Raw genomic sequence first — 69,190 nt, forward strand, 5'->3', positions numbered from 1 at the left:
TTGGTCAGAAACAAGGTGTTCTTCTGTTTTAGTTGGTCACTCCAGCCCCCAGGGTGTACGTGCAGGAAAAGTTGTGAGAGATAGTTTTCATTTTTCTATCTGACGGTGCACAAACAAAGTTTATACAGGTGCTGATTGTTTTTTTACCCAGGAATAGATTGTTGCTCACACCAGGATTGCTTTCACATGGGAACTCACAAAGTGCTAGCTTCAGAAGGCCAGCCATCAATTTTAACAGAGCAGGCTTGATTTTATAAGGCTTTTCTTTATAATTTTTCAACCTTTCTGCAACAGTGACCTTTTCAGCTTTGAACTAAAATTAAACCCAGACTGTTTGGGTCTTCCACAGCCCTCTGCCAACTCCAAGTGCTGCTGGATTCCCAGGGCCCTTGTCTGGAGGTTCCCTTACAGACCCCAAACATTGAATGTACACAAAAGCTGGGCCCACAGGATTTTTTTTAGGAGTGTTGCTATTGATTGTTAAGGGAAGCTGCCCAGTGGTGCCAACTTTTAAAAAGATTTGCACAAAATGATCTGTTTTCTGATGGTTTTTGTTCTAATGTTTGATAATAGCTTGTGCATTTCTGCTTTATTAACTATGCTGTGGGTTCAGTTGAGTGGCAATTTAACCTGCTTAAGACATCAATTGCTTATCACCTCTTGTGCTTCATTTTTAATTGGCTTTTTGGCAGTCCTCATTAAAGAGGGCCTTGGATTCAGAGCTGTTGAATGTTTGGAAGCAGAGACACATTGGATGTGCCTTTGCCCTGCTGTAAGGTTGGCTGCCTGGGTGGGACTAATCCTGTAAATCCCTGGGAAGGATTCAGGAAATCCTGAAGCATTTCCAGCCGGCCAGGGCTGAGAGATGAGCTACCAAATCACTGAAGTGGTGCTGCAAGTCCAAAGCTCCATTTGCCTTCAGGTAAATCCTGGTTCATTCCCACATCCAGCCCCAGCTCTCTCAGCCCAGACCAAAAACCAGCTTTCATTATTTGTTGTGGGAAAAGCAGCCTCAGCCAGGCTCCTCCAAGTGCTCAGAAGAAAATGGACCTCAGTGAAGATAACAGGATGCAATTATTTCCTCCCATTTTCCAGGTTAAAGGAGTTCAAAGCCTCCTACCAAGGCAGAAATTCAAATGCAGGAGATTCCTGGAGGTGAATTCCATTAACACTTCGCTGCCTGCCCTGGCTGATCACCTCTCTCTGCATGCACAACAATGTGGATTATTTTCCCTCCATGGGATTACCCTGCCTCATTTTGCATGGATAAAATCCTGGAAACTAAATGGATGGTTCCTGTTCAGGGTCAGAGTGTGTTTGTGAGAGGTTTCTCTGTGTGTTTCAGGGGGCATTTTTTCCCCATTTCAAAATATTTCACCTTTATTTTGGCATGGACTGTTGTGTGCTGCAATGTCCATTAAGCCACTGCAGGAGCAGATGTATAATTGAGTATAAAATTGTATAATATCACATAGAATTGTGCATAAAATCATGTATCCTTATGTAACTTGGGACTCCCTCTGAGTTCTGCCAGGACCAAAAGGGCTGCATGGATCTTGGGATGATGGCTGGGAACTACCAAGTGAAATCAAGAAGAATTTTCCCAAATTTTTTTCCTAATTCCTGCTGTTCTGTCACTCTCACCTTTCTTAGCTTGCAGCTGCCAGGGCAGAATTTTGCAAACTTGTCCCTTGCCAGCTTTGGGGAGGTTTTAAACCAAATCCAGCCTGATTTGCATAAGAGGACAGTTATGGTTTCATAATTAACAACAACCTTGTTACCTTTGCCAGTACCCCTGCAGCCAAAACAGCTGGAGCTTGGCATTTACATGTTGCCATGGATATAGCCCTTGGAGAGAAGCCTTTTTTCCATGTGAGGCTTGTTTCTCTTATTTAGGGAAATGCTCATTCTCCTCCTGTCAATTTGATGTAGGCAGGAAGGTGATTAAAAATTCCTGTTATTCTCCAAGCACAAACTGGAAACTTCCTGATGTGCAGCTGCTCTGCCTTCCCTGCAGAAGCAGGCTCTGGAATCAGGATTTTACTGGGGAATTGTTGAGTGGAGAGAGGCTCAAAGGTGAAGAGAGAATCAGACATGGCTGAGCAGGGAAATGAATGAGTTGGAGGTGGGGGCTTATCCTCAGCAAAGAGAGGGGGACAGAGGTGGCTGAAATCCATGGATTTAACCCCTCTGGGTGTTCCTGTGCTCAGATCCACGGATTGAACCCTTCCAGGTGTTCCTGTGCGCAGATCCATGGATTGAACCCATACAGGTGTTCCTGTGCTCAGATCCACGGATTGAACCCTTCCAGGTGTTCCTGTGCGCAGATCCATGGATTGAACCCATACAGGTGTTCCTGTGCTCAGATCCACGGATTGAACCCTTCCAGGTGTTCCTGTGCGCAGATCCATGGATTGAACCCATACAGGTGTTCCTGTGCTCAGATCCACGGATTGAACCCTTCCAGGTGTTCCTGTGCGCAGATCCATGGATTGAACCCATACAGGTGTTCCTGTGCTCAGATCCACGGATTGAACCCTTCCAGGTGTTCCTGTGCGCAGATCCATGGATTGAACCCATACAGGTGTTCCTGTGCTCAGATCCACGGATTGAACCCTTCCAGGTGTTCCTGTGCGCAGATCCATGGATTGAACCCATACAGGTGTTCCTGTGCTCAGATCCACGGATTGAACCCTTCCAGGTGTTCCTGTGCGCAGATCCATGGATTGAACCCATACAGGTGTTCCTGTGCTCAGATCCACGGATTGAACCCTTCCAGGTGTTCCTGTGCGCAGATCCATGGATTGAACCCATACAGGTGTTCCTGTGCTCAGATCCACGGATTGAACCCTTCCAGGTGTTCCTGTGCGCAGATCCATGGATTGAACCCATACAGGTGTTCCTGTGCTCAGATCCACGGATTGAACCCTTCCAGGTGTTCCTGTGCGCAGATCCATGGATTGAACCCATACAGGTGTTCCTGTGCTCAGATCCACGGATTGAACCCTTCCAGGTGTTCCTGTGCGCAGATCCATGGATTGAACCCATACAGGTGTTCCTGTGCTCAGATCCACGGATTGAACCCTTCCAGGTGTTCCTGTGCGCAGATCCATGGATTGAACCCATACAGGTGTTCCTGTGCTCAGATCCACGGATTGAACCCTTCCAGGTGTTCCTGTGCGCAGATCCATGGATTGAACCCATACAGGTGTTCCTGTGCTCAGATCCACGGATTGAACCCTTCCAGGTGTTCCTGTGCGCAGATCCATGGATTGAACCCATACAGGTGTTCCTGTGCTCAGATCCACGGATTGAACCCTTCCAGGTGTTCCTGTGCGCAGATCCATGGATTGAACCCATACAGGTGTTCCTGTGCTCAGATCCACGGATTGAACCCTTCCAGGTGTTCCTGTGCGCAGATCCATGGATTGAACCCATACAGGTGTTCCTGTGCTCAGATCCACGGATTGAACCCTTCCAGGTGTTCCTGTGCTCAGATGCATGGATTGAACCCCTCTGGGTGTTCCTGTGCTCCCTGCTGGCTCTTCCCAAAGGCTGCCCAGCCCAGGGGTCTCTCCTGAGGAGCCCCAGACCTCTCCCAGGTGGTGGCAGAGCTGATGGAGATGGAGATTCCCCAGGGGATTTGGGAATGTTCACCCTCAATTCTCTGCATTGTTCAGACACAATAAACCTGATTTTCCATAGGAGAGTCCTGGTGGCTTCTTTGGGAGGCAGCAGGACCTGCTGGAACTCTGTGCAAGGACCAGGTGAGCTCTGTCTGTGCTGGAAATTAACTAATCTTTAATGAGTTTAATTAATGGTAAGCCATGCCCACTTTCAGCCAGCACCAGTTCAGTTTTTTCACAGACTCTTGTTGTTACATTTGTCATTAAATCACCAGAATTTTAAATCTGCTAAAACTAACACTGATGAGCTTCCATAAGCAGAGCCCAAGGGAGCTGAACATTGTACATCTGGGATCTTACATTTATGACCCTCCAAGGATCTTGGAATGACCAGAAGATACAAGAGATTAAGGCCTGAAAAGGTGGAAATTCCTTGTCTGAGCTAAAAATGACAAGAGGACTAAAGAATGTGGCCCATCTTAGCTTGAAGAGAGAAAAAAATCAATAACCAACAGGGGATTAATTATTAATTAATACTGATTAATGAAGAGAATTATGTGACTTAGAACCAATGAACATTCATTTCTTTGCTAGAAATGTATACATAAATAAAAAAGTTTTGTGTCAGGGTCTGTGAGGAGGCTGGGACTTTGTCAGCCACACACAAACCCAAGCCAAGAATAAAGTAATGCCTGACTTGCAGTCAATGAAAAAAGACATTGGGAAGTTAAGAGAAACTCTTCTTTTCCTCAGTATTTTCAGAGGATTTTGGTAACATCCATGGAAAGCTCTGGCCCAGGTGGTGCTGAACATTGCATGTGGAACCAAAAATCAAACCCAGGAAGAGCTGAACCAAACCTTTGCTGCCTCAACGTCTTTGGACCTCAAACAGGGCTGGAGATTTTCTCTGGTTAGGCAGCTCTAAGTTTTTCTTTCCTTTTTTGAGATGCAGCTTCTCCAGAATTGAAAGGATTGCAGCCTGAAATGCTGCAAATCTCCCAGGAAAACCTGCTTTTAAAATCTCCAGCTCTGAATGGGCTGAGTCTCTGACCCTTGGGCTCTGATTATTTTCTGCAGAATTTTCCTGCAGCAGGATTGCTGAGCTGAGTGTCAAACACTGCTGCCACAGCTTGGCTTTGCAGCTGAACTCTGACAGCTCAAACCGTGCTCAATTCCAGCTCTCTGCAGCACTGGGGCTCTCCAGAGCACGGCTGTTAGGCTGAAGAAGAGCAAATTAATTTGTATTTCTGGGTGTGCATTCCCTGTCAGACAGGAGAGCTGGGCAAGGTGCTGGAAAAGAACCCAGGAATGATTTCCTGAGGAGCTGTTTGATGGAGCAGAGGGGCTGGAGATCAGCTCAGTGTGAGCTGCAGCTGCCAGCACAGCAGAGATGCCTTGAAGGAGGAGCTGGGAGTAGTTACAGGCACCTTCTCTCAATCAGGGCAGTGGAAAGTACACAAAAACCCAATTTCACTGAAGCTTTAACAAGCTGGAGGCTTTCTGTGGGCTGGCAGGGAACTGCAATGAGCAACCTCAGAGCAAAAGGTGAAGAGCAATCATGAAGGTTTTGGAAACTGGTTGAGGAGAATGCTGTGGAGATGCTGGAAATAAAGAAAAGAAACTTCTTGAGAGGAAAATGTCAGCAGGGAAGGCTCAGAGAGAGGTTGGAGCAGACAGAACTGGGTTATATTTATCAAGGTGATAACCATAACAATATGTTGGAAGTCTGGCAGGGCTGCTCCTAAGAACACTTGGAACACTGAAAATCAAGACAAGAAAATTACCAGCTAATTTCATGCAGGAACACATTCTTCACAGAAAAGAAGATGGGATAATGGAGAAGTTTGCTAAATGTCTTTTTTTTTTTTTTTTAAACAAGGAATGAGGTGGTGCCACAAATGGAGATTTGGGAGCCCAGGGCTGCAGGACAGACACAGAGAATACACAAAGCAGCAAAGAGCAATTCTGAATAAAACACTCAGTGTGCAACCAGGAAACTGGGCTTGAGGAGGCTGCAGAGCCCTCCCTCCAGGCTGTTTATCCTGAGTTCTCCCAAAACAAAGCCTGGGCAAACCCCGGGAATGTGGATGTTGTTTCTCATTCCAGCCCCACCACCCAGGCTGGAATAAAAGCAGGACTCAATAGGCTACAAAACCTGGGATAGCACAGGGACCACATCTTCTCCTGGTGCCCTTCTCTCCTTTTCTCTCAAAGTTACACCCGGGATGAATTTGGATCTGGAGATCTCAAATGTCCTGACAAGACCCACATGAACACAAAGCAGTGAGCTCAGGAAGGAAAAACATCTGCGAAGCACCTGAACCACAAGGTCTGGCGTGTCCAGTAACACTGAGCACGTGGAATTTAGGCAAAGGCAAATATTTAAGGCCAACAGTTCACCAAACTGTGCCCACAAATATTTTTAAGAAATTTAGAAAAGTTCCATTCATTTGGTGTTTTTACTGTATTTTAGTTTTTGCTCCATGACCATTAAAATAAAATGTGATTGATTTTGAGTAGAAAAGGAAGGAAAATGGCCACATTTCGCTATATTCCTATGCACAGGGAACAACAGGAAATGTTGGAAAAGCAAAGTGTCCTTCCTGTCCTTTTCAACCAAGAGGTTCAGAGCATTGGTATTTAAGGATACTTGATCAGAGCCAAACCTCAACCTCTGAGTCTCTTTTACCTTGACCATTATTACTATAACTGATGTCTTCATTTTCATCTAAAGCCAAGAAAAGTGTTTTATTCTCCCCAGCTGGCCCAGAGATAAGGATTGAATACCCAAAAATGAAGTTATTGAGCAGTTCTCATGTGTTTCTTTATTCCCCTGCTCAAAGCCCTTCTCCTTTTCCCACTGATCTCTGACATAATGCAAAATAATCAGAAAAGAAGGGGAGGGTTTAAAGTGTGGCTTTGAAGTGTATGCCATGTTCAGGGCTGTGGCCTTTCTGTCTCCAGCCACCTGAGGGGTTAGCTCAGATCCCTGAATTCCATCAGGGAACACTCCAGGAACTGAAATCTGCACTTTCACTGGGATTTGCCTCTGATTTCAGCTGGCAGGGAGGCTCTGCCATTCTCCCAGCAGAGATCCTGGAAGCTTGGCTGCTTCCAGGATCTTGCCAAGACCCACCACAAGCCCAAGGGGTCCAGGTTCAAGCAGTGACTTCAGTGCCAAAAGAATCTCCTCTCAAAGAACCCAGCTCTGCCCTAGTGCCTGAACAACAAAATCCTCCCTGAGAGCCCTCTGACACCAGAGGGTGCCAGGCACTGGGAAACAAGGATTTCAGAGCTCCCAGTGCTCCTGAGATGGGAAAATCGGCTTTTCTTTTCAGCTCCCTCCTTGGAAGGGGAGGTGTTGTACCTTGGCAGAGTTCAGGAGAGCTGGACACAAAGCCCCAGCACTGGCACCGAGGTTTTCCAGGGGAACAGCCAGGTCCAGCCCCATTCTCCATCTGGAGCCAGCTCCAAGGTGTTGGGAAGTCATCCACCCCCAGGTGTTCTCAGAGTGCACAGCTTGTAAAGACCTCTCTGTATTCTTAACCAAGAGCCTTGTAAGGCTTTCCCAGAACCATGGAATTACTGAGGCTGGAAAAGCCCCCCCAGACCATGGAGTCTGTTCCCCCAGCACTGCCAAGCCCAGAACAAACCCCTGTCCCCAAGCAAAGGGAAAACTGAAAGGGCAGTTCCTCACCTGAAATAAAACTTTTCAACTTGATTAATCATCAGCTGAAAGTTTGGCTTAAAATATTTCATTTCTTTGACAGAGAAGATAAAAATAATTCTTCTCTGTTCACATATTTTTACCTGTCCCAGCAATGGCAAATTTACTCCTTTTTCTCCTACCAGCCCTCTAGAAAGACCAAGGTGACAAACCACCAGGCTGGAGCTTGTTTTGCCTTGCCTGATATCAACATGTGGGTGACAGGAATTTCAGCTGCAAACCCAGAAGTGAAATTCCCTCATTTTCAGATCCTGTTCCCACTGAAAAATCCCCTGACAGTGGCAAGGTTGGACATTTGAAATGAAGGGTGGTGTTTGGTCTGCAAATCTTTAATTATCAAAGTGTGGGCTGAGCATGGAGAAATATCCATGAGGTGAGTCTGTCTGGGCTGGGATGGGGATTTACTGGCACATAATGGAGCTGCAGTTCTGGGATGAGATTTTATTTCCCTGTGTATTTTACAGAGCTCCCCTTGGTGCTGTAACCAATCCCTGAGTTCTGCTGGAATGTCAGGCAGGAATCACCTGCAGCAGTGAGAGGCTGGGGGACAGGGACAGGGACAAGAAGCCATGGCAGAGACAGGCTGGACTGCAGGACTCAGGAGCAGCCTTCATGTGCTCGGGGGAGGCAGATGTGATTCAGGAATTAGTCTGAGTCTCAGCTGGCTGACATTTCCCAGCTGCAGAAGTGTCCCTGGAGTGACTGGCACTGTCCCCATAGGAGGATGTTGCCAGGAAGGGCTGGTGATGCTGGCTCAGGCACTGGGGAGCCCTGGCACTGAGTTAAGGCAGGGTTGAGTCTGCAGAGCTGTGTGGGCAGTCCCTGCCCTGCCCTGGCACAGAGAGCCCTGAGCACGCTCTGGGAGCACTGGTGGCATTCCTGGCACCATCAGAAGGTGTGGCAAACCTAGGCTCTGCCAGCTGCTCCTTAACTCGGGAGCTGAAACTCAACGTAGGGAGGCACAGAATTATTCAGGCTGGAAAAGCTCTCTGAGAACACCGAGTCCAACATCCCCCAGCACTGCCAGGTCCCCCAGTGCCACATCCACACAGCTTTTAAATCCTCCAGGGACGGGCACTCCAGCACTGCCCTGGGCAGCTGTGCCATGGCTGGACAGCCCTTTCCAGGAAGGAATTTTCCCCAGTGTCCCATCTAAACCTCCCCTGGTGCAACCTGAGGGCATTTCCCCTTGTGCTGCCAGTTGTTACAGGGACAAAGGACTGACCACATCTCACGACCTCCCAACAAGCTCCAGCAGCCTCTGGAGATATGGCTGTCCCAGGATCAGGGAGCTGATGCTCTGTGCATGTCTTTCCATGGCCATGGCACAGGAGAGTTGGTTCTAGAAAGAAAAATCCTCATAAATCCAAAAAAATAGCTTCAAAGCAAGGGATGTGGCAGAATATCCTCCCTGCTCCCTGGGGTGCTTTGCTCTTGCTCTGGGTGTGATGGATGGGGTTTGAGTCACACAGGGACTGACAGAAATCACTGCTTGGCATGAGCTCCCCAGCCAGGCTTTTTTTGTTTGACTCCCAAATTGCAATCAAATCTTGGTTCTTGGTGAAGCCACTGCTGTCCCAGCTGATGGCCTTGGAGAGGGGGTGGCAGCTCCCACTGGGGCACAATAAACTGACCCTGGGACACGCTGATGGATGGCTGGGCTGGCTGTTTAAGGCTTGATGTTCTTCCTCTCTGTTTTTAAATTGCTCTGGTTTGAGTCTCACAGTCAAAAGCAATCAATACAACCCACAAATGTGCATGTTAGGAAAGAAAGGTGTAATAGGAGAGCACAAGGAGGGTAAGGAATTGTTCACACTCAAGACAATAATGCATTTCCTGAAGGGGATGTCACCTTTAGGGCTCTGAGGCCCAGAAGCACAGCTCATCTTGTGGCACATCTCATCTTGTGGTTTTCTTCTTCATGCATTTCCCAGACTTCAATGTAGGTAATTATAATACTTCCATTAATTGACCCTGTCAGCAGTGAGCAGAGATAACATGGAAGTTCTGGGATGGTATTCCTGGGAAATGGAACTTAACAAAGCACTCTGCCCCTCTGGAACAGGCAGGCATGGCTCAGGGCAGCTGACTCTGGAAAGATCAGGGAAACCCTTGGGATCAGGGATGAGCGGGCTGACCTTGGAAATGGCAGGAAAAACACCCACGTTCAGTTTGCCTTCCTTTGAAGCTGCCATTGTCCCCGTGGATAAAGCCACAAAGGCTTCAGCAGAGTGTGTTTGGTTTTACTGGCTAAGGACAAAGTCACCTTGCTGTCCTTTCTCACTCAGAGCCTGAGTCCTCCCCACGCTGTTGGTGACACACTCTGCACTTGTCCCTCTGTCCCCCGGGTGCTCCCCTGACCCTGGGCTGACTCAGCCCAGCCATGTGTACTGGGTGAGCACAATTTCACAATAAAATAATCGGTCACTTCTCAAAAAGGAGCAAATTTACTCAGCCACTTGGAAGAAAAAAGGGAAATGCAGCCTATAATTCTTTTTATTTACAGTGAGAAATGAAGCGTGAGTAAGATGATTAGAACTGTAATTAAACAAGAGAGTCAAACCCACAGATTGGCACAAGATGGAGAAGGAGGCTCTTGGAGAGACAGCATCCTGAATCCTGAAGTATTTTTCCCACTGCAAGCCCCAGGGACACCTCTCCTTAATTTGCTGTCTAACAAGAAGCTCTGCCCAAAACCTCTCTGTTTACCTAGGAATGAAAGCTGGGCCTGAGGAAAAGGTCGAGCCAATTTCCTCACTGAAATATCCCGCACACAGAGACATGCAGAGATCCTGAAATCTGAGCTTCATTACAAAGGGGAAAAACAATTTCCTAAGGATGACAGGGGAAAAGCCCAGAGGAGATTCTGTCTGCAGCCAAGTAAAGCTGGAATTTGGCTCCAATCCTGAATTCCATCCCTCTGGCACTTGCCAAACACCAGCTCAGCTCTGCAGATGCCATGAACACCCTAAAACCATGTGGCATTTCAGTCCCATACTGCTCTCCTTCCTGGGTGATGCAGTTCTTGGCATGTTTTCTACAGCTCTCCGGAGCCCACATCCGAATTCCCTGGGATAGGTTTCGAATTCCCTGGGATAGGTTTCGATGTCTTGCTGAGAGGCAGATAATCCATCCTTTGTCACTAGGGATTGATGCCTGTCTGGAAAAAAAGAAAACTCCATTGCATCAAAGAAAAGCAGTTAGGAATAAATTTGCCACTGCTAACAAGCTTGACTGGGTCAGAGCTTTGTGTGCTGGAACAAAGAGTTTAAGACCCTGGAACATGTTTGGATTACAGAGGAAATTCCATTCAGTCTCAGGAATGCACTGTATCACTTGAGTTTGTAGATCAGGTCTTGCACTGGAGGAAGATCAGACCCTCACAGGGCACCTGCTCTGCTCTAGAGCTGGTTCAACAAAATCTGGGGGTTTTTTGAGGTGTCAATGGCACGCAGAAGACACCAAATTCAGCACAGTGCCAAGGGGAAGACAATAATTCCCAGCTCTGTCATTGGTTCATTCATCCATGCAAGGCTTAAATCCAGCTGGGAGCTCAGTGTGCAATGGGAGCTGGTAAAGAAGAGTTCCAGGAGACAGCTTTGGCACTTGGCAGTGGGCTGAGGAGAGCAGCTCTGTCCTGGGGGATGCAGGAGGGCTGGAGACTGATGGGCTGTGCTCTGCAGCAGTGACAGACATGCTGCACTGCCTGAGCTGCAGAGATTTGTCTGAAGCTGTAAACACATCTGCTCTGGCCTTGCTCAGCCCTCCCTCCTGCTCCCAGTCTGTGAATGTTCATGGCAGGCAGTTCTCAGGAAGCTGTCTCGTTGGGAAAGGCAGACTGATGGCTATTTGCTCAGGTTCAGAGCAAGGAGAATTTCTGTGAGTGTGCCTTGGGATGCTCAGGAGGCTGTTCCCATTCAGGGGTACAAACCATGCCCCTGAATTATTAGACTGTTAAAAACAAGAAGTGCAGCTCAAATTGCAATACAATAAATGAGAAGAATCTTGCAGAATCATTTTGAAACTGAATCATCACAACCTGCTCCTGGCTATTCACTGGAACAGAGAAGGAAGTTCCTTGTGTGAGCTGTTTGTTCATACACCCAGTTCAGCCCCAAGAGTGACAGTGAAACTCTGTGTTCTTCAGTTCCCTTCTTGGACTCTGCTGGAAGAGGACACAAGTGTCAGGTGATTCCATCACACCCACTAAGATGACATTTTATCTTCTTTCCATTAAAGCCATTCAGCCACAGCAACTGTGAAGGGAAAAAAACCAACTCTACCAAACCTTTGCTTCTCTCACAGCCCCTCAGTGATTTTCCATCTCTGCAAGTGATGCTTTAATTAATGCCATCTCCTGCCTGGGAGCAAGGTGGGAGCCTGTCCCAGAGCCCCAGCACAGCGTGGGGAGCAGGTCATTAATCCAAGGCAGAGCAACACAACCAGGGAGGCTAAAAATACCCAGGACACCTGATTGCTCCACCTGATTGTAGGGAATTGAGAGGAGAACAGGGATGGGCCCTGCATGCTGAGTGCTCGGGGCTGCTGCAATCACAGCCCCTGCCTGCTGTAAAACCTCTGAAAGGGAGAGCAGGGGCTGGAACTTGGTGTTAGTGCAGCAGGATAGCTCAGAGGCAGCACCTGTGGGACTCCTTCAGCAGCACAAGGGATGAGCTGATTGTGTTTGGTCCAGGAGATCCATGGATATCTCATGGCATGGAAATCCAACTCCAGCAACCAGTGCACTGCCCCAGACTCCTGGCACCAACATCATCACTGTCCAGGGATGTCAGCAGGAAAAGGTGGAAAAAACCAGCACAGATTATTTTCCATGAGCTACTTTCAAAACCTTTAGTTGCATAATTTCAGGTCTGACAGCACAGGCTGTAATTATAATCCCAGAATCCCAGACTGGTTTGGGTTGAGAGAGACCTTAAAGCTCACCCAGCCCCTCCCTGGCAGAGACACCTTCCCTAGCCCAGCTTACATAGGGATGTGCAGTTCCTCACAAGGGCCCTGACACCAGCTCAGGAGAGCAAAACTCACTTAAAAATCTCTTGGGGGTAAGGAGAGTCCCAAGGGTAAAAGTCCACAGGAGTCCCTGTCCAGCTCTGCTTTCGTTCCTCTCAGCAGCCTCATATTCCCTGGATTAAGCTCCTTGTTTATTTCTCCTCTCTGGGAAGATACTTCACAATTTATTTGTGACAGTCAAAATTCTAAAATATAGGCAGGATCTGTTCTCGCTGCGGCTCTTTTTGAGAGAGCTCTTTCTTGACTATCCCTCAAGTAAGGAAAACAAACTCCAAAGGCTGAATTCCTGCTGGTGTTTCAGCTGGCCTTGGCACCCCCTGCACATTCCTTGAGCTCTCTACTTCCCAAATTACAGAAGCCAGTGTTTGGGCAGGTGCTGGGGGTGGAATTGTATCTTAACTCATCATCTCAGGGTATTTTTGGCAGCATTCTCTTGATGACACTTGTAGACAAGGCTCTGCAACAGCCCCACTGCCACTCAGTGTGGGTGTCTGGTAATGCCCCCTCCCACCTTCTCGCAGTAAAAATAGCACAAGAAATTGTTCTTTTCCCAAATATCTCCCCCCCCAAAATGTCATTTTCATCTGCATCACACAAGATTTCTCTGTTTTGTTGATAGGGATTTATTGTGCTAGATTTTATCTGCCTGTTAAACACTTCCTAGGTGGGGAGCGAGTAATAAAAATGAGATTACAGGAATTGCTTGGTGAGGAATAGACCAGAGCTACAATTTAGCTCACTTATTCCTGTAAGATGAGGAACTTCAAACTAATCTGCAAATTGCAAAATAAATTTAGAAAATCACTTTTCTAAATTTTCACAGCACAAATAATTTTGTGCATGTCCAGCCTGTCCAGCATGAGGGCGAATGGCAGAATCAATGTCAATGTAAGGAACTCAGAGCAAGACCAAAAGAGTTACAGATTCCTGTAGTACAGAGGGAAATCTGGAATAAACGTGACTTCAAATGACACCAAAAAATTGGTATCCTGAAGATGCTGTGGGCTGTACTCAGCAATTCAGTCAAGGATGGGACATTGCCTTGGTGGCCTTGTACAGAACACGCCCTGCACTGTGCCAGTTCTGTCATCCTCCCCTTCCCTTCCCTTCCCTTCCCTTCCCTTCCCTTCCAGCTGGTGGAGAGGTGGAATAGCCCCTTTTAAGTCCAATTTTTCTCTGATCTGCGTGGGTTTTTATACGTTCAGCTTCTTCAGATGTACTCAAAGTGCATTTTTTAAGCTTCACACCATGGCCTTATTCTCTGTTTATTTTCTTCTGACACCTCCCTTTTCCTCACTCCTTAGGCTCAATAAATGCAGATTTCAGACAGAAGATGGGCACAACCCATCTGTGACTTGGGAAAAGCTCCCTGGAAGAAGTCAGCTCTCTTTATTCCCTGAGATTCTTGCTCAAACTGATCCCTGTGGCACAAGTTTGGGGAGAAGCTATGAGGATGGCAGTGCCTGGCTGAGCAATGCAACTGTTCCTTCAGTTCCTCTCATCTCTGTATCCTTATTTCTTCCCTCATTTTTTATTTTTGTCTTGTTTTTGCACTTTCCTTTGGGAAGAGGAGGAAGCTGCATTGCTATTCCACAGGTACATTTTGTGCAGTGCTGCAAAATCCCCTAAGTGATGCCCACCCCGCTTATTATTAACTTTAAAAACAATCCTCATCCTTCTGCAAACCCCAGGAGAAGCTACCGGGGGAAAAACTACTTTGGATCGTGTGGAGCACAAACACAAAGCCTTAATTAACGAGCGCTGCCCCCACTAATTGCAGAGGAGGAGCCTGTGCTGCTCCGCACCGGGAATGACAGGGAATTACAGCCCGCGTGTCTCTTCTTCCCTTGAACTGAGGCTGTGTGGGTTTGTACGAGCGGTAGAAATTAGAGAATATTGAATAACAGCCATGGAAGGTGTCCCAGCCCATGGCAGGGATTGGAACTGGATGGGTTTTAATGTCCCTTCCAACCCAAACCAGTGTGGGATTCTGATTATGGTGTAATTAAAAGCTGTCAATTCTCATGCTCGATACAAGATCACCAAAAATTAAAACCAGTAAATTTTCAGGCTAGCTACAAGATCACCAGCATTTAAAACCGGTACATTCTGAGGCTCCTGAAGGGAATTTTTTGGCAATTCAAGGTTTGGCTGGGAGCAAACTCCTGGAGGCTGCTGCCCTCGGGGCTGCGAGACACCAACACTCATTGCAGGAGTGAACAGCAGTTCCAGCAGCTCCTCGGGCTGGGCACCCACGAGACACAGCATCGTGCCTGGAATTCAAACACACGGCAAACAGGACGGGCAGGTGTTACTAGCTGTGGGAAGTGTGACAAGTGTTCGAGTGACAAATGTGCCTCCAACGCCTTTCTCGAGGGGAAGATGCTGTCAGCCTGCTGCCCATCCAGACGGCACAGCTGATGGTCGCACGCTTTGAGGGGGAAAAAAAGCTGTTGTTTCCCGAAATATCCCCCGAGAGCTTTCGCGATCGCCGGTGCTGGGAAGGGAAAAGACACGGGGAGAGAGTGGGACTGCAGCAGGATGGAGAGGAGGATGAGGGGGCTCTGGGACACCCTGAGGGCTCCGGGCATATCCCCGAGTAACAGGCACATCCCGGGGGCTCCGGGAACATCCCACCGGCTCTGAGCACAGCGCGGGGGCTCCGGCCGCATCCCGAGGGCTCGGGGCAGCAGGTCGGGGCGCACCCCGTACTGTCCGGGCACACTCCCTGCTCCCCGGGCACGGCACGGGGCGGGCGCTGCCCTCAGCGCTGCCCTCAGCCGAGATGGCGGCGCTGGCGCGCGGCTCTCGCGAGGCGGGCGGGCCGGGGCGGGGCGCGCGCGCCCTGATGGCGGCCGGGCGGCCATGGAGCACATCAGCACCCCCAAGGTAACGCCGCCGCCCGCGGCCCCGGCCCGCTCCCCGCCGCGGAACGGCCCGAGCGGCTGCGGCTGGGGAGGGGTCACAGCCGCGGTCCCCGGGTGTTGGTGGCTCCGGCGCTCTCTGGGGAGGGGGTGCGGTGGTGGGCAGAGCCCCAGGTGGTTTGGGGGCGATTCCGGAATGTTTCCTTTCTGTCAAAGCGCGGAGATTCCTCTCAGTCCCAAGGAGGGAACCAAAGGGTGCTTTTTTTCTGGTGTTTTTTGTTTGTTTGTTTGTTTGTTTTTCCCATTGAATCAAGTCAAACAGGAGCTCCGGGAATGCTGTGCTAAAAGGGATTGCATTTATTCAGGCAGCAGTTGATAATTTAATTTTATCCTTCACTGCGGTGAAGGTTATTGTTATTCGTTTTATTCTGTAGGACTTTAGTTTGGGGATGCTCGTCACCCCCTGCTCTGAGATGCTGCATGTCTGTAGTGCCCTGAAAAGGCAATATTGTATTTGATAGTTATATCTGCTGAGAAGCACGACCTGCTAAGAGGGCACCGAGCCCAGGCCTCAGCTCCCCAATTTATTTGCTGAGATTTTCCATTTGTACTGGAGACATAAGGAGGCTTGCACATTCAATACCCAAAACTAATCATCATTTACTGTTAAAACATTTGTCTTCATTGTCCATCCAATTTTTTCCCTGTTATTACTGCTTAATGGCGAAAGAAAAATTTTATTTGCGTTCATTAGGCAGCAAATAGGCCAGGAGAAAATCAATCCAGCGCTGTAACATATTTTATTATGTCTGTGCCGAGTTCTTTAAAGCTGTTTTTTTATTAATTAGCTTGGTGTGGTTTATGAAATACACTTGGAGGTCAGGAAGTGAGTTACAAGAAGTAGCTGCTGACAGGGAATGAGCAGTGGGAAGTCAGACTGGAGAGGGCTGTTCCTTTCAGAGCAACACGTTGAACACCCTGAGCACAGGCACACCTTTTCTTTGCAGTTCTTTGTCTTGTTATTCCTGCAGCCTCACACAGTAACAAACTGGGATCATCTTGGCTACAAATCCAGTAATCCTGTTAGGGTTTGCTGGTGCCGAACCACGGCTGTTTGCTTAACCTTTGTGGCTTTAATTCATGGAGAAATAATTTGAGTTTATGGTGTAAGGCTGGCTTGGTGTTGCAGGGGGGACTTAAGATCTTGTGGTTTTCTGTTTTGCTTCATGAGCTGTGTATTAGAAGTTGAAAGAATAGAGCTCAACAGGTGTTTAGGCAGTGCTTCCATCAGAGCTGGACTTGGAGGAATTTCCCCATGGAAAGGGTGGTCAGGCCTTGGAAAGGGCTGCCAGAGAGGTTTGGAGTCCCCATCCCTGGGGTGTCCAAGGAACACCTGGATGCGTGCTGGGTGACAGGGTGGGAACTGGGCACAGGCTGAACTCCATGATCCCAGAGGGCTTTTCCAACCTCAGCAGTCCTGGGATTCTGTGGTGTTCTCATGCTGTGTTCCTGCTGCAGGTGGAAAATGTGAAGTTGCTGGATCGCTACGCCAGCAGGAAGGCAGCAAGCGGGACCCTGTACCTGACAGCCACACACCTGATCTACGTGGATGCCTCTGCTGAAGTCAGGAAGGAAACATGGGTATGCTGGGTGCAAACACACCTGGGAAAGCCAGGGAAGGCTGCTTCAGGTCACAGGATGGATTGGATGGGGAGAGACTTGAAGGATCATCCCATTTCACCCCTGCAGGGACACCTTCCACTGTCCCAGGCTGCTCCCAGCCCTGTCCAGCCTGGCCTTGGAACTTCCAGGGATCCAGGGCCTGCCCACCCTCCCAATCGGGAACAATTCCTTCCCAATATCCCGTCCATCCCTGCCCTCCATTCCTGCCCTTCCCAGTGGGAAGCCATTCCCCCTTGTCCTGGAACTTAATGCTCTCATTTCCAGAATGAGCAGGTTTGGCAATTCCAGAGCCCTAGTGGTCTTTTAGAGCATTTTGATACCCAGTGCTTCCCAGAAACAGCTGGTTTGGAAGGAAATGAGCACAATGGTGATGTGACTTGATAGAGTTCACTCGTGGAATTAGTGTCAGTTCAAGGAATGTAAAAAACTTCTGCAATTTCCTGTTTAAAACTCAATATACAAGACCACTAAACGTGAATTTGCAGCTTTTAGAAGGGCAGATTTAGCCTGAAATGAGCCTGTTTTGTTAATTCTGAGGTAAAATGGGAATGACAGAATGTATTTCATATGGAGGTGGAAGGAAAGCAAATGCATGAGGTAAACTGAGCTGCACATCTGTCTCTGAAAGCAGTTTATGTAAATCTGTAGTTTTTCAGTCCTGCTGTAGTTCCCTGGGTTTTGGGTGCAGTTTATGTTTGATGTCACAAATAAACTCATTTCCTGCTGCTCCTTAGCTGCAGGAAGCGTAAACAGCTGATTGTATTGCAAAGGTTTCCTATCTGCTTGCACTGCTCACAGCTTTATCAGTAACAAATGATGTTTATTCCCTTTTCTCCAGATCCTGCACCACCACATCTCCAGCGTGGAGAAGCTGCCCCTGACCACGGCTGGGTACCCCCTGCTCATCCACTGCAAGAACTTCCACGTGGCTCACTTTGTGATTGGCCAGGAGAGGGACTGCCACGATGTGTTCACCTCCCTGCTCAAGCTCTCCCAGCCAGGTGCTGGGGTTGGGAATCTCTCCTGGGAATCTCTGGAATGCTCCAAACTGAGCCATGGGAAAGCTCTGCTGCCCCACACTTGGGTTTGGGAGGGAGGGAGGGAGTGGGATCAGAATCAGCTTCCAGCACCAGGGACAATGGCAGGTCTCAGGGAGCTGAGTTCTGTGCAGCAGGAGACATTTGCTTCCAAACTAAACACAGTCTTGGGAGCCAAGAAAGATGGAGAGAGATTGTTTACAGGAGCCTGGAGTGACAGGACAACGGGGTATGGATTCACACTGAGAGAGCAGGGTTAGGTGGGGTATTGGGAAGGAATCCTTCCCTGTGGGGGTGGTGAGGCCCTGGCACAGGGTGCCCTGAGAAGCTGTGGCTGCCCCTGGATCCCTGGAAGTTGCAAGGTCAGGTTGGTTGGGGCTTGGGGCAGCCTGGGACAGAGGAAGGTGTCCCAGGGGTGGCACTGGTTGAGCTGTTGCAAACCAAACCTCTCTGTGATGTTGTCACTCTCTGGCAGTGGGAGTGACGTGGTCTCCCATGAGGAACTTCTGGAGAGCTGTGCAAAGTTCATATCCCAAACCTGGCCACTGTCAGTCCCCTGTGTGACTCAGCTGTTGGCTGTGTGCAGTTCTGCCCTTTCCAGCTGATCCAGGCATTCACAGAATTCCCAAATTCCACAATTTGGCATCTTGGCTGTGTTTCCAGCAGTGTGGTTAGGCTGCTCTGCAGTGTTTGCTCAGTGAAGCCTGTGCTTCACCCTGCCCTGACTTGGAGTCACTCTTGCAGTGTGAGCCAGACACCTTCAAAAGCCTGTGCTCTCTTCTAGCTCCAGCTTTTTATTCCAGCATGGATGAATCTTCATGCTTTTCTTGCAGGACAGCATTCCACTGAGCTCCTACCTGGCTTCTGCCTCTGGCAGCCTCTGCTTTTGGGATGCTGGAACCCATTTTGGAGTTGTGTTATTACAGGCATGTCATTTGTAGTTGAAATTTGTGATGGTGTCACCAGGCTGAGGGAGGGGAACTGATGGCACCAGGCAGCTTCTTGCTGGCCTTCACACAGGGCTGGGCTGGAAATCCTGTAGGGGAAATGGGCTTTGCCCAGTTTAGATGGTCTTTTTAATTTGATATTAAGGCCTGTGTCTATTCCCAGCACCTCCTTGTGCTCTTTGGAGTTTTCTTAGTTCTGAAGTTCTGCCTCTGATGCTGTAGCTGGCAGGTTTGTGGTGTTAACATTTAAAAGCTATCACTGCTCTTTGACATTTGAAAATTAGAGGTCTGGGTAGTGCCTGAAGTATGGGAGGTGTCACTGCAGGGGCTCACACCAGTTTCCTTTGGTCTCTACTTAACTGTGTAAATGCTGTAGCTCTCCTCTCCTCTCCTCTCCTCTCCGCTCCTCTCCTCTCCTCTCCGCTCCTCTCCTCTCCTCTCCGCTCCTCTCCTCTCCTCTCCGCTCCTCTCCTCTCCTCTCCGCTCCTCTCCTCTCCTCTCCGCTCCTCTCCTCTCCTCTCCGCTCCTCTCCTCTCCTCTCCGCTCCTCTCCTCTCCTCTCCGCTCCTCTCCTCTCCTCTCGATTGTAACAGCACATTTTTGTTGTTTTAAGATGTCTGAGTGTGCTCCCTTCATGGATTTTTGGCAGAGCACATCATTACTGATTATTTGCACACACGTGATGGACAGCTCTGGGTTACCTGCTTGGTACCCAGTTGCTTTATCAGCCTCTGACAGGTTTCCCTCTGTCTGTGGAGCTGCCTTGGGAATCAGCTGGATGAGTTATTGGTTGGATTTGCATTTTGTGAAGAGAGGGAAGGAGGTTGGCATGGTGAATGGGCACTTGTCAGAGCCAGCCTGCAGCCTTCATTGGGCTGGCAGCAACATTCCAGACATCCCTCAAGTTTGCCAGTCTCAGAATTTGTTGCTGGGCAGTGACCTTACAGGTGTGCAGGAGCTGTTGTATGAACTCTCCACAGAAAGCAGATCTTTTAGTCCATGTTTTCATGTATGGCTTCATGGTTTTGATATAAATCCCATCTAACATGCTTGCTACAGTGAATTCAGGAGGAAATAATTCGTTTAGGAAAAATTACTTCTTCCAGCTTGGGCTAAAACACTTTGTTAGAATTAATCTATCTCCCTGCATTTGGGAACTGAGTAGTGGAAATTCCTGAATTTCAGCACTTGGTACTATCCCAAACCCAAAATCTATAAAAGGTTGAGAAGTCTTAAATACTTCAAATACTCCTTAGTAGCACTCAGTCATTGATTTCTAGAAGTTTTGGCCTCCCTGGATGTCTTTGCACCTCTAACTCGTTGCTGTTTTTCTTTCTCCTTCCCAGTGAAACCCGAAGAACTTTATGCTTTCTCTTACAATCCTAAAATGTCCAAAGAGAGCCGGGAGATGGGATGGAAACTGATTGATTTGAAACTGGATTACCAGCGTATGGGCATCCCCAACGGCTCCTGGGAAATGACGGATATTAACAAGGACTATGAGGTAACTCCTGCCCAGAGGAGCCATTCCATGCACTGTCTCCTTGGTGTCATTAATGACAGCCCTGCTGCTGCCTCTGGGGAGGAAGGAGCTCGCTTGCTCTGAGTCGAAGCACATCATCTTGACGGGGAGTTGCAGATGATGATGCTCCAGGATAGTCACCTTCTTGTGTTTGATCCCCCTGACAAGAGAGCAGAGCCTTGTTTTTCTGCAGAAATGTCAACCCATCTGTCAGGCAAAGCCTCAAGTACCCTGAGCTTCTTTTGGTATTTCCAAAGCCTGTCCCACCTGGCTGGTGACAGATGTGGAGGAGAGAAGGAAATGGCAGCGGTTTGGATTGGTGGGAAATGAGGCAGAGTGGAGAGGGACCAGGGAAGGAAGGGAGGGAAAAACAGCAGTGGAAAACAGAGCCTTTTTTGCTTTCTCAGTTGGATCTTCTGCTACCTAAGGGCCCTCTGTCATTCCAGTCTGAGCTGCCTGCTGCTGTTATTTTCCCAGAAAGGCCAACTTGGATCTAAACAACACGAAACAAAAGCATTTGTCAGCAAGCTCGTTCAAAATCCTGCTCCACATTATTTCCCTTTTTATTTTCTCTGGGGCTGTGTGCAGTCAGACCTGGCTACTGAAAAGCAAGGCAAGCAGCTCCAAGGAAGACACCGACGTGTTCATAACTCTGAATCCCTTTCCCTGATACTTTCTTTACTTTAAGCTGTGGCTTGAAGAAATACAAGCCTGTGCTGTCAGAGGTGGCTGCCAGTTTTACCTGCCTCTGCCTGTGGGGGCCTGAATTGAGCTCTGATATGAGAAGTAGCTGATGTGGCCATCTCAAATCAGTAATCACTCAGAGGCTTTGCTTGCTGCAGTGGAACTCTCAGGTGCTTTAGAGTTTCCTCACAGTTTCCAGCTTGTGTTTTGGAGTTGTCAAGCCTGATGTAAAGCCAGGCTTGGAGAGCAGCTTATCTTTGAAGTCCATGCTGCAAATACTCTGCTTGTTTGAGGAGAAAGGATGAAGCTGCTCTTTGAGGATTCCACCTGAGTGCTGGAAGTGCCTTTCCAGTTGCATAACATTTAGAGAGAACTTTTAAACTAGGGTTAATTTCTCTTTTGTGGAAAGGAATTCTTGGCTGTGAGGGTGGGCAGGCCCTGCAATAGAATTCCCAGAGAAGCTGTGGCTGCCCCTGGATCCCTGGAAGTGTCCAAGGCCGGGTTGGATGAGGATTGGTGTACCCTGGGACAGTGGAAGGTGTCCCTGCCCATGGCAGGGGTGGGATGGCTTTAACATCCCTTCCAACCCAAACCGTTTTGTGAATGTAATTTAGAAACTTGCATCACGTTTCTGGATTTAAAGAACTTCTTTAAACCTGCTTTGTGCAGTCCAGTTTTTAGGTTCAGATGCAGAGTTGATAGTTCCTGCATTGTTTTCCTCGTAACCTAGTAAGCTAAAGATGAATTTTTCATGAATTTTAAAGTGCTCAGGAGCAATATCTGGGTTTTTTCTCTGTCCCCCCTCAGGTTTGCAGCACATACCCTCCTGAGATCGTGGTGCCTCGAGCTGCTACCAGGGCCGTGGTGATGGGAAGTTCAAGGTTCAGGAGCCGAGGGCGGATTCCGGTGCTTTCGTACTTGTACAAGGAAAACAATGTTAGTGCTTCACTGCCTGCTGCCTGGGGGCAATGAGGGTTCTCCTTTTTGTCCACTTCCCTTCTAATGAAAGGAAAGAATAAGATAATTATTAGATTTGAGGCCTTTGAGAGCTGTGCTTCTCTTAATGGTTTTCATTCTGAGTCACAGAATGAGCTGAAGGCAAACACTTGGAATGCATCCAGAGCTCTGCCAAAAGCACAGACTTTCCAAGCTTCCTGTTGGGAATTTTTTCTTAATCAGCTTTCAGCAATTCCTTCTGATGTGGGGTTTTTTAATCTCCTCTTTAGTTATATTGAATAATGTTTTACCAAGTTATGTGTTGACTCGGCTGGATTTTCATAGTATTGAAGAGGAGGAACCACCCTGAAATAAATCCCCACTAGTTCAGAATAAGTGAAGGTTTCATTTTTTTTCCACTGAAGACCAGAATGTAAATTTATAACTTTGCTGCCTCAGCAGTGTTTTAGATGCTGATCTTAGGAAAATTCAGTCACAGCCAAATTGTTGTTTTCCTGAGGAAGCATGTCTTGACCTAGGCACTGCCTGGAGTTGTGCTGGAAACTAATGAAATTTCCTTAAAATACACCCTGTGCTGCTCTGAATGTGCAGAAACAACTGATAAGAAAAACTCAGAATGGTTTGGAAATAGAAACCAGATGGAAAGCATGAGAAATTGCTGCCTTACAATACTTTCAGGAGGCTCATGGAAAGGAGGTAGAGGGGCTTTTATATGGGAACATAGTGACAGGGCAAGTGGGAATGTTTTTAAACTGCCAGAGGGCAGGGTCACATGGGATATTGGGAAGAAATTGTTCCCTGTGAGGGTGGGCAGGCCCTGGCACGGGGTGCCCAGAGCAGCTGTGGCTGCTCCTGGATCCCTGGAAGTGTCCAAGGCCAGGCTGGAGCACCTGGGGACAGTGGAGGGTGTCCCTGCCCATTGCAGGGGGTGCAATGGGATATTTTTAAGGTCCTTTCCACCCAGCCATTCTGGGATTCCATGAGCTACTGACGTTTGGGGTGGTGACCATCAGGCAGAGCAGGTGGAGCCTCCTCACCCTCACTACTCCAAGTTCCCCAAAGTTGTCACTTTGTGAAATGGCCCAGTGTGTGTCCCCCACAGCAGCAGCTCCTCAGAAGGAGCACAGGGGACAGTTAAACTGACTCTGAGGGGTGTGGGGCAGGAGGAGAGGCTGAGGCTGTGAGCCCAGGGGGCTCTGGGGCAGGAGGAGAGGCTGAGGCTGTGAGCCCAGGGGGCTCTGGGGCAGGAGGAGAGGCTGGGGCTGTGAGCCCAGCGGGCTCTGGGGCAGGAGGAGAGGCTGGGGCTGTGAGCCCAGGGGGCTCTGGGGCAGGAGGAGGGCAGAGGGAGCAGGGCTGATCTCTGTGTGTGTTGCAGGCTGCCCTGTGCCGCTGCAGCCAGCCCCTGGCCGGGTTCAGCGCGCGCTGCCTGGAGGACGAGCAGATGCTCCAGGCCATCCGAGAGGCCAACCCCGGCTGCCCCTTCATGTATGTTGTAGACACGAGGCCAAAGGTACCTCCATGGGCTCTGGGCTGCTTTTAAATCTCTTGTGTGAATGTGCAGTGCTGTTTCCAGTTCATTCTGTCACAGTTCTGGGTCGGTCCTGCAGAGGAATGTGGGATCGGGCTCCTGGTTCAGGGTGTACAAATGGAATGTGAAGCTGATCCTAAGGATTTTTGCCTCCTGGAGTATCCTGGGTTTGGGGTTTGTGTTCAGGATGACCTGTTGGAACTGGCAGTTGTGCACCTGGCTGGGACAGTGAAGCATTTTCCTGCAGAGTCCTAAAGGACAAAGGAGAGAACTGGAAGTGGAGTTGGAGAGAAGCCTCAGGATTCAGTTCCACAAGGCTGAAGTGCTTTTACTGGCAGATCTGGGAGGAAGTGGAGCTGTGAATAGCAATCCCTCCCCTTTTTTTTTTTTTTTTTTTCCTTTTAAAAATAAGACTCATGATGGAGCTTAATACAACTCAGCCCCACTGTTTGGGGCTAGAACTTGAGAGCTGAGGGTTTATTTGAAAGGAAGTATTTGCAAAATTAAAATTTTAATGACTGTCATCTTGAGGAACTCAATTTAGAAACCCAATTCCAATGATTCTACTGTAAACATATGGATTAGGAGTTTGTTAGAAGCCAATTAGAACACAAGGGTTTTCATAGCATACAATTATTTAAATGCAAAGATTTAAATTGCTCTTATTATTTGAAAATGGAGCTTTCTGAGAACCTGCTTCACTGTTCAGATCTTGCAGTTATTTTATATAAACTACAGGTTTAGTTAAACTGTGGCAAGGGCAAGAAAGAAAGTGTATTTTTGGGGAAAACAGGGAGTATTTCACATCTTGCTCCAGTGTGTATTTTGGATTTTAATGTGACATTCTCTAGAGATCCCCTGTTCTGCCATGATATGTGCATTTCTTCTGGTGCAGACAGCTGCCAGTGGCAGAGATGTGCCACTGAAATCCATCACTGGTGGCAGTATGTGCTAAAGCATTTGGTGGCAAGGGGAGAAGGGAGAACTGGTGACACTTCTTCTAAGCCAACCTGTCCCTCTCTGGCAGAACTGAGGCACTGGGGTTATTTTACAGTTCTAAAGGTGTCTGCACCATATCTGGCTCTTCTCTCCCAAAAGCTGCCAAATTATCAGGGGGGTTGAGCTGCTCTGTTTTCTGTCCCCACCAGAGATGCCCTGGCAGCTCTTGAACTGGTTTGGGGAATGTTAGAGCAATTGGCTTCTTTTCTGCTTCTGTCTTGCAGTTGCTCTGTTCTTTCTGCTCATCTTCAATGTTTCTGTGTTTCCCTCAGGTGGCTTAATTTCCTCTGTACATGTATGTCTGTGAAAATTGGAAATTCCCTTACTATTTCTATACCACCCTGTATGTAAAAATGTTAAAAATGGCTTTCCTTATTCTGCTTTCCTGTGCCTGTCTCTGAATTTCCTTAGGTCAACTCAGTTGGGGCAGGTTTAGTGTCTCTGATGGCAGAAACAGGGGGTTTATACTGTACAGCTGAGTAACAGCTTTGTCCAGTACATTTTCTGGGAGATTCAAACAACAACAACAAGAAAACCAAACAAAAAAAGGGACTTGCAAAACAGCCTCTCTGAATTTTGTTGTGATTTTCTCTTTCTTTTCTCTTCTGCTCTTTGAATTTGCCAGTTGAATGCCATGGCCAACAGAGCTGCTGGGAAGGGCTATGAGAATGAAGATAATTATGAAAACATTCGTTTTAAATTCATTGGCATAGAGAACATCCATGTGATGAGGAGCAGCCTGCAGAAACTGCTGGAAGGTGGGTACAGCCCTGGGAGGGGTTTGTTTTTCTTACCCCTCTGGACAGAACTTCCTGCCAAATACCCAAATGTTCCATGCACAAACATGTTCTGATGGAAGCAATGTCAGCATCTTGCTTTGTTTGCTGCATTCAGGGACTGAAAGTATTAATGCTGTTAAAATGCTTTCCTGCTTGACATTTTCTTTGTTCTTGTGCTTGGTTTTATAGTGGTTCAAAAATAGCAACTAATACTAAAAGCATTCCTTGATGAATGTGCCAAATTATTAGAAAAAGGTTAGAGAATATTACATTTTACAGCTAAGACCGTCTCATTGTTGCTTCATGACTTAGTGAAGGAAAACTAACAGAAGTTGTTCAGCAATGCTTTTTGGGGTTTGCTATATTTGGAGTATTAACAGTATTTCTGAGTTGAAATGCATGATCTTCCAAAGACTTGAGTCTCATACATACTTTGTTCTAACTTTTCATTTATTTCTGATTCCTTTTAACCAAACTCCTTTAAAATGTATTAAATTAATGTTTTAATATCTAAATATATGAAAATGCAAAGTAATTAAGCTCATTGTGACCACAGGCAGGAATGCAAAGCAGGGCAAAAGAGTCACCTGAGATTGGGGATCAAGAGGGTAATGAGGCCCAGAGTTTCATTGTTAGAATTTTGGACAGTTTTGCAATTCAAGTGCTGCACTCCAAAATAGGAGTTTAATATTTTAGTAACTGCCACAATACTTATATTTTTTTCAAAATAGTTGGGTAGTTGGTGCTCCCAGGTGGCCCTGCAGGGTCCATGGTGACCTTGGACACAAATGGGGCTGTTCCCACCCAAAAGAGTGGCCTGATCACAGCTCTGAGTCCTCAGTTGCCTCTTCCTGACAGATTTATTTTATGGTGGGAGCAGAGGCAGAGTAAAAACTTGTTTGCTCCCATGTTCTTCTCCAACAGTGATAAAATCTCATTCACTGGGGCTTGTGGACTGTTCTGAACTTTATTACTCCAAGTGTTTTCTGTGCTGGATTTCATTAGAGCAGCTGAGTTGCCTTCAAGGTTAGATTTGTTATTTCTGTCTCTGAATTAGAGAGAAATAACTTCAAATCTCTGGGAAGTGAGTGAGTGGTTGTAGATGTGATGGTGATGTAAAAGTGAAGTTCCAGCTCACTGCTAGAAAAACCACAGCTGAATAAATAATGAGTTACCCTTTAAACAAAGAGCGAGAGGAGATCTCCAGAGCCTGAAATTCTCACAAAACCAGCAATTTTTTAGTTATGAAATTTAGATACACAACCATTAGTGTGTCCTTTAGACAGGATATTGCTGCAAGCACTTGAAATTGTCAGGGGGATAATGAGGAGGTGCAGGGGATGCTGTTCTGACTCTCTGTGTGTGCTCCCAGTGTGTGAGATGAAGTCTCCCTCCATGAGCGATTTCCTGACAGGGCTGGAGAACTCGGGCTGGTTACGGCACATCAAGGCTGTGATGGATGCAGGTGTCTTCCTGGCCAAGGTAAATGCTCTCCAAAATGTCCCCTGCTGTGCTGGGGACTGCTGCAGGGTTGGGAAGGTGGCTCTGAGGAGAAGGTGTTGTTCAGGTTGGTTTAATCTCTCCAAAAATGTTGGGTCGTGCAGCTGCTGGGCAAACAGGTCCTGTGTCATGTATTGTACCAGGGTTTTATTAGAGCTCATTCTCATAAGATCACAAAATGTGAATAAATTACCTTTATAAACCTTTCTATATAGCAGTGCAACAATTCCTAACCCTGTGCTCATTATTCATCCACTGCTCTGCTTGAATTGAGGGGTTGTTTTGACTGGTTTATTTTCTCCTGGTTTGCTGTGATGTGGACACTAATTTTGATTATTCAACATAGTCCTCTTTTCTGCAGAGCTGGTGGCTTTGCAGGTCAGGCAGAAGGAGGGAAGTCACTCAGGAGTAGTACAGGGTGTGCAGGAAGTGTGTGGTGAGAGGAGTGAGTAGTAAACGTTGGTTGTCTCTCACAATTTGCCCACGTCACAAGTGAGAAACTTTGGTTTCTCTCCTGCCCTAAGTGGCAAAAGGTGATGGGATAGGGGGAAGTTGGCATCAACTTTTCTAATTTATTTTGAAGTTCTAATTCCTGGGTGTCCAACTGTTTTCTACTCATCCACCAAATCTTTTCCTCAGAGGAAGAGCCTGGGAATCCTTGGCCTTCCAGAGATCACAAGTGCTGTTTTTTACCAGCCTGCTGCAGCACTTTGCTCTAGCTGGGGCTTCTCTTGATGGAATGTGCATTTCCACAGGCCAGAGGAGAGATGGCCACCACTCCCCCGGGGTGTTGGGGTGCTGCAGGGGAGGGCCAGCCTTTCCCTGAGCTCTGTGCTGTGTCCCTGGCAGGCTGTGAGGGAGGAGAGGGCCAGCGTGCTGGTGCACTGCTCCGACGGCTGGGACCGCACGGCCCAGGTCTGCTCCTTGGCCAGCCTCCTCCTGGACCCCTTCTACAGGACCTTCAAAGGCTTCATGGTAAGGACATGCTGCAGTTCCAGTGCCAGCAGGCCCTGGGGAAGGGCTCAGGCCATTTCCTGGGACAATATGGGTGACCTACATAAAGCAGCTTTGGTTCTGTAACGAGCTGGCATTGCTGTGAGCAGCATGGCAGCAGCTGATTGACAATTCCCAAATCCTTGTTTCCTGCAATGTCTACATGGGAGCCACTAATGAGAGATCTCAGCAAAGGATGCAGCTCTGGCAGCAATCCACCAAAAAGTGCTGGAGGAGTTTGTCCTGTGTGTCTCTTACCTGCTGGGATTTGAAATTGGCTGAACTCAGTCCTGTCCCCTGTTCATCAGTCAAATCTGCATAATTTCACACTTTTTTAAAAGCCATTGCATTTTAATTTGGCTGTTTGCTTCTAGTGCAGTTTTTTTCTTAATTTGCAGCCATCCCTGCATGAACACAGGGCAGTCTGTGATGTTTCTTTCCATTCATCTCTGGTTAAATACCTGAAGAGCTGCTCTGTCTCAGGAAAGTTCCTTGAAGGAATCCCTGAAATCAGAACAATGCAGATTTTTGCCTTTTCCAGTGCTAGGACTGTTTCTTTGCATTCCATGCTGGTTTTATTGTTTCTATTTTTGTTTCTGGGTTATACTGCAGTCTTTTAACAGTTAAAATTCCCTGAGCATATTAAACATCTGCCTGGGCTTTGTCTCTGAAGAATCCTGCATGAACTGAGAACAGGATTTCACTCAGGAGCAGGAGCAGTGACAGACACATCCCTGTCTGTCCTCATGGTTTGTAGGCACAAGTCCCCTGACATAGGCTTATTCCTAAATGAATTCATCAGCAGTGCAGGAATGGAAAAATTCAAAAAGCCATTTAAATGAAGTTTTCTAAGAACTCTGTTGTGAGTTTCTGCTTCCTCCTCTTAATCTGGATGATGATAGCAGGAATTATCTTTAGATGTGATCCAGCAAAATAATGATGGATGCAGCTTCAGTCATGTAGTTCCTTGTGAGACATCTCTAAAACAGATTATTTTATCTTATTTATCTGTAAGGAAAACAGATTATAACAGTTACTATTTTCTGTAACTACAGGCATCTATTTTAAAAGTGCCACATAGTTGTTCTGATTACATCCTGAACTCCTCATTACACAGCTGTACTTCATATATTTCTTTTTGTCTGTTAAACATTTGTTGAACTTCAATTGCTGCTTTATTTTGCTGAATATTACAACACTCTTTTCCAAATTAAATGGCACAGTGTAATATTAAGCTGTTAATTCTTTGAGCTCAATATATTTATATATTATGATTTTAACAACTTAGAAACTCCCTCGAAATGGTGGTTTTGAAATGAGTTCTGATTCCAGCAGGGCCATTGCCTTGGTAACTGGATAACCTATAAATCACATTTCCTGTTCCCATTGATTTCTGGGGATATGTTCATAGCAATAGGGGCAGCAGGTTGTCAGCTTTTGAGGCTTTAACATAAAAGGTTTCATTTTGCTTTTTTAACCAAATTAATGCTCTTTTCTTAATCCCTGCTTTGAACCTGCAGGTCCTGATAGAAAAGGAGTGGATTGCAATGGGCCACAAGTTCTCACACAGGTGAGAGGGGCACATTCCCCTGGGGGGAGTGAAACCAAAACTGTCTGCAGGTTTAGGGGATCCCATGAAAAATTGAAATTAAAAGGAGAAAACATTGGGAAAATATTGGCACTGGTGACACAGAGCCAGGGACTTCTAAGGCTGTTATTTCATCGCTGTGTTTTTATTGCTTTACAAAATCATGGCTGGAATTCTGGGTGTTTTCCTACCTGCAAAATTCTATTATTTGAGGAGTGCTAATTGTGGAATCACAGAATCATGAAGGCTGGAAAAGACTTCCAAGATCATGAAGTTCAGCCAGCACCAGCACTAACCCTTGTCCCCAGGTGCCACATCCACACATCTCTTGAGCACTTCTAGGGATGGTGACCCCACTCTGTGTCATCCATAGTGCTGCAGCCAGACCTGGAATTCTCCTGCAGCCATACCCGGGAGAGGATCTCTGCCACTTTCTCAGAACTTTCCCAAAATCAAAGCATAAACCTGATCTGGAAGAAAACTGATGGCAAGGGGACATTTTGTGGTGGGTGACAGAAGATTTATTCTGCTTTTTGCACCTGTAGGTGTGGCCACCTGGATGGGGACCCCAAGGAGGTGTCCCCTGTGTTCACACAATTTGTGGAGTGTGTGTGGCAGCTGATGCAGCAGTTCCCCTGCTCCTTCGAGTTCAGCGAGCGCTTCCTGCTGGAGATCCATGACCACGTTTATTCCTGCCAGTTTGGCAACTTCCTGGGCACCTGCCACAGGGAGAGGGAGGAGCTCAGGTGAGCTGGGGGTTCCTGGAGCCAGCAGGCCACAGATCCCGTGGAATGTCTGGAACAGGGTGTGTTTTATGGAATTGGAGATTGTGGAATATAACCATTTATCGAGGCGATGTTACCCCTAACCAGTGTGAGAAAAGAATATGAATTATATCCCAAAAAAGGTGGTTTGGTTTGGAGCACAATAATAACTTGCAGATATCCCTTCTGGACAGGAGAGTGTCCATTTTAATATCCTGTGCTTATGAAATCAATCAGATCCAGCATAAAAACAATTCTTAGCTCCCTTAATCTAATTCTGCTCTCAACAGCTGCAGTTACTAATCCACTTGCTGCTTTTTTTTAGTGATCAGATGTTCTTTGTACTTGGCAGAATCTTTGAGAAGACCCATTCCCTGTGGCCTTTCCTCTTACAGAGGAAGCAGGAGTTGAGAAATCCTTTGTACAGAGGATTTACAGCTTACAAAGAGCTTCAACCAAACACTCTACCTTTCAGTTTCCAGTAAGTGGCTCAGCTAAGAAGAGGAAGGAGGGGGACATATTTGTCATTACTAACTCATGTTAAATGAATTTGCACTGATTAGCTTGGTTTGTTTTACCTTTCCCCTCTGTTCCTCAGGCATAAACTAAGAGGAGCAGTGCAAAGGTGAAATGAATTCAGGTGCTGTAATTTAAAATAATATTTGTAATTTGGTGTTGAGAAAAGAGGGTGGGGAAAGGCAAGGAAAAGCAGAACTTAGGACAGACCCACACACACTCCTTGTCTGCTTGCTCTGTCACACTGAAGTGTTTGAAACAGTTCCTCTTTTCCTCCTTTTTAATGTATATTAAGGAAGTCTTTCAAGCAAGAATTTTGGTGCTCAGTTCAGGGTTTTTCTCAGGCTTTGTTTCTGCATCACTCCTGGGCCCTGCTGAGAAAGAGGGAGAGGAAAATGAGATTGTAAGTGCTGTGTGTGCAAATGAAAGTTGGGAGGTTGGGCTGATGCCTTGTGCAGGCTGCCCTAGAACAGAGACTGGACAGAGCTAAAGAATAAAGCAGGGATTTATTAAAGGCCTCAGTGAATCCACCTTGGGCAGCACAAGAGCCCAGCCAGGGCTGCACCCAAGATGAACCAAAATGGGCACAAAATGCACGACTGCTCACGGGGTCTGTCACTTTTATAAGTTCTGCTCCATTTGCATATTGCACTCCAATTCCAGCTCCAGCCCATGCAGTCCCATCCTTGTTTTTCTCTCTTCAGCCCACGTTGTTTGTGCTCTTGGGCCTGAATTTGGATCATTTGTCCTTGGTCCCCAGCTAGAGCAGGAATTGTTTTGTCTCCCTGCTCTGTGCACAGAGCTCACCATCCCCTCATATGAACCCAGACCCACACACTAAAGGAGCACAGAATCTGAAAAATAGAAAAGCTAAAACCTGAGGCATCAGGGCAAACTAAGGAGTGGAAGATAGCTGCCCAAGCTTCCAATAAATCTGCTATAAAAAAAAAAAAAGAAATGTATTTTCATCCTATTCTAATATTTACTGCCAGAGTTTTTAACTTGAAGAAAAGTTGCCCATTGACGTTGAATTCAATAATCCAAAGGCTGTGGCAGGTTTTCAAATTAATTCCTAATCTCAGTTTGTTAAAAATATTACCCAACATCTCTTTGTTGGCAACAATGCCCAGCTGAGCCCCTAACTGCTGTTTTTTGCCTGGTTTTGAGGTTCTGGTGTGGGATGTACAACCGCTTTGACAAGGGCATGCACCCCAAGCAGTGTGTGCTGGACCAGCTGCTGAGCTGCCTGAGCCGGAGGGTGACCCTGGAGGACAGCGCAGCCGAGCTGGAAAACGTGAGGCACGGGGGCTGCACATAGCCTGGGGCTGGGAAGGGTTAACTGAGAGGGTTAATATTGGCCTTGTCAGAGAAATGCTGTAATAGAGATAAATAGTGGCCATTAAATATAGAATTGTACATGTATGATAGAAATATGTTGTATAAAATCATATATATAATATTAATAGATAAATATTGGTCATTAAATAGAGAAATTATACATTATACAGATATTATGTAAATACACATAATATGCATATATAAAATATAAATATATATTATAAAATTATACTTAAATGTAAATATTGGCCATTAAATATAGAAATTATACATTATACATATATATTATATATTGTATAAAATTATACCTGTATAATATAATACAAATATTGGCCATTAAATATTGGCATTTATTTCCCCTTTTCCCATCATATAAACTCTAATCAGATAAATATACTGACTAAAATAAATATACTGAGTATACAGATAAATATACTGACTGAAGTTCATGTAGATTTATTCAACAGGTCTTAAAATAATATAAGCAAAGATACTTCTTCATATCTCTCCTAGGAAAAAGAATCCTGTTAAAATTTTAGTTTAAAAATATGAGTGGAGTTGTTTAGTTGGGGATTTTTTTGCCATTCACTGTTGTAGGGCCAGGATCCAAGCCAGCCCTTCATAGGGTAAATGCTATTCTTACTTTACTCCAAACATGGATACTCTGTGTCCCTTGTGTATGACTAAAAGGCATCACAATAACTGATGTTTATGGTGTTTCAAGGTACTGGAGCTGTGTTTTGTCCCTGTTCTCCAGGGGACTGCCAGAATCATTGGGCTGAGGGCAGCAGCTCCTGACACCCAGCCAGTCTAAATGACAGATGAATCAGCCAGCTGGGTAAAAATGAGGGGTTCACTGACAAACCTCTGTGTGTTAAGAACCCCAAACCACCCCCAAAGAAATCAAACCACATTTTTTAAAACACACCAGTGTGAAGAACATCAGTGTCCTTTGCTGGGGTGATGTGAATGCTGAAAGCTTCAGCTTTATTCAGCTTTATTGCTTAAACACTGATGTTTGTGTCAGACATGGCAGGATCTTTGTCCAGGTATTTCTTACGTTTGTGTCAGGCATTTGAGGATTTGTGTCCAGCTAGTTCAGTGCTGGATTTCCGAGCTGGAAAAGAGGCACTGCCACAGGGCTGTTGTGTTGACACCTGGTTTTTGTTCCTCTCTGGCATCTAGGTATTAATTATTTGTTTTTATGCCTTTTTGTTTGTGCAGAAACTCCCTGTCCTCGACAGCCCCTCGCCCAGCAAAGGCTGCACCTCACGCAAGGCAGGAGCTGCTGCTGCCAAAGCCAACACTCCTCCTCAGGACTGTGCAGAGGGAGCAGCCCCAGTGCTGAGCAATGGCCCCTCCCTGGGGCACCAGAAGCACAAGGAGAGCCCAGCCCAGCCCCAGGATCTCGGAGCCTCCGGGGAGGATGGGCAGGCTCAGCACCAGGGATGAGCTCTGGGAGCTGCTGGGAGAAGCTCTGGGGAGCTGCTGCAGCCCCCACTTGCAGCTGAGTGTGAGTAGGGGTGTGCAGGGCTGGGGGAGCAGCTGCTGGGGGGCACCTCCTGCAGCTCAGGTGATGCAGAGCTGCCAGGAGCCTGCCTGGCATTCCTGGGAACTTGGCTTTCAGTGGCAACACGTGCATTTCTGAGGGTTAGGGCTGCCTGCCAGCTCTGCTGTTTGATGCTGGAAGAAACCTTGCCAGTTCCATGAGGAGCTGGGCAGTAACTGCAGGAGGAAGGATGCAAATCCCTCTGTTCTCAGTGGTGGTCCAAGGTCATCTTAAAACAAGAAAAAATTTTAGTCCGTCTTCAAATGACAAAAACTCCCCCAACCTCTCTTAGCTGTGAATGAGTCTCTGCATGGACCCCTGCCTTGTACCAGAACTGATTCATGTTTTGTTTCCTATGCATATTTGTTACACAAAACCAAACCCTGTGCCTTCTCTGGGACTGTGTCTGTGTCCAGCCAGGCCACTGCAGGTTTTGTGCTGGAGTTTGCAGGGTGCTGTTGGTCCTGTCTGTAGTCGGTGTTTGTGAGAGGTTTTCTTCTGCTGCAGCTTCTCCAGGGTTTTTGCTGTTCCCCCGAGTTCAGCAGCTTTTTCCAAGCTGACCTCTTGAAGAGCCAGCTTTTATGGACCTCCTTTATTGATGGGAGTGCAGAGCCAGCCCACAACACATGGATTTGTGATAAGAGGGAGGATTGGAAATGAGGAAAGACAGCAGAACATTTATGTGGAATTTTTCTCTCTTATTTTGTGATGTTGGTTAAACTGAAGCTAGAGACTAACTGTTCCAAGCTGGAATCATTGATGAGACAGCAGTTACAGATGGGGCTGTGTTCTGGTACTGAAATGGGGCCTGAAATGATAAAATCACTTGCTGAGTGATTCTAGGCAATGTTCAGATTCCAGGAACTTTAGGGATGTTTTGTCTGCCTCATGAACAGTATCTCTCGTGGCAATGAACTTGGGAAGAAACAGAAGAAACAAGGACTTCTCTCCCAGGGATTGGGTGTCACAAATGAGTGCTTGAAGGTCACCCAAAAATCGTTGGGAGGGGCATCAGCAAAAGCAGGTTTGATATAAAAAGGTGTGACCAAATTCATTTGCAAGGTTCACTCTCTTACTTATTACATGGTTAAAGCACACAGAGAAAAACTAAAATAGAAAATCAAGCAATCTAAAAGTAAAATCATCAGCGTGGAGGCTGGGGATGGAAAAGGGTCAGGATGAAAGGGAATGAGGGACATTCTCCTGTTGAGTCACAGGGTTCAGAGTGGAGCAGCCTCCCTGACTGAGCCCTGGAATTATCAACAATTCAGGCCTAAAGTTTTCCTGGAATCAGAGAATCAGTAGCAGCACTTGAACTCAACAGCAGAGAATCAGCAGGTAAGGAATTGAACAAGGGGTTTGTGTAGAATTCCCTGTAAGCACAACAGGAGCTCCCTTAGAGGCTGAGCTCACAAATCCAAAGTACTCCATAATCCAGGAGAGCAGCATTCCCAGTGCTTTGGCTCTGGCACAGCCCCAAGGACCAGGTCCAGGTGTATCCCTGGGAAAAATTCCCCACGAGTTTTCCCTTTTTATAGAGAGTTGCTTTTATCAGAGTCACTTTCCAGCCTGGATGCAATTTGGGTCAATATCTTCCTTTGAAATGTCAATAACAAAAATGTTCCACTTGGCTTGTTCTTCAGGCAAGAAAAATCAGATTCCAGGGCTGGTAGCTAAACCCAGGAGTTTGTACTCCAGCCCTGGGAGCAGCCAGTGTTCCTGATAAGCTCAAGGTGCTGCTTATCAAGGTCAAGGGCTGAGGACATTTCTGAGATCGTGGTGAGGCCTTGGGGACTTAGAGGATTCCCCTCCCCAGGAGCTGTGCCACTGTCCTTGTTCTGTGCTGAATTGCACAGAATCCCCTGTGCAGCTTTGTTCAGGATGCTGCTCTGCTCTCTTCTCAAGCTGTTGTTTCAATTAGGTGCTGCCATTAAGTTTTCAAATCAGATTTTCTCTTTTATAAAAAAGTTTGGAAGCCAACTGAAAATATTTGAGCCTTCCCAATCTCCAGTGAAAGCAGAAACATTCCACTGCAACACCAGAAAGTGCAATAACTCTGCTCCTGTGCTTTCAACCCACGGTGAAATCACTGGGTAGATCCAGTGTCCAAAACCCAACCCAAACCTCCCTGAGTGGCTGTTCTGGGTAAGAAAATACTTATTTTATAAAGCACATGAAAGATCCAGAGAAAAAGAGAGCACAGAGTTTCTCCATTACCTGGAATACCAAAGAGGAAGTTTTTTAGTATTGAGGGTTTGTCAGACTGAAATGAAGTTGTTGTCAAGGAAAGGGTGGGAACTATAAGAGTGATTGATGAAAAATGAAACACTGGAAATGCTGACCCAGGTGTGACTGATGGATCAGCCCTGTCTTTTCTTTCCAGGGGGTAATGGGCAACATCCATCCCCAAATCTGAGAGACAATGGAACATGAAGCCAAGACAGGCACTTTTTAGAACCAGTTACTCTATGGATCATCAGTTCTTTGGATATTTTTAATAAATTCTCTAATTTTCATTAGAGATCCAAAACTGGAGAGGGTTTTGATTGACTACTGAAGGACCTAAAGGTGCCATTGGATAATTATTGTACAAATCCAGCTTGCAGAAGGCTCCTGGAAACGTTTGTATGGTGCTTTGCCTTTGGAATTGCCATTGGAGGAGTTGAATAATCTTTCCTTCCTAAAAATGTTGTCTCCACAAAACTCCAGTGTTACTACACGTGTGTACAACCACCACCAGGTTACTCAGTGTTGTAAGCTTGGAGTAATCTTGCTGCTTTTAACTCCAGTGGCAAAACAGAGCCAAACCCAAAAATTAATGTCTTTTAAACCTCTTGGATTTCGTGTGTGCAGCCTCAGGCAAAGGCTACAGTGTGTTAAGAGCCTTTCATGCTGATGCTGGAACTTAGGAGCTGGAAAAGATTCCAGGGTTTCCTCTTTTTCCACAAGCCCATGGTTTGAAAACCAGTGAAGGAGAAGCTTTTTTGTTTTTGGTGGCAGCTCTGGGCTGTTTGCAGAGCAGAAGTGAGGAGCTGCTCAAAGCCCTGCAGTGTCCTGAGCTCAGCTGGGATCTGCTGCCCAGGAAAGCTGTGTTCCCTGCCTCTGGAGCATCCTTTGCCCAGGAAAGCTGTGTTCCCTCCCCCTGGAGCATCCTTGAGCATCCTCTGCTGCCCAGGAAAGCTGTGTTCCCTGCCTCTGGAGCATCCTCTGCTGTCCAGGAAAGCTGTGTTCCCTGCTCCTGGAGCATCCTCTGCTCTCTGGAAGTGTGGGAGGAATGGAGGAGCTGTTACTGCTGTTGGGAATCTGCTGCTGCTGCTGGGGAAAGTTCCTGCAACTGGTTGATTCCTGGGGAAGCAGCCATGCTTTGTGAGGTCAGAAATCCTGCTTTTATTTGGAACAGTGCATTTGGATTCCTGTCACTGAGAGAGCTGGGAGGGAAGAGGGATCTGATTTGCTGCAGATGGGCTCTGCTTGGGTAAAACTCTCCCTTTTCTGGAGCTGCTCCTGCCTCACCAGGACATTCCATGGTTTCTCCAGGACATTCCATGGTTTCTCCAGGACATTCCGTGGCTTCCTGCCTTTTCCCAGTGTCTCCTGTGCTACAGGCAGGTGTAACCTTGTAGTGGCCTGTCATACTCTGTGTTAAAACTCCTACTCTGAAGCACAAGAGGGACTCGTGGAGCTTCACTTGAAATGTCTTAAATGTGAACTTTGTTCTGTGGATTCTTAAATTGGGGTTTTCTTTTGCTGTTGTCACCTGTGGGAGAGAAAATCCAATTGGTGCTGTTTGCTCTGCAGGGAAAAAGTGGGAATAATTGGGTTGTCCATAGTTTTAGTTCTCCATGGCCTCTTTAGGGGTGAGGAAAAGCAGTTTGTAAAAGCTTTTAGGTCTTGGTCTGTTCTTGTGCTTAGTGATTGCCTTTCCAAGTTAATTCCTTGGAATAAAAATCCACCTGCTCTGATGCAGAGCCATCCTGGCTGGGATGGAGGAGATGGGCTTGGAGGGAGCTGGGAAGCTTCAGGAAGCTTCCCCAGTCCTACAGAGTGGGATTTGGCAGGAGCTGAAGGTGCCCAGAGCACCACAGGATCTCCAGGTGGGAATGCTGGTGTGGAGCAGCCCTGTGGTGTTGTTTCCATCGTTTCTGGGAGCAGAGAGCCCCCAGAGGTGCTCCCAAAGCTGAGGCAGCCCCAGGAAAAACCTTGGAAAGGGAAGAGCTCCTGTTCCAGGCTCCTTCAGCTCCTTGCTGACCTGGTCTTGTGCAGCCACAGAGCCCAGGGGAATTTGCTGGCAGGATGCAGTGCTGGGTACCCAGGAAGGACCAGGAGCATTCCAGAGGGGTTTTCCTCTCCTCCCACCCCCTCTGCTCTGTGCTGAGGGCTGGGGTTGTTTTTAGAGGGACCTCTCCCAGCTATTCCTGGTTTCCATCCTTCCCTCATGCACATCCAGGCATTCCCTGGGGAAAACCTGCTCTGCATGTCCTATTTGTGTTTAATTACCACCCAGCACTTGATTAATTAGCTGAGGAAGCAGGGGATGGTAAAGCCTGTGCTTGGGACCAGGGCCATTCGTTAGGGCAGGTTTGCTAATGACATTAATTAACGTGACCCCCTGGGAGCTGCAGGGACAGGGCAGGACCAAGGGGTTGTTTTTATATCATTTCTATATTTCCATCTATTGAATGTAGCAGAAACTACTGGAGTAACTCAGCACTGGATCCCATCCTCTGGCTGGATTTTCCTTGGCATCCCCAAGCTGATCCTTTTAGGAATGTCCCTGAAACCCTGTAGTGCTGGCTGGGAATGTCCCTGTTGCTGTTTGTGTCTGTGTCACTGCTGAGGGACAGTTGTGGGGGTAAGTCCCAGTTTGTGCCCCGAGGGCTCTGTGGGGCTCTTCCGTTCCTGCACTGCTTGAAGCTGATCTTGTCTAGAGAAGAATTGTGTCTTTTCTCTCTGTTTGTCCCATGGAGTCTCTCTTGGATTGCAGGTATTTTTATTCCCTAAAAATAAAATAAACACTTGGCCTTTTTAAAGGAAGTGACTGCTCTGTTTATTGGCTGGTAACCCAGAACACCACACTTGGAAAATGGAGTCAGTTAAAGGATCTTAATTAACAAAGTGAGTGTGGAGCACTTCCCCTCTACAGAACAGAAATGGGGTGATCCCCCTGGTTTGGGGAACGGGGGGTGCAGGGTGTTAAAAACAACCCAAAAAGGAACATAACTAATGGAAAACAGGGAACATAACCAATGGCACGGTGTCTTCTGCAGATTGTGCTATTCTGGGTTTTTTTTTAATTTAAATTTTCATTTCTATGTTAAACCCAAGTGTCTCCTCAGTGTTTCCTTGCTCCTGGAGAGCTGTCTGTCCCTCGTTTACCTGGCCACAGGTGTCTCCAGGCTGACTTCCACAGCTTTCTGAGGAGCAGCCAGAGCTTCTGGAAGGAGCTGACTCCCAGCTTATGGGTCCAGTGAAGACATGTTTTCTGATGGCTTCAGAGTGAAGAACCCACAGTCCAGCTGCTGATGGTATCCTGGAAAAATGCTCTTTTATCCCATTCTTTTTAGTCATGGGTAGCGAGGTGTTAAAGACTGGAGTGCAGACAAAACTCAGTGAGATGGGAAGATGCTCAAGAGGGAGATTCCAGGTACAAAACTTCCCTGGGAACCTGGGAACAGACTCCAGACCCATCAGCCAGCCCCTGATAAATATTTTCCACCTCAAAAATGGGTATTTTCTATGTTTTAAGGGCCTGGCACTGGAGTACACTCAGTCCCTGAGTGTTTCTCAGGCTTTTCTCCTTCTTGCTAATTTTAAATGTTCTTAATGCTGCCAGTGAAATCCTTCATTTACCTTAATTAGACTAGCTTTGCATTTAATTGGATTATTAGCATTAACACTGGCTAGAATTGATAAAGCTGCAATTTAATTTGGGGGAAATTTGGACAAAAGGTGTGGTAATTGGAGTTTCTTTGAGCTGCAAACAGCTCATGGATTCCAGTGCTCTCCTGGAATCCTTCCTTTGGAGGAGTGGAGGGTATGGGAGTGGGATACAAAACCTCTCTCTCAACAGCAGGTCTTGGAGCTGTGGGAGAGAGGGAAGGGATCCAGTGTGAATGGGAATCAATAAAAATCTATAAATAACCAAAACCCCCCATGGATGGAGCAGGGGGCTCTGGGCTGGACAGCTGTGGCTGCCCCTGGATCCCTGGCAGTGCCCAAGGCCAGGCTGGACAGGCTTTGGAGCAGCCTGGGACTGTGGGAGGTGTCCCTGCCATGGCAGGCTGGAATGGGATGGATTTTAAGGTTCCTCCCAACCCAAACCATCCTTTTATCCTGTTTTCTAAAAGGGAAGGTGCAGTGGAAGTAAAGAGATGAACTCCTGGAGCTCCAGTGCTGCCAAAATTCCTCAAGGAATGACTCATGGAGGAGAAGCATTGCTAGATTCCTCCTTCCTTTCTAACTCTGTATTTTGTGTGTAGATGCACCAAATAAATCGGGAATTTCCAGCAGCAGGGCCCTGGCAGGGATGTGCAGTGCAGCCAGGGGATGCTGTCCTTGCCCTCTCCTGGGTAACACCTGGGTAATTCCTGGGTAACACCTGGGTAATTCCTGGGTAACACCTGGGTAACACCTGGGTCACAGCTCACCAGGAGAAGCCCAGGGCTGAGGTTTGGGATGCTGGGAGCAGAGCTGAGGGCACAGAGGAAGATTTCAGAGCCCAGAGCTGTGCTCTGGAAGTGACTCCCAGCCCAAAGGCAGGAGACACAGCAGCTCCATCCCCAGCTCTGCTTTCCCAACCTTGAGCACTGTTAGTAAATCCCTAATCCCTGCAAAATCATTTATTTGGGACTGTTTAGCTCTAAACTTTTAACTGCTTAGCCCTGCTAAATCCACAAGCTCATTAGCTCTCTTCAGCTGCGTTAATAACAATAATCTCTTTAATGGGAGCAACTCTGGACAGGATTTACCTTCCCAAAAAACCCACTGACTGGCACTCAGCACCCTTCTGCCCTCTAATTCTTCCCCAATTACCAGGGAGCTGATCAAGAGCTGCTTTGCCTGGAGCAGAGGCCAGGTGAGGCCCTGAGCTCAGGCAGAAGTGGAAGCTTTCCCCAATCCTTGTCCTTCCCTGGAGTTTGGAGCATCCCAAATGGGCCAGGCTGGTCTGTCACCCCTGCCTGGGCTCCTGCTGGGGTCAGGCTGGCTCTGCTGCTGGGAATATCCCCCAGGATGGATGGAAAGGTTCCTGCTCCTGGAGTGTGTCTGGGTGGAATTCCAGCTGGGCTGGGGGCTCTCGGGTTTGCCTCGTTAGAACTGGGTTTAATCTGCTCCTTGTTCCTAAGATCTCACTTGGTTAACAACTAAACAGCAGCAGCAACAAAAGAATAAGCAGTTTATCACTAATTTGCCATTCAAGGATTTTCCTTTCATCTCCAAGTTCCCTACATGTTACATTTTCTAGCACTTCTGTTGTCTGCATTCCCTTTTTTTCCTTTATAACAATCTGTCTTTTTAATGGCTGCTTTGATTTCTGTGGTGTGTGGAAGGGGTTTCCAGCCAGCCTTGGCTTTTGTGGCTGCAGCATCCCCGTTGTGGTTGCATCTTCTTGACACTCAGGAAAAATAACCCCAGACTCCCCTCTCCTGCTCCAGGGTTCATCCACATCACACTCCATAATTCCATTCCTGCTGCTGGCTTTGGGGAATTGACCTTTGTGAAGCAATAATCTATTTTGGAGTGAATTTAGAGCGGGAAACCAAAAGCCTAAAGCAAATGAATGCTGACCATTTTCCTGCTTTCCAGGGGGAGGCTCCAAAGCAGGAATGGGGTGGTGGCACAGATCACTCACTTCACAGAGCACCCTGATTCCACTCCTTGCAGCAGTGGGGATTTTCCTGCTGGGTAATTTGGGTCTCTCTCATTATCTCATGCCACGATAAGGCTGCCCCAAACCCCCAGCCTGTTCCTGCTCCATTGTTGAGTTTGGAGAGGGTTTAAAGGGAGCTGGATAAAATAGGATTGCACTTCCCAGCTGACAGGTTTTGATAAGAGCCCCAGTGCTGCTCCCCCCTCCTTTTGTTTGCCCTGAGAGGTTTCCTGCCTTCCTGGGTCCTGTTCAGCTTCAGGAACCCTGGCTGTGGTTCCCTCTGGCAGGTGCAGCCCAGAGCAGCTCAGGTGGGAAATCTGAACCATCTTCAGGACCTGTTGTCCTTCTGGTGTTTAATACATCATTTTGGAGGTTACAAATGGCCATTTGTATCACTCTGAAGAGGGGGAGGGAGGGCAGGAGCGGGGTCGAGAGGGAATTGGAGCACCTGGCAACAGCCAAGGTGAGGTAGAGGCTGGTGCTGCCCTGGCAGGGACCCCAAACCGCCCTGTTCCCTGCGATTTCTGTGGGGAAACAACAGAGAAAAAGCTTTGTGTGTGCTCAGAGGGGTCGAGCAGCCTCCAGCACCTGTCCCAGCCTCCCCCCACCACGCTGCCCTCTCTATATTTACCCAGGGGGAGCTTTCCAAGAATGGAAGTGGTAAGATAAAACCCCAGAGGGGCTAAAATTAGCCCCGGGCCGGTCCTGCCGTGGCATTTCAGCTGTGAGCTGCACACAGCCCCGTCATCCCAGCCCTGCCAGAGCCTCTCCTGCTCTGCCCATTTGGGCTTAAACCACGGCAGGACTCCCCATGGCACCCCCCTGGCCTCAGGGGCTCTGAGCATCCCCCACACCCAGGTAAGGCAGCACTGGGACCTGCTAGGGTGAGGGGGAACTGGGACCCAGAGGGACAAATGTGTGCTCTGTCACAACCTCTTTTGGGGGTCTGAGGTGCTTGCACAGCTTCTGCCAGCTCAGGGGGTGACAGAACAGTGAGGGTGGGCAGCCCTGGCACAGGGTGCCCAGAGCAGCTGTGGCTGCCCCTGGATCCTGGCAGTGCCCAAGGCCAGGCTGGACACTGGAGCTGGGAACAGCCTGGGACAGGGGAAGGTGTCCCTGCCCAGAGCAGGGGTGGGATGAGATGAACTTTTAAGTTCCTTTCAAAACCAAACCATTTGTGATTCCACAAATCTTGGTTTGGGCTCTCCTGGCTGAGGAGCCTCCCTCAGCTCCCCACAGAATCTCTCAGGCAGCCCAAGGAGCCTCCCTTTGGAGGTGTTGCTTGTTTGTTCAGGAAATGTTACAGCTGCTCTTTTCCACACCATCTCCCTTGGGAATCTAACTGGGAGCACAACTGTCTTTTTTGACTCACACCTGCAGTAACCCCCAGCCCATGAGGGTGGGGTGATCCCAAAACTCCAGAGCTCATCACCAGCATGTGCAATGAAGAGCAGCAGTGTTGGAATTTTCCACATTTCTGTATAAATTGAGCTAACAGGTGGCAGCCCAGCAGAGCTTTGCTGCTGCTGCCATCAGACTTGTCCCAGTGTCCCCAGCTGTGCTGGTGGCCTTGCTGGGGTCCCCCTGAGCTGGTGGCCATGTCCCCGTGTGGGACAGGTCCCTGTGACGGCCCCGGCACCAAAGGGCTCAGGTGCACAACGAGGCCAATTGCTCCTTTTGCTTATGAGATAATTAACTGTTTGCTGCAGCTCCTTCGCTAATTAATTGCCCCGTGCAGCTCCCTGGCTCCTCCCAGGACAGCTCAGCCCCGGCTCTGCCTCTGCTGCCGCTCCCGAGCTGCCCCAAGGGCTGCCGAGACATTCCTCTGCCCATCCCGAGCGTTTCCAGCTCTCAGGTGCCAGCCGGGACATCCCATTCCTGTCCCCTGCTGTCCCTCGGCTCCTGAGGCCACATCCTGTGTCCAGAGCCCAGCGGAGCTGCCAGGGTTCACTGCCACGGGGTGTGATCAGCTCAGCACTTCCACCCTTCCTCCCCCAAATCCCTCAGCAGAAACATCCCAGACCCCTCTGCAGCCGTGATCATCGGGCTCCAGTAGGCAGGAGGGAGGAAAACGATGGGATTCGAATGCTGGCATCATTTGGGAAGGGAGATGCTGGAAGATGTTTGATCCCAATCAAACTGACTACTTCACATTCACCTCATCCCTCAGGACTGGGGACAAGGGGTGGAGGAACAGGACACAGGGAATGGCTCCCACTGTCAGAGGGCAGGGATGGATGGATATTGGGCAGGAATTGGTCCCTGGAGGGTGGGCAGCCCTGGCACAGGGTGCCCAGAGCAGCTGGGGCTGCCCCTGGATCCTGGCAGTGCCCAAGGCCAGGCTGGACACTGGGGCTGGAGCAGCCTGGGAGAGGGGAAGGTGTCCCTGCCGTGGCAGGGGTGGGCTTTAAGGTCCCTTTCCACCCAAACCATTCCATGATTTTATGGGATCCTGATCCATGTACCCACTACAGCACTGAGCTCCGTTGTTCCCTCAGTGTTTCACCCACGTGGATTTCCTCACACGGTGCCAGGGCCATGAGCACATCAGCATCATCCTCCTCCAATGCTGATCCATGTTTTGGGGAATCTTCCTTTTGTTGAGTATAAAGTTGCACTAAAATGCAGCTGTCGGTGTCAGGGACTGGTTCTAACTCGGGGCTGGTGCCGCTTCTGCCATCCTGTAGATCTTCGGCCTCATCCTTTACCATGACAGCGGCACATGGAGCCCAGACCCGACAAAATGAGCCTGATGGACATCAACAAGATGTTCTCCCTGCTGCAGCCCAGGGATGACGAGGAGGACAGCGGGGAGAGCGAGGAGCTGAGCCGGGCGGTGTGCCAGGACGACCACGAAACGCTGGCCAGGCTGCTGTCCCAGGACAGGTACAGGAGGCTGATCAACCGGCGGAGCGGCTGGGGCGTGCCCAGCACCCCGCTGCGCCTGGCGGCCGGCCGGGGCTGCGTGCGGAGCCTGCGGCTGCTGCTGGCGCACGGCGCCCAGGTGGACAGCCTGGACGTGAAGGCGCAGACCCCGCTCTTCGTGGCGGTCAGCAACGGGCACGGCGAGTGCGTGCGGCTGCTGCTGGAGGCCGGCGCCAGCCCCGCGGGCAGCGCCTACAACAACTGCTCGCCGCTGCTGCTGGCCGCCAGGGACGGCCACGCGGCCATCGTGCGGCAGCTGCTGGAGCACGGCGCCGAGGCCAACGTGCGGGCCCGGCTGCCCGAGTGGGCGGCCAACTCGGTGGCCTGCTCGGGCCCGCTGTACCTGGCGGCCGCCTACGGACACCTGGAGTGCTTCCGCCTGCTGCTGCTGCACGGCGCCGACCCCGACTACAACTGCACCGAGCAGAGCGTCCTGGCGCAGATCCGCGAGCCCAAGACCCTGCTGGAGACGTGCCTGAGGCACGGCTGCCGCAGCGACTTCATCCGCCTGCTCATCGACTTCGGGGCCAACGTGTACCTGCCCGCCGTGCCCGCCGGCGGGGCGGCGCCGCGCGGCGAGGGGCTGGAGCTGCTGCTGCAGGCCAGAGGTGAGCCGGCTGTGCCCGGGGCTGGGACGGGCTTGGCTCCGCTCCATTCCCTCCTCCCAACGGCCGCACCCGGGTTTTCCTTCAGTCTGGTTCCCCTCGCAGCGTCACTTGGCCGTGTGGGTCTGTGGCTGCCCCTGGATCCCTGGCAGCGTCCAGGGCCAGGTTGGATGGGGCTTGGAGCAGCCTGGGATAGGGGAAGGTGTCCCTGCCCATGGAACGAGATGAGCTTAAATTCCCTTCCCAAGCTAAACCCTTCTGTGGTTCCATGATTCCCACAGCCTGGCTTTCCCCTCACTTGTGGGGTTACCCCCTGCTTTTCACCCTTGCTCTCCTTTCTGCTGCTCACTTTGGGCTCTCCTGTACCACTCAAGTCTCAAATCCTGCCTTATTTCCATGTGGGGATGGGACATTTCTTCTCCATTCCCAGCTTCCACGGGGGCTTGTGCCAGAGTCCATAGCCCCAGCACAAAGATTGAGTTTCCATAGAATCATGGAATTTTCATAGGATCGTGGAATGATTTGGGTGGAAGGAACCTAAAGATAATTTTGTCCCAACGCTGTTCGGTTTGCTCAGTCCATGTCCCTTTCCACTGATAATGCCGGGTTGGAGGGCAGCAGGGTTGTGTGTCTTGAAGGTGACCATGTGATTTTCCTTCCACAGCTCATCCCAAATCCCTGCTGTCCCAATCCCGGCTGGCCATGAGGCGTCTCCTGAAGCAGCCCGGGCGCTTGGCCACCCTCGGAGAGCTGGAGATCCCCACAGCCCTGGCCAAATACCTGCAGCACCAGCCGTGATCCCAGCCTGCCCCAGGGACACCCCTCTGAGCACCCCAATTAAAAGCTGCCCCACCCCAGGAGTGAATCCCTGAAATCTGTGGAAGCCCTGGGAATTTGTGGTCACAAGTTCATTTTTGCTGCCGAGGTGTCTCCAGAAAGCCGTGCCCATGTGGAAAGGTGGGATGGGGGAGAGAGAACAGGAGACCTCAGCTCCTGTTTGCAGCAAAGTGAGGATAGAGCAGGATCTGGTTCCCCTGGGTTTGCCTCAGACCATCTGTACTGAGGGATTTTACACCTTTAGCTGATCTTGGTTGGAGAAGGGGCTGGGAAAGAGTGTGGAGGAATTCTTGGCTGTGAGGATGGGAATTGTTCCCTGTGAGGGTGGGCAGGCCCTGGCACAGGGTGCCCAGAGCAGCTGGGGCTGCCCCTGGATCCCTGGCAGTGCCCAAGGCCAGGCTGGATGGGTCTGGGAGCAGCCTGGCACAGAGGAAGGTGTCCCTGCCATGGCAGGGGTGGCACTGGGTGGGCTTTGAGGTCCCTCATGATTCCACGATTCCCAGAGAAGTTCCCAAGTACCTTCTCCCTTTGGGAGGGGCAGGATTGGGGCTGGTCCTGGCTGTGTGTGCCCACACCAGTGGGGGCAGAGCCCAGTGCTCCCAGCTGGCAGCACAGGAGGGGCTGGGAGAGTCCCAGCATCCCCACTGCTCTCCCTGCCCCAGCTCTGACCCTAAACATCATCTTCTCACCTCAAAAGTGCTTCCTGTTGTGGCTGAGGGTCTTTTGTGATTGGGCAGGGCTGGGGTTTGGATTAAAGGTGTTCTGTTATTGGTATGAAACTGCTGTGGCCTGTCCGGTGAAATACCCCATGTCGGGATGGCTGGGCAGGGATGAGGGAATGGCTGCACACAGGGAATTCCAGGCTGGAGTGGGACATCCCAGCACCACCTTTGTGTCCCTCCATCCCTCCTGCCTTGGGCACGGGGATTGCCCTCACCAGTGGGGCTGGAGGTGCCCTCCTGGCTCTTCCCACAGCCAGGAGCTGATGGATAAATCCCTGTGCTCCTTGGCAGCTGAGTGCCCACCCAGCAGTGGTGCTCTGGATGTTCTACACTGCTTTTGGGATGCGGCAGAAGGTGTCCCATGGTTCATTCCCTCCTGCCCTGTGGCATCCCAAAGGGAAGTGCTCCCAGGGCTCAGAGCTCCAAGGGTGGCTCTGGGCCAGACACAGGCACCTCCCTGCAGGATTTATGGGCTTGTCAGGGGCTGTGGGATCTATTAATCAGCATCTATTAATTAGGCTATAGGGCCTCACCCAAGGGGAGCATTAGGGCTTGGAAGCAGCCTGGACAAGGCTCCATAGGGAATGATGACACTGCTGCCACTTCTGTCCCCTCCCAGCCACCTGCAGGAGCGCACCAGGAGATGGGGGCTGGGAGAGGCTGTCCCGCGGGGACACTGCCACTCCCGGCTGTCATTCCCACTCGTGGCATCCTTGCTGTCATCCTCACGTGGAGATGTGAGGGGCTTTCGGGATTTGGGGGTTCCAAAAATGGGGAGGGGTCTTTCCTGCCGGGCTGCTCAGTGCTGTGGGACTGTGGGTGTGAGCAGGTGTGTGGCACTGGGTGCCTGGAAGTGCGGTGGCGCGGGTGACATGTCCGTGGGTCACACAGCATGCGCAGGGAGGTGTCCCACGGTGAACACGCCGTGTCACCGCCCCCCCGGTGTCACACACCGTCACATCCCTGACCCCGAGCCCCCCGGTGTCACACACTGTCACATCCCTGAGCCCCCCGGTGTCACACACTGTCACATCCCTGACCCCCCCGGTGTCACAGACCAGGACAGGACAGGACATGTCATCCCCCACCCCGTGTCCGTGACCCCGCGTGCCCCGCGGGTGTCGCGCCAAGGCCACGCCCCGTGCGAGACCACGCCCCTTAACAGGGATGACCACGCCCCCTTGTCAATCATACTCGCCAACGACGCCGCGTCCCAGCATGGGGACCCGCCCTGAGGCCACGCCCACCCCGCCACCGGGACGCCCCCGGTGGTGGCGGCCCTGAGACACCGGGGGACGGCCATGAGGGGACACCGGGGGACCGCGCCCAGCCGCCCCGCCCCGCCACCGTGACCCCGCCCCGTTACTTTGGGCGCGATGTGGAGACCGCTCCCGCCCTCGCGCAGAGGCCCCGCCCCCCTGCCGCCGCCCCGTCAATCACCGCGCCCCGCCCCTCGGATCCTCCCGAAAGTTTGGGAGCGCGGCGGGGGGAGCGGGGAGGGCCGGCCTGGGGGAGCGGCCCCGTGCGGGGCTGGGCGGGCCCGGGGTCCCCGAGGGTCCCCTCTGCGGGCGAAACGCCGCATTTCATTGTTACGGTGCTGCTTTTTGTTGGCTTTTAAACCTTATTTTTCATGATCTGTTGGTCGCGGCTCTTTGCCCTCGGTGCCCTTTATTTCCCTTTCTTTCGTTTTTATTTATTTCATTTTTTATCCTACTCCAGCCTCCCCTCCGCAGCCGTGCCGCGGTGCTGACGTGGAGCTGGACAGGAATGATTCCCAAAAGGAATTTTTGTAACGCTGGCTCTGTCTCATGCCCTTCCCCGGCGGCTTTCCAGCCCCTGTCCCGGTGCAGGTTTGGGCTCATTTCACCCCATTTTCCAGCAGCCCCGCACGCGTCCAGGAGCGGGCGTTTCTCCCAGGCCCCTCTGTCCCGGTCTCTCCAGAGGCTTTGGAGGCTCCTGGGACTCGCGGTGGGCTCTGGCAGAGCTGGAAGAGCCCAGCTTGCCGCTGGGGAGGTGGCTGTGCCAGCCGGCTACGCCCCAGCTGCTGCTTCCAGTGGGACAGGTGAACGTGAGGGTAATCAGCAATCCCAGAATTCCAGAATCATGGAATGGGTTGGGAGGGACCTTAAAGCCCATCCAGTTCCAGCCGTGCTGAGGGCAGCGATGCCAGATCAATATAGAGGCAAAGCAACCCAGACCTGAGGAATAAAATTAAACCTGGAGTTGCAGGAATTTGCTGTGGGGCTGTAGGAGCAAAGAGCATCGTTTGGATGTATTTTCAATTTGGGATCTCTGGCTAAACACCTCGGGAAGGTTTCCTTGGCCTCCTGTCAGTCAGAGCTCAGCCTGGGGCATTGCAGCTTGGGAGCACATTAGGATTTTATTGCATTTAATTTGTCCACCCTCACCTCTGCAAAAGAAACTTGATTGTTATTGTTTTATTTCTGCTGTTCCTGACAGCAATCCAGGCTCAAATTCCAAACCTACCTCTCTGCTTCTGGGATAATCTGATCGGGGGTTCACAGTGGGTGTTTTTAAGGCGATTCTCTCTGGCTGCACAGATCATTTTAAAAACAACTGAAATCTTCTATTAAAAAAAGCCAGGTTAGTAAGCAAAGTGGTTTTTTCCCGGACACGTGTGTAGGGAGGACTGTGTCCTGGTTTGGCCTCCCTCAGGATGCTCTTTGGAGCCTGGCATGAGGCCTGGGAGAGCTGGGAGGGGGTTGGGAGGTGCTAGCTCTCACTTTGAGGTGAGACAAAAAATCTGGGAAGCTGCAGGGCTTGGAGCGAGGAGGTGCAGGGGTCAGACCTGCCTGTCCCTAGGGATTTTAGCCAAGGGAGATGTGTGGTTTTCCTGCTCTGGTGAACTGGTACATTTAAGCAACATTTTGGTGCCTGGATTTTGGAAGTGGTGGGAGATCTCTCACCCTGAGACCCCGGTGCCTTCAGCTCTGCCCCTTCCGCTGCCGTGTCCTCACCTGTGCCCTCTCCCTGTGCCTCAGGTCGGCGGTGATGTGTCCATCCCTGCGCCCCGAGCGCCGCGCTCCCAAAGCCGCTTCCAGCTAGATCCAAGGCCGCCCGCTGCCATGGAAACGGGCAGCCCGGAGGAGCGGGACGGAGGGGACCGGCGGCGGCAGGAGGGCGGGGACGCCCCTCCCGACAGCGCCGACGGCTCCGTGGCGGCAGCGGAGCCGCAGCAGCCGCCCCCCGGCAAGCTGAGGAAAACGGCCTTCAAGCTGTTCGGGGCCAAGCGGAGCATCTGCACCCTGCCCAGCTTCTTCGGCGGCCGCGGCAAGAAGGGGCTCAGCAAGTGCAAGACCCACGACGGGCTGAGCGGCGCTGCCTGTGACAGGGGCGGTGCCGCACGGCCGGACAGCCCCTCGGAGGGCGGCAGGGATGGGCAGCCCGGCCCCCTGCCCGGCTCCCGCAGCGCCCAGCTGGCCGTGGACACCAGCGCCAGGGGGGATTTGGGCCAGCAGGACGGCTCTCCCCCCGGGAGTATCGAGGGGTGTGACAAAAAGCCCAGCGGGGAGAAATCCTCTGTCCCTAGACCCAAGAAAGGGCTGAAAGGGTTTTTCAACAGCATCCGGCGCCACCGGAAGAGCAAGGCTGCCGAGAGTGAGAAGGCAGAGCTCCCCGAGTGGAATGGGGACACGGAGGAGGCTGGGAATGCTCCTGGAGTGGCAGTGGAGAGCCGAGGGGCCGTGGAGGGCAGGGAACCAGGGCCAGTCCCTGAGGCCACGGCTGGCCCAGGGGACTCAGGGGGTGACTCCGGCTGTGGGGAGGCCACCGAGCCCACGGGCTCCGCAGCGGATGGAGGCACCTCTGAGGGTGACACGATGGCCGTGCCGGGGAACGGGGACGTTCCGGATACAAAATCAGAGGCTGAGGCTGCCGCCTGCGCCGAGTTTGACCGTGAGAGTTTGCTGCTGGCCTTCCACCCCGACTTCATGGACAGTGAGCCTCCCTGCCTGCACTCTGGGGACTTGCTGAGCCTCATGCTGGGGGACGTCACCTCTCTGAAGAGCTTCGACTCGCTGACGGGCTGCGGGGACGACATCGCCGAGCCCGATATCGCCGAGAGCAGCATCTCGGTGGAGCGCAGCCGCGACGCCGCCAAACGCAGCTCCTGCCTCGTCACCTACCAGGGCGGCGGCGAGGAGATGGCCATCCCTGAGGAGGCTGAGGAGTACCTGCACCAGGTGTGGGACAGCGACGTGCCGGGGGACAGGAGCTACGGGGCCCAGGTGTCCAGCAGCAGCCTGGAGACGCACGCCTCTCACGAGGCCGACGCCCACCCCTACGTGGGGGATGCCATGGATGGTGTTGACCTCCTGACGCCCCAGAGTGACCAGCAGGAGTCTGCCCCAAACAGTGACGAAGGGTATTACGATTCTACCACGCCAGGGCCGGAGGATGACACTGGAGAGGAGCTCAAGAAGGACCGACTGCCCCGGGACAGCTACAGCGGCGATGCACTTTACGAGTTTGACACCCTGATGAGCCCCTCTCATGGGGAGGAATCCCTGTTCGAGGGCAAAATCCCACGCCAGGGCATCTTCAGCTACTTCATGGACTTCTGCCTCCCTGCGGAGAAGAGCCTGATCCAGCAGATGATGGATCAGAAAAGAGGGCTGATGGAAACTGAAGAAGAGGGGATTGCAGCCATTCAGAAAGAGCTGCTGTACTGGGAGCTGCAGAGGGAGCCGGTCCTGAAATGCTTGGATGTCTCCAGCAAGGAGAAATGTCCCCGGGAAAAGCAGTGCAATGAATGTAAAACCAGAGCAGCCAGCTCCATTGGCAGGAGTCAGAGTGGCCTTGGGAGTGAGCAGGTGGCCTCGCACCCCCCAAGCCGGGCTGTCAATGGTGGGGTTGCAGTGGCTAGGGCTGAAAATCCAGAGTGGAGGGATTTTCCAGGGACTCTGTGTCTGGAAAACTGTTACAACGGCCAAAAAGCCCCCGGAAGTTGCCTTATTCAGCTCACAAAGAACAACGCGGGGTTCGATGCAGACCTGGACTGTGGGATGTTTGGGGACTCCATCCACGGCAGCGTGGCCCCAGCCAAGGCAGGGGTGTTCCCTGGGTTCAGGCTGCCGGAGCAGGAGCACGGCGGCGGAGCAGATCCCACCCCCGCTGAGCCCCAGGTGGGCAGCGAGCCCGAGCACGCTGTGAGCTTCTCGCAGGCTCTGGTGGAGTTCGCCAGCAGCGGGACCCTCTTCTCCAGCCTCTCGGAGAGCCTGGGGAGCTCGGCCTCCAGCTCGTCCTTCACCCAGAACCTCCCCGCCCTCCCCACCATGGTCACCTTCGACGTGGTGGACGTGGAGCAGGACGGGGAAGGGGAGTGTGAGCAGCACGCGGAGCTGACCGCGGGCGAGGACATCGCCGAGGCCTTTGATGATGGCTACGGACAGAAAGAGTCGTTGGCTGAATGTGACGAGAGAATGTCCCTGGGCTTCTCCCCGGGCTCCTTCCAGAGCTGCAACTGGGGGGTGGCCAGCCTGCCCCGCCACCTGCGCCTGCACGGGCTGAGCCCCTCCATGCCCGCGCCGCTCTCCGTGGACCGCAGGAGCCGCTCGCTGGACACCGAGAGCCTGGAGTTCGAGCTGGCCGAGCCGCAGGGGGCCCGGAGCGGCCCCCAGCCCTGCCGGCTCTGGGCCAGGCACGAAGCTGGCAGGAAGGACTCTGCTGGAGCCAGGAGGAGCAGGAGCAAGGAGGAGGGTGAGCTGGTGGCTCCCGAGGGTGGCTTGAGCTGGCCGGGCCTGCGGCACCTCCAGCACGGCACCGACACGGCTCCCGGCGGGATGGAGCTCTGGGACTTCGCTCCGGCTGGCGCTGTCGAGAGCGTCTGGGAGCCGTCGGAGCTGCCAGACACCGTGACCCCTTTCCTGCCTCTCTCCCGGGGTGGCATCGGGGAGGCTCCGGAGAGGCGGCCCCAGGAGCCAGAGCTGAGCAGGCACCCGCTCCGGCCCTCCAACCTCCCGCTGCAGCCCGAGGCGAGGCGGCCCCGGGAGGCGGGCGGCTCCTTCCGGTACCACGGGGATGTCCCCAAGCTGTCCCGCTTGTTACCCCTGGGAGAAGCGGAGCTGCCCCCGAGCTTGGGCTTCGCCTGCTCCCCGGAGCACCGCGCCAGGGGCAAACCTGTGGGCATTGCCCAGGGCGTGCCGCAGCATCCCGGGAACGGCAGCGGGGACACCGAGAGCCCGGAGCGCTGCGCCGAGCCCCTCAAGGGCAGGGCCACCCCGGGGCACGGCGCCTGCCGTGGCACCGTGTGCAGTGTCACTGACGCTGAGTAGCTGCGGGAATGTCACCGTGTCACCCGGCTGGGGGGCTGCGGGAATGTCACCGTGTCACCCGGCTGGGGGGCTGCAGGAATGTCACCGTGTAACCTAGGCGAGGCTATCTGCAAGAATGTCACTGTCACCAAGCCAGAAGGCTGCGGGAATGTCACCATGTCACCATGCTGAGTCTGCTCTGGGCAGGGCTGAAAGGGGAGCAAAGGGAGGGAGAAAACTGGGAGCAGTTTGGAGAGGACTTGAGTTTGAGCTGGGCTGATGCTCCTCTCCCGCAGCCATCCCTGGCCTTGCCCCTGTGGATGCTCTGGAGGCAGCTTGGAGCTGCCTCCAGGATTCCTTCATCACCACTGAGTCACTTTCTGGTTTTCCAGCCCTCTCCAACACCAAGTGCAGCAGCAGCCCCTGGCAGAAGCTGGGGATGGACCCGTTGCTGGTGTGGCAGGTTGGGGTTTGTGCAGGGCTGGGACTGGGGGAACAGGCCTTGGGCAGAGTTTTGAGGGAAATGGGGCTGTTTTCCTCTTCTGGGTGAAATGTTTTGGTTCAGACTCACTTTGAATGTCTTCCAGCCCGGGCTCAGTGTGGGGAGCTGGGAGGAAGGATGCTGCTTGTTCCAGAGCAAGGATGGGGCAAGGCAGCTGGAAAGGGGAACTTGGCAGCAACGTTTTTATTTATTTGATTTGTCCTTGCCCCAGAGGAAAGCAGGAGCTTTTGTGTGCGTGCTGATAATGTTCTCCAGGTCTAGTTTCAGTTTGCTCAGAGAAATGTGCTGTCCATGGTGTCCCTTTGAAGAACAAAGTGTTGGTCCCTTCTTTGTTGTGGTCTGTCTTCACGGTGCAGAATTCCTGGTGGAAACCTTTCCTGTGCTTTGTCCTGGGCTCCTGGCCTCTCCAGGGCCATGGGGACAGGGATGAGGCCTTTGAAATAAGCTAAATTTGCATCATGCCTGTAGCTGTGAAGTGGCAGATGATGTTACTTTCTCAAAAGGAAGCTTTGTGGCTTTTTAATTTAATTTTATTATTTTAAGGTTGTTTTCTTTGCATAAACCCACAGGAGGAAAGTTTTGTGATCCTTGGAATTTGGGATGGGCCACAGCTATGTTGGGCTTCACTCCTCCTGTCTGGAGGGAACAAAAAACCTGGAAGCTGCTGGAGGTTTGGGATTTTATGTCTCTTTGAAGGAACATGGAGGAGGGACACAGGCTGAGGGCACAGACTTTGTCCTGTGAGTTCCTGTGACATTGTCCCAGGCTCCTGGTCCCCTCTGTGATCCCAAACCCCCTCTGCTCTGGTCCAAACCCCCAACCCATGACACAAAGCTGCTTCCCTGTGCTGTCCAAGCTCTGTGTTCTGAGTTAATTCCATTACCAGTGATTTTTGTTTTCCCCCACCTCATTGCCCTTTCTCAGTTTTTCTTTGCAGCAGAGTTTGTAGCATTCAAAAAAACAAAAATCCCAGTGTGGAATTTTGGAGTTTTACCACATTTGTGGAGTGAGGGATGGCTCTGCTTGGGCCAGACTCGATTTTCCTGCTGAGGCCTGCCCTGCTGGGTCACCCTCCTGCTGCTCTCCTGCTCCACATGGATGTGGCTCCATCAGCTGCTCCCTGCCATCCCTGCATTTCCAGGCACAAGGAGCTGGTTTGGGTTTGATGGGTTTTTCCCTCCCAAGCAAAATGAGGTCTTCATATTCCTTTTGAGAAAAGGTTCCTTCTGGCCTGTCCTTGGATGTCTGGGAAGGAGCAGGGAAAGGCAGGGCCAGGCTTGGTTCAGCTTCTGTGTGTGATGTGATTTTCCTGCCGAGGCAGAGCAGATCCATCTGTGCATCCATGGGCTCAAACTTGAATTTTTCCATATTTTCCTGCCAGCCCTGCTGCAGGGAGTTCCACAGGAACCTGCTGTGCCATGGTTCTTTTCCCTCATCCCCCTGGGACACCAGAGAGGATTTCCTGGGACACACCTGGCTCTCGGTGCCACTGCCACACCCAGAGAGGACAATGTGGTGAGCCAGGGGAAGGTGCCTTCCCTGGGGGTTATCTCCCCTCGTTAGCACAGCTGCTAATGAACATGGGATGTCCCTCCCTGGAGCAGGGACGGGGCCAGCTCTGTGCCCATCTCACCCCACTCCCAGCACACAAACCACGGGCACACCCTGCTGGGGACACCACAGGGACTTTGTCACCCCCTCACGCCCCTGGCCGGGTTTAATCCCTGTTTCCTTTCCTTTCAGCGTCTCACCAAAGGCATCTCGGGGGTTCCAGGCTCTGGAGCTTTGTTCAGCCAAAGTCCTGCTGAGGGCTGGGAATGTCTTGGTGCTAAATGAATGTTCCAAGGTGTCCCTAGGATCCTGGGGTTGGGTGTAGGTACGAGGTGGGGAGGTTCAGTGGGAGCAATACAGCCAAGGTTTGCTAATCTGACTTTATACCAAAGGTTTCTCCTCTTAATTCGATGGGAATTCAATGAGGCAAATATCTCTGGAATTCAAATGAGTTTTCCTAATGCAGTTTAGTCACTAATTTGCTGCATTATTGGCAGATTCTGCCCCATTAACCCAAAGAAATTGGAATTTCTAGTGCAGTAATTCAGCCTGTAAATCATCACTGCAGTAGGGATTGGATTTCACTGCCTGCTGAGCCACTCTTCCCAAAAAACCCCACCTGGGATCCATGGGAACAAAGCTGGGCTGGAGCTGGGTCAGTCCAACACTGCCTTACCTGAGGAGCTCACATTTGGGGGTGGTCACTGAGGCTTCTTATGCAAAAGGGCTTCCCAAGCAGAAACCAGTCAGAAAAGTCAGGAGCAGCAGGATGTTTAGGATATTTAGGAAAAACTTGAGGAATTCACCTGTTCCTTGCAGGGAAGTGAGGGGCTGTGGAGCTGTGATGGAACCACTGCCATTGGGGTCAGCCTGCCAAGAGGTTCTGTGTTGCATTCTGGGGACTTGGGGGTTTTCTTTCATTTGGTTGTTTTTATACACATAAGGAAATGGTTTATTTTCTCTATTTTTGTATAGTTTTGCATTTTATAGTCATGGGGAAATTTTACAGACTGTTCTTTTACTCGTGTGTCTTGTCTTTCCAAGTGGCGTGGTTTGCTTTTCCCATGGATAAAAGGCCATTCCTGCTGCTGCCGTGCCCACATCCCACCCTGCTCCCTGGGAATGTGCTGGGGGCTCTTCCCAGCCCCCCAGCCCCTCACAAACACACTTTGCACACACTTGAGACATCCTTAACCCTCCTCTGTCGCACTCAGCTGTCTGCCTTTCAGTGTTGTTTTTAATCTGAATGTGTGGATTTTGGTGATTTCTCCCTTCAAGTGTTGTAAAAAGCCCACAGCTTTCAGCTGAGGCTTTTCCTGCTGTCTGCTGATGTTATTTTATCTCAAATTGGGGCTTTTCTTCAATCCCTGTGCAGGAGATGCTGTTGGCTGGTGCATGGAAATGCTCTTGGACAGGTTTCCTCCCCTTGGTGCTCCCTGGCTGGGCTGGGATTTCGCCCTGGTGCCTGAGGATTGCTCCTTAAATAATCCTGGGATTACCAGGGCTCCCCACCTTCTCCTCATTCCCTTCTCCAGGGAGCTCCAGCCCTGTGCTCTGCATCACTACAACATCTCCCTGGATTGACACTGCCTTGAACTTCAGGATCAAAGGAGAGGAGAGCTTCTGGAATGCTAAAATCCAGCCCAAAGCAGATTTTTCTCTCCTTTTTCCCCCAGCAGAGGTGGCAATTGTCACTGATTTGGCTCTGCAGAGATTTTTTGTCTTCTACTTAATAACTTGTCACCTAATGGTGCTTTTAAAAGTTTCTCTGGATTGGGTTTGCCCCATTCCCCACAGGGATGGACGGGAAGGTTTTTCACTGAACATTCCTGGGGCACTCAGACCCACCTTCCACATTCCCTCTGCCCTGGAATTCTGGGCTTCCTCCTCTCCAGCTGGGGCCTCCTGCTCATCTCACCCACATTGAGTCACCCCAAAGCTCCATTTGGGTGAAGTGAGACATTCAAGTCCCAAAAAGCCTCCCAGCTGTAAGGAAATAATGAATTAGCCCTTGTCCTTGGCTGCCCCACCCTGCTGCCAGGCTGGCAGCTCTTCCCGGCTGACCCTCCTGGCTGAATTTGGGGTTTTTTTGTTTCCTTCCTGGTCTCATTGCTACTAGTCCTTTCAAGTTTTTCATGTATTGATTGTGTTTTAAAATGAATGTTCCTTTCACTGAATTCTAATGAATAAAGTGCAGATTTTTAGAGAACATTGGATTTCACTGGTGGTTTGGTGTTTTCGTGCTTATTTTATCCTTGATTTAGTGTTTTTTCTTTCCCTCTTTGTTGGTTATTTGCCAGTGAGGTGGAATTTTCCATGGGAGAAGGCAACAGAGACCCTTTGGAACAGGATAAGGCTCCTCAAACCCTCATTAAATGAAGGCTTATTATCCATCCTTTAAGGCTCCAAGGCAGATTTTCTCTCTCTGGGCTCCCAGGCAGGAAGCAGAGATTCCCTGGCTCTGAGGTGGCCCCACCTGGCTGGGACATCCCTGGGATGCCAGGGAAGGGCTGCCAGGGATGGTTTTATCTTGGATCCTGCTCCATGTGTTCCTCAGGTGCTTCCCAGCATTTCCAAATGCATTGGAAGATCCAGGAGAGGAGTCCTGCTCTCCCCGGGCAGGAATTGAATTTGTGAGAAGCTGTAATTATCTGGAGAGCCTGATGAGCTGAATGAGCCCGGGGTGAGGCTCTGTCCTTTCCCTCTGCATCCCCGGAGATCCCGGGCATCCCCCGGCTGGAGGGGCGGGCGGAGCTCTGCCCTGAGCCTTGCCAGCCTCTCCTCCTCTCGTGCTGCTCTCCCTCCCTCCCAAACCTCCTTCCACTTTCCCAAAGCCTCTCTGGGAACACTGAGTCTCCATCAGGGCTCCCTCTCTGCTCCCTGGGCCATTCCCGTGGGGAATTTTCCCCTTCCCAGCCTGGATCCATCCCTGGTTCATTTTAGAATCAAGCAGGCTCTGCCACGGCCACGGGCTCTGCTCCTGCACCAGCAGATGTGGCTGAGCGCGGCTGGGAAACCTCCCCGGGCCTTCAGACGCTGCTCGGGCACCTGGAGCTTTCCAAGATCCCAGTGCTGATCTCCCGCTGCGACCCCACCGAGAGGGCTCAGGGCTGCCCCAGCCCAGCCCTCCCCTCCAGCAGAGCTTGCTTCTTAATATTTTTTATTATTTATTGATTAATATATAATCAGTATATAATTTATATCTAATGTAATCAATATTATATATAATATAATCAATATATAATTAATCAATATGTTATTATACTTATAAATAACACTATTTCTAATATATATTAAGTATATTTATTTATAATTACATATATTTATATATCTATGCTTTAAAATATTCTAATATTTCTTTATACATAATAAATATTTATATAAAATTATATATAATATATATATTATGTATAACATATTTTTATTGATGTATATATACTTTTAAATATTTCAATATATATGCTTTTAAGTATATTTTAATGTTTATTTCACTATATTCTCTGCTGCATTTCAGCTGGGAATAACCCCCCCTCATCCCACTGGAAAAGCCTCCAGCAGCTCCCAAAGCTCTGGTGCAGAGGGTGTGGCTTCTCCTTTGGGGTTCGAGAAGGTTGGTGTGGCCCCGGAGCCGCTTTGACTGTGACACTCGTGTTTGCTCCATCCCTGCTGTGTCCCCAGGAACCCTCCCACGGGAGCCTCTGCTGTCACCTGCCCAGCGTGGGGACAGCGAGGGACAAAGGCAGCAGCAGGAGCAGAGAGGGACAGCACGGGGCAGAGGCCACCGGCGCCGTGCTCCTGGGGAATGGGGCTCCCAAAAACCCCTGACTGAATTCAGGGAGGGAGAAAGCTGCCCAGGCAGGGCAAGGGCAGAGGGCAGGAGCTGAGGGATCAGCTCTGCTGATTTCCCTTCCTTTGCGGGAAGAGTCTGGAAGGCAATCAGCTGGGAAAATGACACGTGGGGCTGGGTCAGCACTGCCAAGGCTGGAAAACTGCCAGAGGAGCCAAAAAAACTGCGGGAAGGCTGGGCAGGGGTGAGCGTGGTGTGCCTGGGGGCTCCTGGGTCATGAGCTCAAAATTCAGGCTTCAAACTCCCCCTCTGGAGCTGGGATCCCAACCGGCCTCCCTACAGCCTGCTGGGCTGTTATTCCAGGCTCCCTCCCTGCATCCCAAACGCTTCCTGGGGTTCCCTTTCCACATCCCACTCTGGGGTCTGAGCCTGCAAGAGCTGCAAGGGCGTTTTGTCCCGAGGTGATGGCACAGCTGGGATTCCCTGGCAGGGGCTGCGGTTATCCGGGGGATCCCGGCTCATGCCAGGGCGTGGTTAATGCCCTGTTTTCCGTGGTGCCACAGGAATATCCCCCTTGGCTGCCCCCCCAGCTCTGGCAGGGATGGATGTAGGGAATACAGGAGATGGATTTCACCTTATCCCTGGGTTGTTTTCTCCTTCCCCCAGCACCTTCCCGCTGCTGCACGTGGCAGTGGAGCGTTAATAATGGTGAGGACAGCGGGATCAGCTCCTGGGATGGCCCATCCCGCCGGGAACGCTTCAAACGCCCGGCTCTAATTGCCTCCTTGTAAACACAAATTGACTCTCGTTTGCTGCAAACAAATTCCTGCAGACAAAACCTGGCTGGAAGTCACTTGTCATCACAGGAATGCATCTCACACTTTGAAGTGTTGCTTTTTTTTCTCCCCTTTTTTCTCCAAAGTGATTTGAAAAGCGCCGACACAACAACTCTGCTCTGAGAGGGAACGCGAGGGGTTTGTGGCACTGCCGGGCCCTCAGGCTCCTGTGCCCAGAGGCTGCCATGGCCTGGTGACCTTTGTGTCACCTGCCACCCCTGCGGCAACTGCTTTAGTTCCTTCCCTATTCCCATGGATCGAGTGGAGTTTGTTCATCCCGTCCCATCCCATCCCAATCATCCCATCCCATCCCGATTTTATGGGGTCAGTTCCCAGCTGGTGGCTCCCACTGGCTCAGCACAGCCAGGGACAGCCCTAGGACACCTGGCCTGGGACACCTGTCCTGGGGACACAGCAATGTCCCCACCTCACCGTTTTTGGGGTTCCTGGGTCCCCCCAGCTCAGCCCCAAGGTCCAACCCCCCAGGGCAGGCACCAGCCCCGGGTGCCACATCCCCACAGTCGCTCCATGCTGGAGGATTATTTCTAATCCCTCTATTTTTAGAACAATGCTGAAATCTGTTTAATGCTGGAGGGATTTGGGAAAGAAAAAGACAAACAACAAAGAAAGAAGAGTAATTTTCTTTCTGATGCAGGAGCTGTCAGTGAAGGGGTTTTTGGGGTTTTTTATTTTATTTTTGGGAGGATGACTCTTTGCTGAGTTTTATTTGTCTGCCAGAAGGGAAGAGGGAAGGAGGAATCGAGCCTTAAGGAAAAGCTCTGAGGAGTTGTCCTGGCTGTTGTGGGCATGGAAAATTTCACAGCAGAGTAGCAGCAGGGCCAGGTCATCCTGCTCCCTAAAATCTGGAGCTGGCCAGGCTTTCCCCAGGCAGGGGATCCCCAGCTCAGAGCTCCGTCTGTTCCACACATGGAAAGGAGCAGGAGAGGGCCTGGGCGAGCTCAGCTTTTGGGAATATCCCCGGGCAACACCGAGGGGAGGGGCTGCAGGGGCTGGGGACCGTGCCGTGCCCACCCTGGGGGCCTTGGTGACCAAATCCCAGCTCTCCCGGGGATTGCATCCATCTGCGGAATTCCGGGCCAGTTTTGGTGCTGGGCTGACCTCTAAGGGAGAGCTCCCATATTGCAGCTCATGTAATCCAGAATCTCAGAAGGGCTTGGATGAGAAAGACTTTTATTAAAGCCCATCCAAGGGCAGGGACACCTTCCCCTACCTCAGGCTGCTCCCAGCCCCAGTGTCCAGCCTGGCCCTGGGCACTGCCAGGGATCCAGGGGCAGCCACAGCTGCTCTGGGCACCCTGTGCCAGGGCTGCCCACCCTCCCAGAGAACAATTCCTGCCCAAGATTCCATCTAAATCTCTCCTCTTTAGTTTAAAACTGTTCCCCTTTGTTCTATTACTATGTTCAGTGCTGAGTTGGGTCTCCCCAAAATTCCCCTGGGGCAGCCTGGGCCCCTGGAGCACTTTTTGGGGACATGACAGGGGAAAACACAGAGATGAGCCAGAGCTTCACATTCCCTCAGTGCCCTGAGCCTTCAGCATCAACAGCTCCGAGTCACAACCCAGGGTGAGGGGTCTGTGACACCCTGGAGACACACTGAAAGGACAGGAGCTGCCAGGGGGCAGGGATGGAGGGGATATTGGGAATTAGGAATTGTTCCCTGGCAGGACACACTGAGAGGACAGGAGCTGCCAGGGGTCAGGGATGGATGGGATATTGGGAATTAGGAATTGTTCCCTGGCAGGGTGGGCAGGCCCTGGCACAGGGTGCCCAGAGCAGCTGTGGCTGCCCCTGGATCCTGGCAGTGCCCAAGGCCAGGCTGGACACTGGGGCTGGGAGCAGCCTGGGACAGGGGAAGGTGTCCCTGCCATGGCAGGGGTGGCACTGGGTGGGCTTTGAGGTCCTCCCAACCCAAATCAGTCATTCTGTGACCCTGGAGGGGTTTGGTGGCTTTGGTGCCACCTCAGTTGGCACCTGGGTGTGAGGGGACTGCCCGTGCTGGGAGCTGTGGGGGTTTGTGGGGTCCCACACCATGAGGGGACCCTGGGTGCCACATCTTTTGACAGCACAGGGACCGGGACCCAGGCGTACCCAGCTCCAGTGGCACCCGAGCCCCAGGGATGTGAGGAAGGGGCTAACAGTGGGCGAGAAAGGAGCGAGAAGAAGCTAAGAAGTAAGAAGCAGCTGATAAGGAGTTTTCCTTAAGGTTGTAATTAAGGAGAGTAAGAGAGGTGAGGAATTGAAGAAAGATGGGAACTTTGCAGCTGGATGAAGTATTTTTAGAAAGTTAGCTGAAGTTACTGTAACTTTTATTAATGGTGTTATGTTCATTTATTGTGGCTAACAAGTTAAGGTAGAAGAAGTATAAACAATTAGAAAGTGTATAAAAAGTCAGCTACGTTTGATAATAAAGAGTTGTTATCTGAGACTGTTTGTGGTCTCTGCTTTGTGTCGTGACCGCCGTGACAATGACAGGAATGGGCAATTTGGGTCACTGCCTTTGGGGGAGAGCTGAAGCCGTGCAGTGTCACAGCCCCTCACAGCCACAGCACACCGCTGTCCCCTGTCCCCAGCACGGCTGCTCTGTGCTCCTTGCGATGGTTTCATGTTTATTGTGGTTTTACCTCCCCTGGAGCCTGCTGAAGGTCGGTTCTGATGCAGAGCCGGTGGCAGCTCCCGCTGGGATGGGGGAATGTCATCCCAGCCCAAAGCCCCAGGGTTGGCACCACAGGCCCCACTGAGCCCCCCTGCTCTCCTCCCAGCCCCCCCAGTCTGGAACTGGGAGTGTGCAAACAATCCAATGTCCAGGCAGGAAAATTTGGGTTCCCTGGCTGCCCCGGGACAGCCCGCAGTGGGAGCAGGGCAGGAGCTGCCTCTGCCCGGCACCGGCTTCCCGTGTGTTCCCTCCCTCTCCGCGCTGCCAGAAAAAGAGAAAATCCTGTTTTCCAAAGGAGGGCGGGCTGGGACACGGAGTGCCCCGGGCAGGGCGGGCTCGGCACCGACGGGAGGGAACTCTGAGGGGCTGGAAAATCAGAACCAGGATTTGGTGTCCGAGCACTGCCTGTGGTTAATGAGGGATAGCTCCAAGGAGAAACTTCCTAAAAAACCCCCACCCAAATAAATGAGGGGCTGTGTTCCTCAAAAAACTGCTGGAGGAGGCCATGGAACCCTCCTGGAGCCAGGCTGGGAGAGCTGGGGGGGCTCACCTGGACAGGAGAAGGCTCCAGAGAGAGCTCAGAGCCCTGCCAGGGCCTGAAGGGGCTCCAGGAGAGCTGCAGAGGGATTTGGGGTTTTAAGCACTGGTTCCAGAGCAGGAAGCAGTGATGGAAATCTCCCTGGGCTCTCCAGGGCTGGACAAGTCGCTGGTGTGAAGGTCAGGATTGTCTGGATGGGACCTGGAGGCTCCCGTGGGAGCCCTGGCAGTGATTTATGGGAAGCATCTCCGAGATTAAGGAATGCCAAAGGCAAAAGAGACAAATCTGATTAAAAAGTGATCGAGACTGAGTCTGAAAAACAGGACTAGAGGAAAGAATTCCTGCAGGATAAACAGAGGGACTTCCCTGCAGGGTCAGCCTGGGGAAAGGCTTGAGCCCCCGTGAGGGCTGGTGAGAGCCACAATGATCCCAACAGTGGCCAGGCTCTCCATGAGCTCTCCATGAGCCCCAGCTTGCATCAGCTCATCCTTTCTTTGGTCATGGCTTCTCTCCCTCCTTCCCCACAGGATGCCTTTGGAGCCAGCAGCTCTGGGGGCACAGAGAGCCCTGAGCAGCCTCACCTGGGAGCACAGCCAGGGACCCAGGAGCCATTTCAGCCCAGCCTGGCTCTCCAGCCCTCTCTGGGCTCCAGACTCCGTGAATGAGTTGATTCCCAGCCTCATCCTCACTGCTGTGCCCTGCTTGGCCTGGGCCACCTTCCTTGTCCTGCTCAGGTACCGTGGGGCTGGTGCTGGGGGTGTCACCCCTGCTGCCCTCAGTGTCCCCAAAAGCCCCTGAGGGCTGTCCTGGCTCCAAGCTGGGCTGGAGCAGGGATGCCACAAGGGCAGGAGGGTGCCAGGGATGCTCCAAGCTCTCCCTGAGGCCCCGAGCCTGGCTCCCGGCCGAGGAGGGCTCCCTCCTGCTCCCCACTCTTTAGGCAAGCACAGGAAGCATTCCTGGGCACTCCCTGGCATCTCCCAAAGGTGGGTACTGATTTTCCACCACCCTTTCTCTGCTCCCCTCTGCTCCCTGTGGGATTTCTCCTCCAGTTCCTTTTCAGAAGTTTGGCTCTGCTCTGATTTGTTTGGGGTTTTTTTTCCCCTTGGGAATACCCCACCCACCACAGAGGGGCTTTGGAAGCTGCTCCCTCTGGAGCTGTGCTGGGACCCTCTCCAGTCCTCTGGGAGCTGGGACAGATCCTGCTGGATAAATCCCACTGGGACCAACCTCACTGGGGCCAATCCCACGGGGCCAACCTCACCTGAGTGTCCGTGCTGAGGCCTCGGTGCTGGTGTTTCCTCCCACAAACCCAGGTGAGATTGGGCACAACTCCTGTGGCAGCTCCCACACATTTCCAGCACCTCTGAGGACCTTCCTCCTCCTCCTCCTCCTCCTCCTGCTGCTGCTCCCGGTCACTGCCGTGGGACAGTGACGTGTGAGGCTGTTCTAGCTTTGATCTGGAGGTTTGTTCTGTTTGATCTGAGCTGTTTGATCTGATTCCTCCCCCCACACTCTGCTGCAGCTTTCCCTGAGCTTTTGTGCAACCCAGGGAAGTTATTCCATGTACCAAGGATGTGCTGTTATCTCCCATCTCCTTTTGGATTAACGATTTGTTTATGATAATAAGGTGCCTCTTGGTGTGAAACCAGGGGGAAAAAGTAAAATCTGGAAGTGAGCCAGGCGCAGGGAAGGAGGAGTGCTGCTTTCTGTTGTTGTTTTTCCAGAACAGCCCCAAGAGCCAGCCTAAAACAGAAAACCCCCTGGCGTGTGCCTGTAGATTTTCATCAAGGTGACACTTGGAGCTGGGAAGTGCCAATGTTTGGATGCCTGGAGCAAAGCTGGGCTGTGCTGCTCCTATTCCACATCCCAAATGTGTCTCCTGCCCCCTGCTCAGGTGCTTGGGGAGGATGGCACAGCTTGGCTTCCCTGGCCCAGCTCTGAGGCCCCTCCGGGATGGGGTTGTTGCACTTTGCTGAGCTCCATTTGAGAAAATCCCCCAGTTTTGACCCAAAGCAGCATCAGCTCAGGCATTTCTGAAGGCTGGAGCAAGCTGCAGAGCCCTTCCCTGGCTGGAGCAAGGATGGATTTGGGACTGGGGCACGGTGCCTGGGTGTTTCAGTGGCACACCTCACCTGTCAGCCCCTGTGCAGCGCCCATTCTCCTCCTCTTGAATCCTCTTATACCCCTGGCTACCCTTGGAATATTTTTTGCTTTCACACACATCCTCAGCTCCTTGTTTTGGGAGTTCTGAGGCTCATGAGACACCTGTGCCCTGAGGGAAGAGTATGCAATGAGACCTGGAATGTTGGTTCATCCAGGGGAGGTTCACCTCTGCTTTTCCACTGAACAAAAATTGCCCTACCATTTTCTGGGATCTGGGACTAGGGGGACACTGAGCTCTGTGAGCAGGAGAGCTGCAGTGGCCACAGAACAGAGGTTGTGACCAGGAGTTTTTGGGATTTATTTGGCTGATTTATGGACATGACACCACAGCAGGGAATTGTGAAGCCAAGGTTCCCAAGGGTGTTCTTCGTGCCTCGGGGTGTGTCAGCCACCACAGCTCCACACTGGGGGGGCTGCATCTCCCCCCTGGCTGGGGTGAGAGGGACCTGGAGGGATGGGGATGGTTCCTGAGAGGAACCCCTGAGGGAGCTGGGGGGGCTCCCCTGGAGAAAAGGAGACTCGGGGCTGCCCTCCTCACTCTGCACAGCTCCTGAAAGGTGCCTGTGCTCAGCTGGGGCTGGGCTCTGTCTCCAGCAGCCCTGACACAACCAGAGCACACAGCCTCCAGCTGTGCCAAGGGAAATATGGGCTGGATATCAGGAAAAAGGTTTTTACAGAAAGGGTGATAAAGTTCTGGAATGGCTGCCTGGGGAGGTGCTGGAGTCCCCATCCCTGGGTGTGTTTAACAAAGCCTGGATGTGGCACTGGGGGCCAGGGTTTAGCTGAGGTGCTGGGGCTGGGCTGGACTCGATGGTCTTTAAGATCTCTTCCAACCCGGTGGTTCTGTGAATTCTGTGGATGGGATGGGATGGGATGGGATGGGACGGGATAACCACCCTGCTGGATGAGGGAGCTCCATCCATCTCCTGCAGCCACCCTGGATGCTCCTGGAGCAGCCTAGCAGTTCCTTCCCTCCACAAGGCTTTCCTGAGGACTGTGGCTCGATTTCCCATTCCAGGAGGAGCTGCCAGGACTCCAGGAAACCCTTCCAAGGTCTGGCTGGGAGTGGTTGTGCTGCTGCTGTGGTGTTTGAGAGTTTGCTCAGGGGAAAGCCAGGGCTGGAAGCTGTGGGGCAGGAACCTCCCCAAACACGAGGTGCAGGATTTGCAGAGGGTGTTTGGCAGCTGAGGGTGCTTTCCAGGGTGGGTGGGAGACTCCCCATTGCTCTGAAGGTTTTTATTTGAAATTAGGTGTTTTCTGCATTGTGGGTTTTACCTCCAGCAGAATCTCCAGAGCAGTAGTAGGTGAAACTCTGTACTTTCAGAGTAGGCTGGATAAATAAAATTGTTTCTTTCATGGTTAAAACCAGCTGCAATATTTTTCAGGGTGCTGGGACCCTCCATTCTCCCCTCTTTTCCCTGCTGGAGCTGCACCACTGCAGAGCCCCTGGAGGAGATGGATCCGGGGGATATTTCTGGGGGATCTGGAGATGAAAGGGCTCTTTGCCAGCATTCCAGTGTGTTTGTTTGCCACCTCTCTGCAGCTCCCCTGGAGCTGCCCGTGTGTCCGAGCCCCCGGTGTGCCCGTGGCCGGGCAGGAGCTGTCCCGGTGGCTGTGCCCGGATCCAGAGGCAGAGCGTGAGTCAGGCTGCAGAAATCTGCCCCGGGCTGCTCCCGGCTCCTGCCTCTGCAGAGCGTGCCCATCTGCAGCGAGCACGCCGGGACTGGTCCGGGCAGAGCTGCTCAGCTGGGTGATGGTTTGGCACCCCGGCTCGGGGAGCGGGGCTGGGGAGAGCCCTGGGGGCTCCTGCTCGGGCTCCCCCGGCTGCTTCCAGCTCTAAGCCCAGCCCGGCTCAGGGGGTGCTCCCACAAACGCCATCCCCTGTGCCTGGAGGCTTTGGGATGAGCTGTGCCAGGAGGTGTCCCTGGAGAAACGTGTCCTCACAGGGAGGGCAGCAAAGATGGACATCGAGGTGGGGAAATGGGGATTTGGGTCCCCTCGTGTCACCGAGAGGTGACTTTGGCTGCCTCCTTCTGCCCTGCTGGGTGCCAGCACCATTTGCTTTGCAAACACAGCAGAGCACAGCTTCCTCCTGCCCAGAGAGAAATGAGTGAGATCGCAGGAGGTTTGGTGTTAAAAGTGCCGCTGCCAGAACCCCGGGCTGGGCGAGCAGGGAGAGCGGGGGTGTTCCCCCGATCCTTCCTCCCGCTGCTTTCTGAGCGGGGCTCGCAGGGCAGCTGCAGGGATGTGGTTCAGAGAGTGCATCCCACCAGGACCATCCCCTCCTGGACACAGGGGTGTAGGGCAGGCCCTGGGCTCCTGGAGCCCCAGGCACAGCTCTCATCCACCCTGTGCTATTAATAACCCCCTGTGAGGCTGCCAGGCCGGAGGAGAGGGAGGAAATGAAGTTAATACATGGAAATGTTTCCTTGTTTTCCCACTTGCTGCTCGGGGCTGGCCTGTTGCTCCCTGTCACTCCCGTCCAGCCCGGGTTGTGCCTGGGCTCCGGGGCTGGGTGGTGCTTCTGAGAGATCCCAGCTGGGGAGGCTGTGCTGAAGAACGGGGATTCTGGGGATACAGGAGGAAAAAGGACTGTTAGGTGTGTCGGAGCTGCTTAGAAACGGGGAGAGGGCTGTTCCTTAGGGTGAAGGGGGAAAAGGCGCCTTTCCTTGTGGATTTGGGGCCAGTCCCGTGCGGGATGCGGAGCTGGAGAAGGAGGCCGGGCTGTGCGGGGCCGGGGCGATGCTCCGTGACTCAGCCCCGCCGCCCTTCCCACGCCGGCAAGTCCCTTCGTGCACCACCGGCTCGGCTGGGCCCTGCTCCGCCCAGGCCACCCCCAGCCCCTGCCACCCCTCGGGTTATTCCTGCCCTTCTCCAGGTGCACGCTGTCCCGGGGATGCTGTCCCGAAGGCTCGGGGCTTAGCCCAGCTCTGACCCCAGGCACAGCTCGAGGCTTCACCTCGGCAGGGAGCGGCTTCTCCCGCAAATCCCAAAGCCTGTGGCGGGGCAGAGCGCGGCTCGGCCTCTCCTCGGCGTGGGGCGGGTTTGGGGATGTGCTAACTCCTGACGCTGTTTGTTGTCTGCTCCTCTGCCGCCTGGTTTCTCGTTGAGACAAGATCCTCCTCAGCGTGTTCCTGAGCGGAGCAGAGCCGAAGGATGGAGCTGGAGCCAAGGACCCGCTCTGGGCTGGAAGGAGACCCCTGCAGTGGGTGCACACATGAAGAAACCTCCCCAATGGAGCAGCACATCGGTCCTGCAAAGCCAGGCACCAGAAACGGGGACACCAAGAAACACATCCTGCAAACTCTCTGCTGAGTTATGGAGAACCAGGCAGGAACTGCAGCAGGAAGGATCTCCTGGAAGCGGAGCAGCCCCAGGGATGTGCCCCATGCTCAGCTCTCCCCTCGGGGCTCTCACCCTTTCCTCCAGGTTTCCCTGATGAGTTGATTTCCTGCCGTGGTTTGCGGTGTGGGCGCTGCGGAGGCAGCTCCTGCTGGTCCAGGGATGTGCTCCCAGGCTCCTTCCCTCCCGAAACAATTACCCTTGCAGAGGAGGAATAAGCGAGGAAGGAGTCACCCCTGGATTAACCCTGGTTGGGTGCAGGGGCCAGGAGCACAATGAGCCCTCATTACAGCACCCATTAATGAGTGGGGTTTGGTAATGAGCTGAGCTTTTCCCTGCCCCATCCTGCGGCCACTAAAACATTAAAAGGAGGAAAACCCAGCCTCCATCTCCTGCTGTGGGTGGGCCTGCCTTGCCTTCTCATGTCATTTCGGGAAACCAAGCCAATGCTGGGTGAGGGCACCTCCCCCTGCACCCCCTCCCACGGGGGCTGGAGCCAAAGGGCTGAGTTTTATTTAAAATGTGGAAATAATCTGCTGCTGGGCCCTGAGATGTGTGTGCATCCCACTGTCCCTCAGCTGGCTTCACACCTAAAGGTGCCTAAAGCTGTCCCCCGAGCTCATTAGGGCCACTTAATGAATTAATTGGAGGCTCTGAAGGTGGGTGTTGGGCTAATCCACGCCGTGCCTGTCTCCTTTGAGCCCACTCACCACCAGCACCTGGATTTAAGCCTCCCGTGCCCAGTTACAGTTGTTTATCCATCCTGAGAGCCAGGGGGAGCACAGAAACACAGCGAGGTGGGAAATGGGCTGGTTTTAGGAGGCGGTTTTTTGGTTTGACTCCGGGGTGGGGTCAGGGGGGGCTGGAGGGAGTTCCTGGGATTCCCTGCCTGGATCAGGGCGTGGCATCCAGGCAAAACTCAGCCTGTCCCCACCTGGA

The 69,190-nt window shown here is 51.4% G+C and overlaps 3 protein-coding genes across 3 annotated transcripts; all 3 read left to right on the top strand.

The window, feature by feature from the left end:
- The first annotated feature begins 15,228 nt into the window (after positions 1 to 15,228).
- MTMR8 (myotubularin related protein 8) lies at positions 15,229 to 38,655 on the top strand. Its single transcript, XM_041424350.1, has 14 exons — positions 15,229 to 15,273; positions 16,767 to 16,889; positions 17,770 to 17,932; positions 20,261 to 20,418; positions 21,928 to 22,056; positions 23,453 to 23,587; positions 25,230 to 25,362; positions 26,756 to 26,865; positions 27,733 to 27,858; positions 29,397 to 29,446; positions 30,010 to 30,210; positions 30,581 to 30,709; positions 31,912 to 32,038; positions 33,307 to 38,655. The coding sequence occupies exons 1-14, from the start codon at positions 15,250 to 15,252 to the stop codon at positions 33,532 to 33,534; spliced, it is 1,836 nt and encodes a 611-aa protein (XP_041280284.1). The 5' UTR covers positions 15,229 to 15,249; the 3' UTR covers positions 33,535 to 38,655.
- A 3,564-nt stretch (positions 38,656 to 42,219) lies between these two features.
- ASB12 (ankyrin repeat and SOCS box containing 12) lies at positions 42,220 to 45,885 on the top strand. The gene is made up of 3 exons (XM_041424351.1): positions 42,220 to 42,356; positions 44,186 to 45,031; positions 45,693 to 45,885. Exons 2-3 carry the CDS (start codon positions 44,221 to 44,223, stop codon positions 45,824 to 45,826), a joined length of 945 nt encoding a protein of 314 aa, XP_041280285.1. The 5' UTR covers positions 42,220 to 42,356; positions 44,186 to 44,220; the 3' UTR covers positions 45,827 to 45,885.
- A 3,292-nt stretch (positions 45,886 to 49,177) lies between these two features.
- AMER1 (APC membrane recruitment protein 1) lies at positions 49,178 to 57,101 on the top strand. The gene is made up of 2 exons (XM_041424353.1): positions 49,178 to 49,191; positions 49,590 to 57,101. Exon 2 carries the CDS (start codon positions 49,674 to 49,676, stop codon positions 52,878 to 52,880), a length of 3,207 nt encoding a protein of 1,068 aa, XP_041280287.1. The 5' UTR covers positions 49,178 to 49,191; positions 49,590 to 49,673; the 3' UTR covers positions 52,881 to 57,101.
- The last annotated feature ends 12,089 nt before the right edge of the window (positions 57,102 to 69,190 follow it).

This window comes from Onychostruthus taczanowskii, unplaced genomic scaffold (genome assembly GCF_017590055.1).
Source record: "Onychostruthus taczanowskii isolate IOZ18803 unplaced genomic scaffold, ASM1759005v1 scaffold81, whole genome shotgun sequence".
NCBI classification, from domain to species: Eukaryota; Metazoa; Chordata; class Aves; order Passeriformes; family Passeridae; genus Onychostruthus; species Onychostruthus taczanowskii.

What these genes read in the sequence shown, in the direction of transcription:
- AMER1 (XM_041424353.1), top strand. Translation starts at nt 49,674, where the DNA reads ATGGAAACGGGCAGCCCGGAGGAGCGGGACGGAGGGGACCGGCGGCGG.
- MTMR8 (XM_041424350.1), top strand. Translation starts at nt 15,250, where the DNA reads ATGGAGCACATCAGCACCCCCAAG. An exon ending in ACTTGTACAAGGAAAACAAT is followed by an intron (nt 22,057 to 23,452) that starts GTTAGTGCTTCA and finishes TGTGTGTTGCAG; the next exon opens with GCTGCCCTGTGCCGCTGCAG. An exon ending in TTGTAGACACGAGGCCAAAG is followed by an intron (nt 23,588 to 25,229) that starts GTACCTCCATGG and finishes TGAATTTGCCAG; the next exon opens with TTGAATGCCATGGCCAACAG.
- ASB12 (XM_041424351.1), top strand. Translation starts at nt 44,221, where the DNA reads ATGGAGCCCAGACCCGACAAAATGAGCCTGATGGACATCAACAAGATG. An exon ending in GCTGCTGCTGCAGGCCAGAG is followed by an intron (nt 45,032 to 45,692) that starts GTGAGCCGGCTG and finishes TTCCTTCCACAG; the next exon opens with CTCATCCCAAATCCCTGCTG.